Genomic DNA, 72089 nt, shown 5'->3' with positions numbered 1-72089 from the left:
GTGGGCTTCATGTATATGATTTGTGCAGTGTTACATGTCTAGAACGTCGACATTGAATGCTGCTCCCCTGTATGGTGCACTACCACTAGGGGGAGCTGCACACAGACTAAGGCCTCATTCACACAAACGATTTTGCATGGTTAAGTTAGCCACACAGTAAAATCACGACCATTAGAACCAATGGTTTCCTATGGAATCATTCAGACATACAATAATCTGCTCTCACTCCGGGGAATTTGGTAACTCACTCGTTCTCCCATGCGTTTCACGTGCGGAAGTGATCTTTCTCCTTCTCCTCCATATTAGACATAAGGAAACCAGAGGTGTCTCCCTGCGCCCCTGCAGTTTCTCCAGCAAATCGGGAAAGAGAGAAGATCCTTAGCTTCTCCATAGAGAGCCTTTTTCTTCTCCATTTTCAATGCAGGGAAGCTAGAGGTGCTTCCCTGCATCACTGTGGGTCCTCCAACAGCAGGGGGGTATTGGTGTATTATGTCGCCACGGGAAGTAAGGGGTGGCGACAACATACAGCTGTCAAAAAAGTTGTTCACGCCCCTAGCTTGTGATTGGCTGGGGGCATGTTTAATTCCCCAGGTGCCGTTCTCACATGGCAGGGGACAGCGTCGATGATGGGAGTCGCGGCGACCGAAGACTTCGGCCAGTGGGCTTCTCAGGCTGGGAGCGGCGGCGGCAGAGCCACAGACACCTGAGGAGAACGCCAATGCTGGGAGCACCGGTGGCCAGGCTGGGAGCGCCATTATCTTCAATCCCCCACGGCAGCAGGACACCACTAAGACTATTAGAGCGGCGGCTGCAGAGACGGCTGATGCACAGGTACACCGTTGCTGAGCAGTCAGTGAGCAGGGCAATGGACAGCTACAGCGCGGCACCAGAGGACAGCATACAGTGTCTTCTGAGGCTGGGAGCGGCGGCAGAGACACAGGCGTTTGAGGACAGCGCCAAGGCTTGGAGCGGCGATCTCTTCAATCCCCCAGGGCAGTGCAGGACAGCGTCAAGAGTGTGAGTGGCAGTAGCACAGGCGGATGAGGCAGAGAAACACTGCTGCTGAACAGTGAGTGAACAGGGCAAGGGACAGCTTCAGCGGCCCTATTGCTTTTGTGCCTGGTCACGAGGGTTAGGGTGAGGGTTCATTTTCCTATTAGGCTTACATATCTAATCCTAATAGCAAAAGTAAACCTCCAGCCCAGCCACACAAGCAATAAGCACGCTGCTAGGACCTTCCATTCTTCACCCTATCGGAAGCTAGGGATGTGACAGGGGCATTGCTACATGCTAGCCCTGTGAAACTCCTAGTTTCCGGTGGTGTCAAGATACACCAGTACCCAGCATGGGTAGATGGATGATCGTCAACAACCTCTCCCACTCTCAGACACTCACTTTTATAACCTTACTTGTACCACATGACACAGTAGGAATAGATACATTCAGCAGCAGAGCTGACAGGCAATGATTTTATAGGAGTTAACCCTTCAGACACTGCAGCTGTGCAACACACGTACATAAAATTGACATGACAGCTTTACAGTGCATCCACATGAGACAACACATGTATGACAATTATGGAGGGGTTCAGGGTGTTGCTCTGGGACACCACAATAGCATCCAACACTCTCCACCTCGCCACACCATGCATATCTCCATTCCCTTTACCTTCTGCATCACCCCATTATCTGTAGTGTGTAAGCTCGTTGGAGCAGGCCCCTCATCCCTACTGTCTCCATCAACTGATTACTATGTAACCACCATCTTGTTTTATTTCCCCTGTCTTGTAAGCGCTGTGGAATATGTTGGCACTATATAAATAAAGATTATTATTCCTAATATTACTGTAGTTATCACAATGTGTCAGTCATGTTAATGATTGCTAATGTTATACCCGTTGTGTCCGGTCAGTGAGTTTATGCTGGAGCTAGACGCAGGTGATACTATTTTAGTGCACTTTTGCAGGACAGCTGGACATAGTCAGGCAGAAGAATGCTGCATGCAATGTTTTTCTGTCCTGGCGAAGGGATGCATCAAAACCAACGCCGGATGCCATGATCTGTCCAATAGAAAAGTGGGGGATTAGTTTCGGGCTGGTTATATGGGAATTTGATGTATTATGAAATTAATCAGTGCAGGATTTTTTGGGCCTAAAAACAGAACGTTGGATACAAAGTATAAGGCCGCTCTCACACCGGCGTTAGGGTCAGTTCAGGGTTTCCGTCTCTCTGCTCTGTTTTTGAAGGAGAGAAACTGAAAGAAAGCTAAAAAAAAAAAACAGATCTGTTTTTTTTCCCCATTAATTTCAATGTGATTTTTTTTAAAAATGGAAAGCAGGCATAGAGGCTTCAGTTTGCTTTCCTCCCTTTGGTTTCCGTTTTTCTTTCTTTTTAAATAATGCTGCAGTTTGCGCTATTCTCTCATCCAAAAACTGTGAGGCTAACAGAACAGAAGCAAACTGAAGCTTTACTGTTTGCTTTTCATCTTTTTGAAACCCCATTGAAATCAATGTGGAAAAAAAAGTAATTTTTTCCGCTTTATTTCAGTTTCTTTTCTCCAAAACCGAAGCAAACTGATGGAAACCCTGAGCTGACCCTAACACAGGTATGGCAGCAGCCTAAGACAGATGTAATACAGGGTTATTACAAATGATCCTCCCAATGTGACCCCCCATAACTCAGTTTATTGATAGATACAGAAATTTGGTATCAATGGAAACAGAAACTCAAAAAAATGTTAATCAAAAATGTTTCCCCATCAGAGGTGTCACTGTAAGCCCCTTTGTCACCCGACACACATGGAGCCTGGAGTCACGTGCTTGCCATCCACGTTATATAGCGGATCACGACTGACGGATGCAATGGCTTCTGGGATGCCGTAGATCATGGTGGGCAGTAAGGGGGGGGGGGGGGGCATGTAGACTCTAACAACCCCAGAGGAAACATCACAAGGTGTAAGGTCCGGGGAATGTGGAGGCTGTAAAGAGAGTCAGCAACAAAGTCAATCCACTAAAAAAAACCTCACACAAGTGTTGTTTTTGTCACAGACCTTTTTTTTATACTATCCCTTGCAGTAAACAGTCACTTGACAACAATATAGCTATATATAAACACACACACATTTATAAACACACACATATATATATATATATATATATATATATATATATATATATATATATATATATATATACATATATATATATATATATTGTGAGACGGTGACTGGCAAGGTGCTGGAGGGCAGGTATATTTCGCCTAGGATGCTCTCCTATGCTGCTTTGGGGAGCGCTTGGGCAGATACGTGCCACCAAGCAGCCTGGGCTCGGTGGAGGAAGCCGGCAGTATGGTGTCAGTAACACTAAGTTACTGACACGTTGTAGCAAGTAAGTGGCTCCAAGCCGCATAATCCGGGCCGGCTTTTCCTGGAGTGACCAAAGTGAAGGGTGGGATGGTCACTCCCACGTACCAGGTGGGGCTGGTACCAGGCCTTATAAAGCCTGGGCCTACAGGGCCAGGAGGGGAGCTGAGACCTTGGCAGGTCTGAGAGTCCTGGCTGGCTGTGTGCAGGAGCCATTTGTTTACCAGTACGTAGACAGGGACGCTACATGTATAGTAAGTGCTCAGACGAGCAGGATTTACTTTATGTTTGCCTGATGTAAAGGCCTGTATTTTGCTTTGTTTGCTTTGAAATAAACCCAGGCAAAGCCTGGACCAAAGACTTTATCCTATGTGTCACTGTCTCTGACTGCTTATGCCCAGGTTGCTACCAATCCTAAACGCTAGTCCCTCACAATATATATATATATATATATATATATATATATACAATGTGCAACTTATGTCCTGTGGATGGCACGGGCACTTTTGGTGGAGCTCTCAGTAAGGTGTGAGGTTCATTGTGAGTTGCCATGGGACCATGTGATTCCTGAGTGTGTTTGATTTTGCACTGTTTGTATATCATGCATCACATTAACACTTATGATTTTAAAGCATACGGTACCTATCATTATTTGAAAGAACAAAAACTACAGATATAGCGAGCCTTAACTCGATACTTAGGTTATGATAACTACAATGAACCTCAACACTGTAAATCAAGTTAACACTTGCTACAGCTGTAGAAACTTTCAACAAAAAGAATCATTAAAGAAGTTTCCCTGCATTAAAAACTAATTTGCAAACTGGGAACATTGTAGAGTGGAAGAAAAATAAACTATCCTCAGCTCTTAAACGTCCTTATGGTCAAACACAGCCGCCCTGATAACCAGCGCTCCAATCCCATTGTATGCAGGACCTCTTAGCAAATCACAGGCTTCAATGGTGACACTGGGATTAACACCATGTGACCACTACACCTTCAGGGATCAGGGCAGTAGGGACCAGGGTATCTTTAATCCTACATTGTTCCCTGCCTAGAATTTTTTTGTTTAGTCCCTGAAGTCCCCCTTTCAAATTTTGAAAATGCTTTGATGCAAAATCTTTCACTTTACGCCTAAGCTATTTATATAGGATATGCTCCCAACCTCTGAACTGGTGTGTAAATGGATTTATATTTAATCAGCTAGAATTGTAAATCAGTTTGTTTGTTACATTTCTTGAGTTATTAGAACTGTAAAATTGAAGAAAAGCTGAAGAAGATGAAGGAAAAATTGAACTCCACAGTTGGAAATGGAACCATGAAAATAAGCAATGCATACAATGTAGTCTTAAAAAGAATAAAGACCCCAGACCAGAACCCTGAATGAATACAGACCCCCTAAAAATATGGACACAAAACCAAACTTTTTCAATAGACTACAGAGAAGATATCCTAAATATATGGATCCCAGACCTCCTAAACTAATACAGACCACCGACCGGATAGCTCAAATGAGTGCAATAATTGACAAAAAAAAGGAATGCAACTCCGATTGCTGCAAAACTTGGCCTGCAGTTACATCTCAGGTAGATAAATAAATAATTACAGTTTTGATCTGATTAGACACTGGGTTTCGCCACCAGAAGCAGTAAAAGTTCTTTGACTGCCTATAAGGCTCTCAGAGGACACTTTTATGTAGTGAACGTCTTGCTGAGAGATCGTTGACCACTAGACATGCCTCTACGACTCAAAGACATTTGAGAAGGGTTGCATCAATGGAATGACCACCAGCTAGGCTGTTCTGACCAAGTTGTTAGGCCGGGCTTACACGACTGTGGCCACCTATGAGAGATTGGTACAGCGTATTCCGCACACAAAACCTGCATGCAGAATACGCTATGCTGACACGCTCGTGTGAGCCTGGCCTAAGGAGGTGTTGGGAACATTGGTTACTTCAGGGCATGCACACATGGTGAACAGACTCTGGACTGCCCAGACAGGCCACCAGTAAAGAGGATCAGTTGTTCTGCCAAAAAACATGAGCAGATCCAACAGTTGCATTGTCAACCCTCCAGACACATGTGGTACCTTCATTACAAACCCCTGTCTCTGCCTGGACCTTTTCCAGGCATGTAGCGGAAGAAAATGTTTCACAGCACCCATTACGCGTCCTGCCATTAACACCACAACACCGTCTCCTTCTCTTGCAGTAGTGTCATCAACAAGAAACCTAGACTGCTATGGGCTACAATCGTATTGTCTTTAGCAATGTATCTAGGTTGTGTTTTGGAGCCGGCGATGGCTGCGTTTGAGTATGGCGGCCTTGGAGTGAGCGCTTCAATCCTGCCTGTGTTGTGGAGCGGCACACTATTCCCTGCTGGTGAGATGGTCTGAGGGTCCATCGCATCCGACAGTCGGCCACCCATAAGAGTGGTACGAAGGACAAAGACAGCTCAGCGATATGTTCAGGACATCCTGCAGCCACATGGGTTCCTCTCATGGCCACTTCCAAGAGGCAGCAGAATAATGCTCAGCCGCACGCACGAGGGGGTCACAGGAATGTCCCCACAACATTGGCACACTTCTATGGCTGCCCACTCACCAGAGTTATCACCTATCAAGCATTTATAGGACCAACCAGGACTCCAGCTTTGGTATCCTATGAGTGTGCGGGATCTAGAGCCCCACTTAGACCAAGTGTGCCACAGGATAACATTTGGAACCTGTATGCCTCCATGCCTGACCGAAACTCATCATGTATTCCGGCTAGAGATGGCCAAACAGTTTTTTTTTTACAATAAGTGTACTCAGACTCTTTAATTACTCACCTCTCCTCGTTTCTCCAACTTATGACCCCCTTTACTGCTGAGCAATGTTGCAAATAGCATCCAGCCATTGTCTGAGCCAGTGCCCAGGAATGAAAAGAACTTCAAGAAATGTGGGTACTTCTGCAAGATATGGAAGATTTGCCTGCTCTTCCAGGAGTTTGTGCACCCTTCTTTCTGGAGCCTCCCAGACATTCTAGGATTGATGACAAGTGCATATATAAATCAGTGTAGCCAAAATATGTGTCTAACCTGCTGCAGTGTAGCAGCTGGTATTGCTGTCCCACGTGGTCTGAGACATCTCTTTGCGTCTGCTCCTTTTCCCCTCTCACAGCATGTATTGTTGTAAACCACATAGAAACAAACTGCAGCTGCATCCCCCTCCTCCCTGTATTCTAGTGACTGTTTTGTTGTATATAGAGGTTTGGATGACAAAGGAGGTTCCAAAATAGTAGGGAAAGACTTGCAACCTGCTAATTTGAGTGTACGGCTCCTATGTTGATCTAATTATCTCCATGCTTACACCTTACAAACTCAGCATAGTCTGATCCTGCAATCATACTCTGTTATTTCTGCCTTCGAATTCCCCTTATATTAGGAAGAAGTCTATAGCCACTCTTTACATGGGGAAAGCCTCACATATAAAGTTGTGTCTAATTGCTTCATTATGATAAAGTACAAAAAGAATGAATGTCCCTCCTGGAGCTAGAGGAGCATTGACACCATTATCCTCAGAGGTGCTTCAGAATGGGATCTCCCAGTTAAGCGGTTGACCATGTCGAGAGAGTATTTAATAAGACAGCGGTGCACAGGCGCTTATACGGCCATGTTTACTAGCAAAAATCAGCACCAAGCAGCTTCCATGCTGCTGAAATGTCCTAAGTATCCTGTGAAAATGTCTCGTTTGTGAATAATGCCTAGTTTATGGCTCAGTTAATTAGGCAAGAGAAGAGCTAAGTGCAAACACGATCATCAGGGCACCTATTTATGTCGCCGTGAGACAATTTAGCAACATTTGCAATTCAGCAACACAGTAAAAACAGCCATCGTGCTGAAAGGTTACTCTTTACACCGTCTTATTACATTTCCCTCAGCACAGTAGCATGATGAAATAGTTGTTCCCATAACTTAAAAAATGAGGTTAATGGGATAAGTAATATTTGCATAGTAAAGGCTCTGTCCACTATAGAAAACCCATTATTCAAATACCCTATTAGTGAATTCTGAGTTAATAGAGGGGTCTCTGGATTCTCACCTCTTGGCCAAAGAGGAGAGCGATTTTAAAGAGTGTCTCTCACTCTGGAGGACCTGTCCTGCCCTGCAGTACGCAGACAACCAATTTACCCCTTTAGTGGCACGCCCGGAAAATCTCCTAAAAATCAGTGTTGCAAGACTACTTAAACCTGCCACTGAAGGGGTTAAAATAGACTCCTCAACATTGAAATTCCAACACTAAGAAGGAAAAATTGAAATGATAGAAATCTCTGGATCGATACACATGTTAGTGATATGTTAATCATAAAACAATAGAAACAAAATATTCAAAATATCTTGAGTTATTCAATATGGAGTATGAGCACCATGCACTTACATGGCTTGGCATGCTATCAATAAGGTAATTAATGGTTGTCTGAAGAATGTCCTACTGCACGTAATGCTCTTGGGCACATAAATCATCAAGATGCGCTCCCATGCTCAACATGCTGCCTGGCGCTGTCATGTTTGAAAAACGTCTCCTGGGAGAAATGGCTTTGCCACTGGTTCCATGACAAAGTCCATATTACGCTGAGCTGTTAGTGTATGTGAAATGAAGACTAGAGGGGTCTGGCTACCGTACATTATAATAAATAAAATAGATCTTGTTATTTGTATAGCGCCAACTTATTCCACAATGCTTTCGGGTAATTTATTGACCCCCACCAAGCCGGGTACTCATTTTACCGACCTCGGAAGCATGGAAGGTTGAGTCAACCCTGAGCCGGCTACTTGAATCACGCGGGGATTGAACTTGCAACCTTCATTATGCTACCGCACACCAAAATCCAGGGAGTTCGACCAGTGCCATGTTCCCTTATGAAGGCCTCTTTATGGTGTTACCCACATGGTCTCCAGATCAATCTATGGCTATCATCGAGTCCGAGACAGATCGCTGAAAAGGATGGACCTCCATTATAGTCTCCATTGTCATCTTCTTCTGCACCATGATAGCCTTTGAGAGCAATGGCATGAGGCCAATGGAACACCTGTTGCTGGATATCTGGCTTGTAGTCCAATATCGTGCACGTGCCTTCTGACTATGTAGATACTATTGGACACCCTAGGCTTTGGATGTGACATCCAGTTTCATTCACAGTAGAGAATGAATCATCATCATACTCGTGCACTGAGCTTATTTCTGCAGGAAGCAGACAGCTTTGTTCTCACTGCAGTGGCCAGGCATGTTATTGCATGCCTGCAATACCAAACCTGGCCATTGTAGTAGGAATGGAGTTGTATGTTTCCTGTCAAAATCAGCTCAGTGCGTGAGTCCACCGACTCAGCAAACAGCTGATCAGTGGGGATCCTGACAGACTCCTGCTGATCTACTATTCATGACTTGACCTTAAGATAGACTATTAATAGTTTACAACTGGACCATCTCTTTAAGATCCTATATTAGCTTGGCTGGACTATTCATTTAAGCCTAAAAATTCTGATCAGTCTGGAAGAATTGGATTCCTTTAGGGCTCACTCACACGGGCGTTTTGATGCACAAATTTTTGAACGCATAACTGATGCGTTCTAAAAACCACATGACTTAAACGGGTGTCATGACGGGAAAAATGCTGCTAGCTCAAAAGGGTTGGGTCACAGGGACGTTTCCCACTATCCCCTGCTGGGGCTGTGACAGCTGTGGCAGAGGATTTCTTCATCACCACAGGAGTCCCATTGTCACTGGTCACTGTGAAAGCATTGACACCAGTGACAATGGGACTCCCCGCGGAGATGAAGAAATGGGATGCTGGCAAATGCTGCAGTGATTTTCATGAATGGGTGAGTGCTGCCTCTGATTGGCTGAGCGCATGGAACAATCAGAGTCAGCTCTCAGCTGTCATTCAATAGCTGAGAGCTGCCTCTGATTGGTCAAAGTGCTCAGCCAATCAGAGGCAGCCCATTCAGCAGCAGGGATTTTAAATCCCCACCTACTGAATACTACTCAAAGCAGTGCAGGAGAAGAGCTGGCTGGAAGTGGCTGAGCTGCGGCAGCTGCAGAGAGGTGAGTATACACTTTTTCTTATTCTTTACACATTTTTGGATTGATTTTCAGAGAAGGGCTTATATTTTAAGCCCTTCCCTGAAAATCACTGCAGCGCTTGCCAGCAGCTCATTGCTTTCAATGTATTGCCGACTCCATTGAATTCAATGGGAGAACATCGCTCTCCTCTGCCACAGCTGTCACAGCTGTGGCAGAGGATCATGATCTTCAGTATATGTTCTCAATGGGGTTGGTGCTGCTGCCGCCAGCCCCATTGAGCGCAAGGTGAAACCCCTGGATGCGACAGCATCCAGGGGTTTCACATACACAGAACATCAGTTTGCCTATGAACTGGTGGCCTATAATTTTCGCTGCAGGCATTTTTTTCCCATGTAAAATTCGCACATGTGACCGCTGCTATTGATAAGCATTGGTTCTATCTAGTGCAAATTTTTGACGTGCAGAAAAACGCCCATTACAAACGCCTTTGTGACTGAGCCCTTAAACCGACCCTCCGGTTTTGAGCCAAAATTCTGTCTGGACTGAACATAGGGGAAGGAAGGTGTATTACCTGCATGTGTTCCTCTCTGCTGGCCCTCCGATCTGCCAGTTCCAGGTCTCATTTTTGGCCATACAAGATGGCCAACTATATAATTCCCACAGTGCATTGAACGTGTTAAACTATCAGTGCACCGGCCATGTCTGCTCTCTGATTGGCCAGAGCTTCTCATGTGATTAGTGCTGGCAAATTAGAAAGCATTGTACAGCCTGCATTAGGTAGTTAGCAAATTGTGTTGGCCATCTTGAATGGCCAAAAATAGTACCCGTTTCCAGAGGATTGGAGGGCCAACAGTGAAGAACAACTGCAGGTAATATAGCCCTCTCCCTCTCTGATCCCAGAACAGACTTTTGTCCCAAGATTGGAGGGTCACTATAACTTCAATACAGGTAACATTCCGAATATAAGCTGAGTTTCTTCCATTATCACTTGTACTGATTTCTTTTAATAGCGGAGATCTCTCCCCAAGCATATAACACTCTGGCGCTAATCATGGAGGAGGAAGAGGCGAGATGTCTATACAGCTGATTATATGCAGTTCACAGAATTGTTAATCAACCCATTCTACAAAATAATAGAGAACACTAATAATTATTACAACTATCAGTGCAATTTTCTGCTTGAGCAACAATTCATTTGCAGCAACGTTTGGATTGTTACTCGCTGTTGATTCTTCATTTTTTTCTATTTGCCAGGAATTTCTGACTCATGATGTAGAAGCAAAAAATTATGAGTTTGAGGAACATCAAGGGCTTTTAAAAAGTCTCTTTGGGACTATCATCTGTTCACTTTGGTTGACTATAGTCATTTAGGATTTTTCCTGTGTGCTGTTATTTAAATATAAGACCATCAAGAGCACTCCTGTCCATATACCCTTTAGTAAGCAAGAATAGAGAACTATTGAGTTTCAGTGGCTTCCGCCACATGGTTGGCCATTAATTTGGATGACTGACATATAATTCTACATTTTGTCTGTAACAGCCACGAAGTGCGGAGGCTGAAAATTTCCCAGCAATAACAGATCACTATAATAACATAATTTTCATTATTTGTTGTCATGAAAGGAAGACTTCAGCTTGTAGGTTGACACCAGGCGGATGTAGGCTGGGTCCGATTGCCCCATTAGGTCTGCCCTGCCAGATGATCTTCTTCCTCTGTGGTAGTTTCTTAGTATATTTCTTATAGAATTATCCTCCCTCTGATGTTCTGAGGAGCCACTGTAAGTCCATTGGTGCTCCTGCAGCACAATTTTTTAGTTTTACTACTATATTTATTTTATAAATATTTATATGCTGTATTTATGATATGAACTTTGTTCTGAGGTCGTATTTATGTGCAGATCTTGGTTCTGCTATTGAATATTATATACATAGCATGGCTGCTCCAAGTGAATGAGTGGCGCGCTATGGGGAAAGGGAAATGCGCTTTCAGGTAATTTATTTATTAAGCTGGATACTCATCTTATCGACCTCGGAAAGATGAAAGGCTGAGTCAACCTTGAGCCAGCTACCTGAACCAAGTGGGGATTGAATTTGCAACCTCCAGGTCGTGAGCGAGAGCTTAGGCATGCATACTGTTGCCTAAATAGTCTGCGCCATACAAAACCCCCTACTCTGCACCACACGAGGCCCATATGGAAATGGTGTAAGTGCGGAATGCTAATGCAGTAGTGGTAGACATTGATTACTATAGGTACCTAATCTCTGGTGGTCTAGAGCAGATAAGGGGGTTACACAACCCCATGAATTGTTTAACAAACTTCTGACAATGGTATATAAAAAAAAACATAAGGAAAGGAGTAATACTATTTACCTTAAGAAACCCTGCTGCTCACATATGAATGCCTTCTTGATTCCTTGCCGGTCTTTGGTCATTCAACTTCAGAAATATTGTGCTGGAATGATGACAGTGACTTCAATGGTGTTGACTACAGGCCTGTGAGCCTGACTTCTATACCGGGAAAGATCTTTGAACAAATTATTAAACAGCATGTATGCAAGTACTTGGATGAAAATGGGGTAATTATCCAGAACCAGCATGGGTTTGTAACAAATAACTCATGCCGGACTAATCTAATTTCCTTCTATGATAGTATCACTGACTAGGTTGATCAGGAAAATGTGGTGGATATAGTATATCTTGACCTTAGTAAAGCATTTGATAAAGTATCTCATACTGTACTTATTGAAAAAAATGACCAAATATGGGATTGACAAGGCAACTGTTAGGTGGATTCACAACTGGCTGAGTGATCGTAGTCAAAGAGTGGTCATAAATGGCTGCACATCCAAGGGGGAGAATGTATCAAGTGGGGTACCACAAGGCTCTGTCCTAGGCCCAGTGTTGTTCAACATTTTTATATTGATCTGGAGAAGGGAATTGATGGGAAACTGATCAAATTTGCTGATGACACAAAGCTAGGAGGAATAGCTAACACTAGGGAAGAGAGAGAGTATTCAAAAAGATCTAGAAAAGCTTGCACAGTGGGCAGCGACTAACAGAATGGTATTTAACAAGGAAAAATGCAAAGCCCTACATCCGGGCAAGAAAAATGAAGAAAGCACATACAGAATGGGAGGATTTGAGCTAAGCAACAGCACATGTGAAAAAGACTTGGGTATACTAATAGATCATAGACTGAACATGAGTCAACAATGTGATGCAGCAGCCAAAAAGGCAAACACAATTCTGGGATGTATTAAGAGAAGCATAGAGTCTAGATCAAGTGAGGTCATTATCCCCCTCTACTCTTCCTTAGTCAGACCTCTTCTGGAATACTGTGTCCAGTTCTGGGCACCCCACTTTAAAAAAGACATAGACAAACTGGAGCAAGTTCAGAGAAGAGTTACCAAGATGGTAAGCGGTCTGCAAATCATGTCCTATGAGGAACGGTTAAAGGATCTGGGAATGTTTAGCTTGGAAAAAAGAGGGCTGAGAGGAGACTTAATAGTGATCTACAAATATCTGAAGGGCTGTCACAGTGCAGAGGGATCAGCCCTATTCTCATTTGCACAAGGAAAGACTAGAAGCAATGGGATGCAACTGGGAGGAGACACAAATTAGATATTAGAAAAAAAAATTCTGACAGTGAGGATGATCAATGAGTGGAACAGGTTACCATGGAAGGTGGTGAGTTCTCCTTCAATGGAAATGTTCAAACAAAGGCCGGACAAATATTTGTCTGGGATGATTTAGTAAATCCTGCACTGAGCAGGGGGTTGGACCCGATGACCCTGGAGGTCCCTTCCAACTCTACCATTCTATGATTCTACGACATGTCAGCATTACAGCAAGTGATTGACTTCAGCATTTGCGTGCTAAAAGTTAACAAAATTAGACCAGTGATGGGTCGTGGAAGTGTTGTCACTGGAGTCTCAGGGACTGGTAAGGGCAGTAGGACTGTGTTTGTTATTTTATAACATTGTAAGCAATTTCTAAAAAGAATTCATGCGGTTAGAAAACCCTAATATCCATTGAGTTCTAGAGTGGCTATGAGTTAATAAATAATATCCCTGGAGTTCTAGTGTGGTTATGAGTTAACAAACAATTTTCCTGGAGGTCTAGTGTGGTTTTGAGTTAATAAGCAATATCCCTTGAGGTCTAGGGTGGCTTAGAGATTAACACTTAACATTATACGTTAAATAATTACTGCTGTCCTACATAAAAAACATCAATGGATCATGCGCACATGGCAGAAGGTCACTTAGAATGACAGTGGAGTAATAAAGATCACCTACAGAGTCTTGTTTCTGGCTGAACCAGACAGATATCTGGGTCTGCATTTGGCGTAAATAGCATGAAGCCGTATGCCATGACTGTACTGTTGGGATTCAACAGACCAGTGATGGTGGTGTCATGGTCTGGGGAGCGATTTCCCCAGCATGGCCATGGACTGTTGGTTATCATACCACAATTCTTGAATGGTGAAAGCTACAGGGACCTGTAAACTGATCATCTGCACCTGTATCTTCTGGAAGACTTCCCCGACCACAGTGCCATCTTTCAACAGGACAACACTCAATTTCATTGAGCTGCAATCACTACAGAGGGGTTAGAGGAACACGACAATGAATTCTCCACACTACTTTGGCCCACAAACTCAGACTTTAATCTCATTGTACATGTTTCGGATATGTTTGAAAAGGCTGTGAGATCTGCCCCCACTTATCTGCAAAATGTACACACACTGATGGAGCTGTTAAGTATGGAGGATAATCACCAACTTGTGAAATTTGCTCCCAAATTTCTGAAAGCCATGATCACCCAAAAAAGTGGACCAATGTGTTATGAATAGGTGTTCTTAATTCAGTGATTGTTCATTGAATGTTGAAGAGATTGTGCCATGTTTGAAAGTTACCCGTTATCCACAGGTTAGGGGATAACTTTGAGATTGATGGGGGTCCAACTACCAAACCCCCGTTTATTCCAAGAAAGAGGTTCTGGCTAGAGATGAGCGAGCACGCTCGAATAAGCCAGATACTCGAGCAAGCCCCGCTCTTCTCGAGCAAGTGCATTCTTGTCCCAGCGTGCTCGGGGGTGGGGGGTATCGGAGAGGAGAGAGAGATCTCTCTCACTCTCTCCCCTGCTATCCCCCGCCACCCCCCCCCCCCCCCCCCCCCTGAGCATGCTCGGACAAGAATGCAGTTACTCGAGAAGAGCGGGGCTCGCTGGAATAATTGGGTTTATCAGAGTGTGCTCGCTCATCTCTAGCTCTGGCGCATCTGGAAGTGAGGGCTGTGGTACTCAATCATGCACACGGCTCCTCCTTTCATTTCAATGGGACTCCTATCTCAGGCGTTGGTGCACTTGTTTAACTGCTGCTGCCCTAAATCCAGGATGCACCAGAGCCCCATTCTTTGGATTGATGGGGATGTAACTCCTAGAACCCCCAGAGATCTGAAAGGGATTATCTATTTTGCAGATACCTGATAACTTTCAAACATGTCACAACCCCATTTAATATAATTACAATATATACAGCTTTTTATTATATACTTTAGGATGGTGATTAACTTAAATAAGTGCAGAATAATTATAGGGGCAAAGTTTAACCTTTCCGATACAGAGCTCCAAATCCCCTGCCTCCCTTCACACATTCATAGATTTACACCATAAAAAACCATATGCCTGAAGCAGGTTCTAGAGATAACTCATTGCATAGGGATTTATACAGCTCCTATTAAACGTAATAATGAATCAGTATGCAGAGAGTTCCTACATTGGAAGCAGAAATATACATTTTATACTTGCAAAACTATAGCATTTCTCTGTGCAAAAGCTAAAAACACATCTACTGTATGTAGCCTGTTGGCTGGGACTCCATATTTGAGACCTTGGGACTAGGCTGGAAGCAGCTTCCTTCCAGGCAATAGCTGTATTTAAGGCTTTTTTGCTGAGTATCATTTAAAATCCTGCCTTCTGATCCCGCTGGGGCTTACAGGTAAACTTTAATGAAGGCTTCGGACTTCATAGACATCTACTGTAGCCTGTTGACTGGGACCCCATATGAGAGACCTTGGGACTAGGCTGGAAGCAGCTTCCTTCCAGGCAATAGCTGTATTTAAGGCTTTTTTGCTGAGTATCATTTAAAATCCTGCCTTCTGATCCCGCTGGGGCTTACAGGTAAACTTTAATGAAGGCTTCGGACTTCATAGACATCTACTGTAGCCTGTTGACTGGGACCCCATATGAGAGACCTTGGGACTAGGCTGGAAGCAGCTTCCTTCTAGGCAATAGCTGCATATTCAGGTTTTTCGCTGAGTATCATTTAAAATACTATCTCCTGAGGCCACTGGGGCTTGCAGGGAAAATTTAATGAAGGCTTGCACTTCATACCATAGTTAATCCATAATGTGCCTTTTACCGCACAAGGTAAGCCTTCTTCTGAAGAAGTTTTGGAAGACTATCTAATAGCCTAATCCACCCCCACTACTGGCCATGCTCGATCACCATAGTCTTGTTATCTACACCACGTTAAAGTGCTGATGCCACATATTGTTGAGTGCCATCATCATTTTCACCCCAAACTTGTTAGTTTGAGTGTTGTGATGACCGCTGGCCACAACCCACTGGTGCCTCCTCTCACCTCTGACTACTCTCATTAGATCCTCTACCTTTCTATCTGCTAAGCATCATACTGTACATGGTGGCCATTCATTCTTACAATGCAGTTCTCCATAATGACCCACAGCTCCACTTACACAACTCATAGAAGAAGTTCTGAAGAGGGTGTCCCACTCTCTGTCTTCCACGTGTCCTACTAGGGCATACGAATAGTGGTTATTTTGAAGAGAAAACCCGTTTAATGGTAAAATTACTGACAAAATTTAGACTGGGTATTACCATCATTAAAATAGAAGCATAGAGTTAATGAAATCCAATCAATATTTTTTCGACTCTTCGTGTAGGAACATAAAGAGTTAAATCTCTTTTCGGCAAAATTAGTGTCACACAGGAGTTGTGGACTTGTTGTGCTACTGACGGATTTGATTTTAGCCTATTCCTGAGGGCAGTACCTAGATAAAGAAATCCCTGGTTTTTAACCTGTAGCCCCTTTTTGAGGGACCTGGTCTCAACTGCAAATGCCCCTAGGCCATTACTCCAGTAGTAGTTTCTTTGCAGTGGCAGCTGATACAGACAGATCACAGACATTAAAATGTGGTACCAGAGGGACAGGTAAAGATGTAGTCAATAAAACAGGCCAAGATCAGGACAAGCAAAGTTAATGTAAAACTGAAACATATGTAAAGGATCAGGGCAGGTGGTAATTGGGTAAATCATAGTCATAGAACAAGCTGAGATTAGGATAGGAGAAGTTGTAAAATCTTGGTGAACAGGCACTGGTCAAAACCAGGAAACAAACAGAAACTAGCATCACCTTCACAAAGCCAACAGAACTATGGCCCAGGCACCCTCCATTGGGGTAGGGTGCCTTATAAAACCCAGAAAGCAACAGGATTGGATGGAGACAGGAAAGCTAGGTGTGTATGCTGGCCCTTTAAGAGGTGGACCAAGCATGAGTGCCCTATGGGAAATACAGTGGAGTCTACTGCAAAAGGAATCAAAGAATGCAGATAGCTGGAGAAGAGAGGTGACACACCAGTGGCCCCAGCCAGCTGCCGTAACAATTAGCCATGAAAATCCAGTGAGCTTTGCTTTTCACAAAGGTGGTAGAAGGGGTGCCATGACCAGCCGGAGAAAGGCCCTTTTGTCAAGGTCTATTAAGTACATAGGCATTTGTATTTCTCAAAGGACTTTTCCTGGAGACCAAGTGAAGGTTGTGCGAAGCAAAACAATTGCACCCTGTTTCGGGTCAAACTTTGCTAAAAGTTTGGTTTGGCAAGAAACCAAACCTTGGGCAGTTTGTCTCAGCCAAATCCACAGAAAGAAAAAGGAGAAGGAAGAAGTAGAAGAAGGAAAAAAAGGAAGAAGAAGAGGAAGGAAAAAGTGGAAGGTAAAGGGAAAAGGAAAAATAATATTTTTTCTTCTTTTTCTTTCTTCTTTCCTTCATTTTCATCGTTTTTTTTGTCATTAACTTTGCGTTAACATAGCTCGAAACTACTTGGATACACTTCTAGGTGTTATTCAGAGCTTTAGTGGGTCTTAGTGCTAAACATGAGTTTTTTTTGGGGTACTGGTCAGGTTACAATTCAGTTCTAACCCATTCGGACCACACTGAACTTTTTGCCTTAATTCGGCAAACCAGCCGAAACGAAATTTTCAAACATTCGCTCATCACTACCTATAATATATTAAAAAACTGGACTGTAATTGAAATGGACTGGAGGCTAATAACCAAAGATGATTAAGGCTGGCTTCACACGGAAATATTCACAATCGCACACGCCTTAGTGTAACATTTTTGCGCTGTGAACAAACATTTTTTTGAGCATATTGGCATATCCAACTGTGATTTTTTTGCCCGAAGGGCATGTGCATTAGCACAAGGCAAACAAACGCACCGATTGAAATGGCTAATTAGTTCCAGATGTGTTCTTTTTCCAGAGAAATTACGCAGTGTTTCACATATCTCCTTGCGTATTGCATTTGCGCCCCTCCCATTGACTTCTATGGGGAACTTTGGTGCACAAATACTCATGAAAATAGAGCATGTTCTTTTTCTGCACAGCCAAAATGCTCACAAAAAATACGCGCATGTGAAGCCAGCCAAAGAATGGTGTAAAAATTCTCCTTTCGTCATATGCAGTATATTCTGTATATAGATATTCCCTAACATGTCCCATTCTTCTCTCAGGTAATGCGATCTCCTGCTGTTTCACCTCTTGTTCTGTCTTTACGATTAATCTTGAATTTCTGTCGTTAAGATTGCTTTATCCGGTACTCCGCTTCAGCTCACCCATTAATCAGTTGGCAGCATCTTCCATATGGTTTGTCATTTTTGAAGGGTATATCACTTGTCCTGGTCCATTTGTTGCAAACCACTAATGAAGACATTATAGAACAGCTCTCCTAGACCTAATCCCAGAAGATCCTTGCTGGCAACCTTTCCTTGCATTCAGTAGGTTATTTACTCTCTATTGTTCCATGCTATTTTGTATTCATTAAGATGTCTTCTCTTTTCATCCTGATAATCAGCTGAGAGTAACTTCAGTTGACTAATTTATTATATATTGACTTTCACTAAAGTATAATCTGTTTCCTTTTACTATTACCCTCCAGGATATTGTTCCTGGCCATACAAGAAATTGCTGGTAGCACTTTATCTGGTGTCCTTTTAAGCATTATGACTTATAACAATATGTTTTCTTATCACTTGTTTCCTTCTTGATGATAATGGCCATCCTTAAAAACCTTGCAACAAGTGTTGATGTATAGTTTTGTGTACAATTGTAGGCATGGGCCCTATTTCATGGTGCCCTGACATATTGACCATTCCCATCACCTTTGTCCCCATTATCATATGCTGTTTTCATTCCATGGGACCAGTGATGTACAAAGGAAACCTCGTCTGGTGGTCAAGATCTACTCTTTTCTTGTCATGTCAAGTATCCAAGCTATGCTGTTAGACATTCAAGCTTCAAGGGCATTAGAAACTATAGGTAATCATAATATGTATAGGTTACATACCTTAGGTGTATTGCAAATGAGTGATGGAATAATGCCTCCACAGCAACACTTATTAGAAGGTGCAGAAATATTACCTCCTTCGACTCATGTTGATGACCTCTGACCTAGAATCATAGAATGGTAGAACTAGAAGGGACCTCTAGGGTCATCGGGTCCAATCCCCTGCTCAATGCAGGAGTCATTAAATCATCCCAGACAGTCTGTCCAGCTTCTGTTTGAACACTTACATTGAAGGAGAACTTACCACCCTGTGGTCACCTCGTCCACTCATTGATCACCTTCACTGTCAGTAATTCGTGTCTTCTCCCTTCCAGTTTTATCCCATTGCTTCTAGTCTTTCCTTGTACAAATGAGAATAGGGCTGATCCCTCTGCACTGTGACAGCCCTTCAGATATTTGTAGATAGCTATTAAGTCTCCTCTCAGCCTTCTTTTTTCCAAGCTAAACATTCCCAGATCCTTTAACCGTTAACGATTGTGCTTTGAGAATCGCATTTCATAATATTTCCCAACCTTCTTGGGCATTTCTGTCCTTAAGAACATTCAGCCATTGGATTCTTCCTACCCTCTTTCTGAGTTCATTAAAATCTGCCTTTCTGAAATCCAACCTTGAGGTCTGAGTCTCCTCAGGTCTTCCTCCCCTTTTTATCCAAAATTCAAGCATAGCATGATCACTGACTCCTAAGGTCCCAGCCACTCTTACTTCCTCAACCATTCCCTCCCTGTTGGTAAGAATTAGGTCCAAGATAGCAGATCCCCTTGTTTTCTCTTCTACCAAGATAAAGTTGTCAGCAAGAGCGGATAAGAATTTGTTGGTTCCATTACGTTTACTATCCCAACAAATGTCTGGATAGTTAAAATCTCCTATGATCACCATGTCATGCTCTTTTGAGAACTTTGCCATCTGATGTAGAGAGAGTTCATCAATATCTTCTGCTTGTCCAGGTGGCCTATAGTAAATGCCTACAATGGTGTCCTTTCTGTTGTTCTCTCCTTGTATTCTTACCCAGCTTCTACAGAACTCCCAGCTCTGAAGCTTGAATCTCTGTGGAGATTAATGTTTTCCTAACATACAACACAACACCTTCTCCTCTTTTTTACGTTTGTTTCTTATAAATAGGCTGTATCCTTCAAACGTTGTGTTCGAGTCATGTATATCGCCCCACCAAGTTCCTGTGATGCCTATGACATCATATTTCTCTTCCTGTGTTAGGAGCTCCAATTCTCCTTGTTTGTTTCCCATGCTCCGTGCATTTGTGTAGAAATATTTTAGTTTGTGATCGGTGTCTCTTGCTCCTCTACTTTCCTTCTGGTCTAGGGTAGTTAGAAGTTAATTACCAGAATAACTTGCAACCTAGAGAAGTGAAGGTCTTGCATAGCTACAGGGGGGTACTAAGATAGTAATCACACCTCTGCGCAAAAATCCTTCTGCCACATAAGACACAAATGTTATAAATGGCACGTGAGAGGAGAGGACTTGTTCCAGATATGCATTGGGGTCCTGAAGCTTCACATTACACTTCTGAGGAATGGGGTCAGTTCATACCATGTGGTGAATGATTTACTCCACTCCAGGGCTCCAATGTGGCTGAACAAATGACTTACTGCATTCAGTTTCTTCTTTTTCCCTACTCTACAGGGTTCTGTGTGGGAGTCTGGACCCACCTGACCCCTAAGCATGCAAGCCCAGTAAGATGTACAGAAGGGGCGGCCTCCTCCATTACCACTACTACTAGTCTTATTAGATTGTTTTTGGAATTTAAACCAGCTTTCAAGGTAACTTTTTTTAGCAGAGCTCTTTTTGTGAAACTACGAGTCTCATCCTGCATGAACCCGTCGTGCTTTCTGCAATGAAAAATCTCACGCTATCATAAAATATATAACAGTAAGAGCCCAGAAGGCATTTTTCTTGCTGCATTTTGTTCCTGGGCCCTGAAACAGATTGTTCAATAATGTGTCGTGATTGAAATTAGATATTGCACTTGTATGTTTAGTGTAAAGCTACGATTATTCACCCCCGCTCATTTTTCTACAACGCAGCGATGTTGGATGTGGAAACACTGACGGACTGTGAAAATATTGTTATTTGTCCCAAATATTCTAATCAAATAAGGACTATTTCTATTTTTCTCTTCGGGGGATATATCTTTTCCATTTGCTTGACATTTTCATCTACTAACACATCATTTTTTAAACAGTGGAATGCAACTTTCACTGCGCAGAGATCTTTTGTAAATCTTGGCTGAATTAAGTAGTTTGAAGTTTATTTTTCTGCCTTGACTCTTAACAATATTTTCTTTTCTGTTCTAATGTATCCCCAAACAACAGAGGTCATGAGATTACCATATTTACAGCTTTGTAACTAAATACCAAAATGGTAGACAACGGCACTTGAACGTACCTCAATATTATAGAGGCTTCCAATGTGTAACGCAGGCTCAGAACAATGGGTGTGGATTAGAGACGAGCGAGTATACTCGCTAAGGCACATTACTCGAGCGAGTAGTGCCTTAGCCGGGTATCTCTCCGCTCGTCTCTAAAGATTCGGGGGCCGTCACCGGTGACAGGTGAGTTGCGGCGGGGAGCAGGGGGGAGCGGGCGGCAGAGAGGGTGAGGGATATCTCCCCTCCATTCCTCCCCGCTCTCCCCCGCCGCTCCCCGGCCCCCGCCGGCCCCCGAATCTTTAGAGACGAGCGGGGAGATACTCGGCTAAGGCACTGCTCGATCGAGTAATGTGCCTTAGCGAGTATACTCTCTCATCTCTATCCATAACCCATACAAATGCCAGTACACAGTCCAAGAGAAGAGCTCATTAGGGGTACCAATGGCACAACGGTAGTAGAATAAAATGCTTCATCTTTATTTGTTGCACATAAGCCTGACAATGTTTCGGCTGACACAGCAGCCTTTGTCCAGTCTGTGAATAACAAAAGCCATCACCAATATATACACCTTGGTTAAAAAAAACACACCAATTAAAAACAATCAATTAATTAAAGTCCACCTAGTGGGCATGCACTCAACAGTCTATCCTACCGCAGATGCAGGTGTTGGCAGCATAATGTAATCCTGTAACTCAGACAGAAGGTAGATTTACAGCCCTTACATGATGCAGCGCCGGCGTTCATGCCTAATCACCGAGCATGCGTGTGATCACAGATGTGTGCAAGAGCGATGAGTGTTGTTGCCCATATCCAAAATGACCACCGGAATGTGCCGCACAGCAACACGCAGATGCAAACTTCAATCCGTCCTCCAGGCTGTGTCACACCATATCATCAGAAACATAGGGCCTGATGCATGCGCGGAGTGCGCCAAGCGGACTCCACAATGCCATAACACAGATGTCATGTCTGTTGACAGGACAACCACTGCAAAGGCTAATGCGCATGCGTGGGATTCGGCACACGGATCGTTGGCTACCCAGGGTCTAACCCCCAGTTACTGGTCTAATTAAATGACAGGGGCAAATTGCTACTTGAAGCTATTTTTGAAAATTAAAAATTAAAATCACAGCCACCAAGTTGCTGTACTACAAAGTACTTATAAATCTAAGGGCGGACACCCACTTGCTATGCCATAGCTTTGCGATGCGGGAGTGAGTGAAAACGCATGATAATAAAACCAATGATTTTCAATAGTTTCATTCTTATTTGTGATGTTTTCACTGTAATCTCACATCGCAAAAGAGAATGGGCAATATCGCCCATTGCTTTCAATGGGGCAAGCGGCAGCAGCGCTGGCCCCATTGAAAACAATAGGGAGAGCATTGCGCTCCCCTGACACAGCTGTGGCAGGGGATTCCTTCACCCCCGTGGGGATCGCAGGGATGAAGGAATCCTCTGCCACAGCTGTGGCAGAAGTCCATGATGCTTTCCAATTTCTTTCAATGGGGCCAGCACTGCTGCGGCCCTATTAAAAGCAGTGTTTGCAGTGATAATTTTCGGAAAAGGGCTTGAAATATAAGCCCTTCCCTGAAATTCATAGCAAGCTGTAAAAAAAGTTAAAAAAAAAAAAAGATTAACTCACCTAGAAGAGCCCTCTGGCTCTTCTCTCCGACCCTTCTTCTCTTTTCTGGAGGTCAGGGATTGAAAAATCCCTGCCTCCAGAAAGCGCTGCCTCTGATTGGGTGAGCACTGTGGCCAGTCAGAGGCAGTGCCCAGCTGTCATTGAATGACAGCTGAGTATAACAACCCATATATATTGCCCATTCTCTTTTGCGATATGAGATTACAGTGAAAACATCGTAAATGAGAATGAAACCATTGAAAATCATTGATTTCATTATCATACGTTTTCACTCACTCTCGCATCGCAAAGCTATCGCATAGCAAGTGGGTGTCCACGCTTGCAAAGACATTCATAAGATATTGTCCTAAGGATACTTGAAAACATTAAATAAGTAATAAAGAGTCAGCTGTACCGCTAAATAGATTTTTATCATTTCAAAAATGTATTACAAATACCGCCCACATGGGCAAGATGTTTAATAGACCACAAGCCCAGTCAATTAATCCATCCACTATCTACATTAGTGGGCAAAATAGTTGAGGCCACCTAGAAACCGCAGTTCGTGCCCCAGTGTCCCTTGCTCATATCAGATTTCGACCTACATCATGCATCTGAGGATCTAAGGATAAACAAAAAGCATACAATTAAAATCAACATTTAATACCCGTAACATGATCATATTACAGAATCCAACAACAGTCACGCCTCATTTAATCAAAATTTTTTAATTGCATAGGGTACCAGATTGTATTCAATGTTTAGCCCTTTTGGCTGCAGGGTCTCCAGTTGAAAAATCCATTTCGCTTGCAGGAAACGCAGATGTTTTTCTCTGTCACCTCCCCTGATGCTAGAGGGCACTGAGTCAATCACCCTGTAAGGGAGCTGACTGACTGAATGCCCGGAGGTGACAAAATGTTTCGGCACTGGTAAATCTACCTTGTTTGTTCTAATACTACTCTTGTGGTTAGCTATACGCTTCTGTACTTCTGTGGTTGTCTCTCCAACATATAACAGATGCCGATGAGCATGTGAAATGGCTCCTGATAGGATATGTGGATCCCGTGTTTGAGTGTGTAAATGTGTCTCCTCGAAGAAGGTTGCCACATGAAACACAACCCAAACATGGGAAACAACCATTTATCACCGGTGTCAGCATAGATTGTGCCACAAGCATTATCCTTAATGTTATGGACTGATTTGTCTTTTAGGTTAAATCCCCTGCAATACATAGGTGGTAGACTAAACTCCGCAATATCCGGGCAGCAACCCGAGAGAACATGCCACTGTTTATTGATAATGTGCTTTACCCTATTACTGATCGGCCTGTAGGTTGACACAAACGGGATACAGTTTTCACTCCTCTTTGTAGAACTACTAATTAACTAAGAACCACGCGCTCTCTCCCTGGCCTTAACTGCCTGTTCCTCAAGAGGACTCCTAGGGTAACCTCTCTTCAAAAAATTTGTCACACATAAGTGCCAGGCGTCCCTCCAGGAACTCATTATCAGCAATACGCCTGACCCGGAGTAACTGACTCCAAGGTAGGCCTTTAATCAGCTCTGGAGGGTGATTACTCTGAAAGCGCAGCAAATTGTTGTGATCTGTAGGCTTTGAGTACAGGTCGGTGCATATGTGTGTACCTTATTTGATAACCAATACATCCAAGAATTATAGAGAATGTCTGGAGGACACCAGCGTAAACTTCAATTCTGGACGAATGTCATTCAATTCTTGATGGAATACCGCGAGTTGATCCTCTGTTCCATTCCACACAAAAGAATATGACGTCTGTGTACCTCCACCATACCTGGACAAAGGTCCAGGATAAGGAGGTACATATCAATGTGTCCTCTATATTCTGCATAAACAAATTGGCATATGTATGGGGCCATGTTGGACCCCATGGCTGTCCCTCTTCACTGGTGATAGAACCTGTTGTTATAAAGAAAAAAATGTTGTTCAACACTAAAGACAACAAGTTCATGACAAATTCCACACAGATCTCCGTAAATAATATCTAGTAGCCAAATGTCCCATCTCATGCTGTATGATGGTGTAGAGGGATGTGACATCAAAGGAGCCCAACATAGCCCCCTCACCAATCACCAGACCCTGTGCCTTTACCACAAAAACAGTAGTGTCCTTAACATAGGATGATGCTTCAATCGCAAAAGGTTGTAATACCCTATCTAAAAAACAAGAGTTATTATTGTACAACGCCCCTCTACCGGAAATGATGGGTCGACCCAGTGGTTTCCAGAGGTTCTTATGTATCGTTGGGAGTGTGTACAGATACGGCACCAAGGGAAGCAGAAAATCATGAAGCTGCTTATCTATCCTACCCACCAACAGTGCATCATCAAGAACATCTCTCAATTCACTCTTGTATTTAGCCGACGAGTTGCCAGAAAGTAGCTCATAAACAGAATCATCTGATAGTTGGGAGATGATCTCCTGGTGATAATATTCAGTGTCAAGTATCACGATGGCCCCTCCATTATCAGCCAACCGTATAGTGATACTTTAATCTGCGCTGAAATCCCTCACCACGTCCCATTCTTTCTTATTTAATTTATGCTAATTGCCCTCTACCTGTACTACATGTCCTGTACTATCCTCCACCTGTACTGCATGTCCTATACTGCCCTCTACCAGTACTACATGTCCTGTACTGACCTTTACCAGTACTACATGTCCTGTACTATCCTTCACCTCTACTACATGTCCTGTACTAACGTCTATCTGTACTACATATCGTATACTGCTCTCTACATGTACTCCTCTCTATCTGTACTACATCTGTTGCTGTTTTTGCTAGTCGTTGAGTCGTTCACGACCCTCGGCAACCTTAAAGGTGAGTTCCCTCCATGTTTTTCGGTTTTGCACTGCTTCTTTCAGTTGTGTGATATCCATGTCAGTTTCAGCTCTGACAGTATCAGCCATCATGTTCTTTGGCAGCCTGGTTTTCTTTTGCCACTGATCTGTCCAAACATTATAGATTTTTTAGCGACTCTGCTCGCATTACATGGCCAAAATCCGTGAGCCTGAGCTTGGTCATCTTGCCCTCCAGGGTGAGAGGATGCAGCCCTGTCGGACACCTTTGCTGATCACTAACCAATCTGTGTCCCCATACTGTGTTCTCACAGTGGCTTCTTGATTGGTATAAAGTGATTTTATCAGCTTGACTAAAAGTGCCGATATGCCCAGCTCTTGTAGGGCCTGCCATAGATTGTCATGGTCCACACAGTAAAAGGCCTTAATGAAGCCCATGTATATAATCTTTTGGTATTCCCGAGCTTTTTCCATGGTCCATCGCAGGTTTGCAATATGGTTACGGGTGCCACATCATCGCTGGAATCCTGCCTGCGCAGCAGGGAGTGCTACATTAACTACGGATCTCAGTCTTTCCTGTATAATTTTAAGAAGGATCTTTCTTGCATGCGGAATGAAGGCTATTTTTCGATAGTTGGAGCAATACTGGGAGTCAACTTTCTTTGGTAGAGGGATGAAGACAGATCTTTTCCAGTAGGGTGGCCATTGTGTTGATGCCCATACTGCCTGGCACAGCGCTGTGATGGTTTTCATTGGTACTGGCAGCTATGTTATATATGCTTGGTGCTTTATTTTTAGCAAGTTGTTTCATTGCCATAACCACTTCTGACTCCATAATGGAAGCTCCAAGTCCACAGGCTCCACCTAAATGGTTCAGGTATGTGGTTGCAGGCATAAAGTTCCTCTGTGTATTCCCTCCTCTGATCCTTGATACTCTATTGGTCATTCAGTCCCTTCCCATTTTTGCGTTTGATTGTGTCATTGCGTGCCATGAAAGGTTTTCAGGCCATCTCGACCTGTGAGAATTGGCATTGGATATGGCCTTTCATGGCTTCTGCTTTGAGTTGTTTGCAACGCTCATTCCAGTCCATTTCCTTATCTTTCCTTACCACTCACTAAAAAAAATGGCATTGAGTTGCTGAACTTCGACTTTGTTGTCTGCTGCCTTTTCTTTTCTTCTTTTGTTGACTATTCTGAGGGTTTGCTCAGACAACCAAGAGTGTTGTTTTTCCTGCTTCTTATAGAGTAGATGCTTACTGGCTGTTTCCATAACTGTGGACTGTATTTCGTGCCATAGTTCCTCTGGATGCTTTTCTGATGTGTCAAGCAGTTCGAATCTGTTTGCTACCTCAATAGTGTATGATTGCGGGACTTTAGAGGTGTCAAATTTTCTCAATAGAGCAACTTTCCTAATGCTGCAGAATGTGATCTTGATTTTAGCAAGGAGTTCATGATCAGAGCCGCAGTTTTATTGCAATGATTGAACTTCACCAACGATGATTACATAGGATGTAATCAATCTGATTTCGATGGAGGCCATTGGAGATGTCCATCTGTACAGTTGGCGTTTGGGTTGCATAAACCATGTGTTTGTTAGCCTAAACCAATTTTCTTGGCAGAACTGTACCAGGTGATCACCGGCTTCATCTCTTTCACCAAGCCCGAATCTTCCTGTGATGTTGCTTCTGGCTGGCTGCCAACTTTGGAATTGAAGTCACCCATAATGAAAATGATGTCTGTCAGGTTGTGCTGCTTGCATCTGCTGTACTACAGGGTTCCAGGAGCACACCTTCAGAAGTGTGGGATAATTGAGCTGGCTTGGTGTGGAGTTCCTCCTGCCAGCCAATCCCCACAGGTCTGCTGCATATATATTCACAATCCCCTTTGTAAGGGGTAACTGGTATCCCTTCACTCTAGGGTTTGTAATTTTGCATGCCTGTATATGTGTTAGGTGTGAACAGTGTCTTGTCCAGTGTCTGTGCAGGTGGACAGACATCAGGTGTGGACAGTCCTGTTCAGTGCTCATTCTGTCTCTGTGGTGTGAACAGGTTCTATGTGTGGTGGCTGCAAGGAAGGTTTGTGTTGCTGGACTCTTGGTTAGTGTAGGACTAGCGGTATAGCCAGAAGCTGTGACGTAGCCCGCTAGCTTCCAAATTTTGATCAAAATGTCAATTAATACCTGGCATTTATAGCATTAACATCTGCTATTAGTGTTTGCATTTTGGCTGCTGTATGGTGTGATTCCGGCTCTATGTGTCAGCTTACTCTGTCCAGTTGTCCCTGTTGTGGTGGCATGTGTATGTGTTCTAGCCTGGGTGCATGGGTTCCTAGGAGCAGCAAGGGCCCAGATCTGAAGACCGCTGGGCCGCCCTTCATAGGGGTGATGTCCCTGCTCAGGTAGGTCTGTGTCACTAACCCTAGTAGAAGATAGGGAGGGGTGTATATCCGTGGTAGTTCAACTTGTGTTTCCTTAAACCCGTGCTTCCCTAAACCCGTTCGTGTGGGCCCGATGCTAAGTTGCCCACACAAACGTAACAATGTCCTTCTTTGACATTTCGTTTAGAGTTTTCTGGACGTCGGCATACAAATCTTCAATGGTTTCTTCGTTAGCACCTGTCGAGGGGCATAGACCTGTAAGATTGAGATGTTCACTAGCTTACCACGTATCCGAATAGCAATAATATGGTCGCTGATTGTTCTAAGACTTTCTACTGCCTTTGAGGTCTACTTGTTTGTAATAAAGGCTGCTACATTTCTCTTGAATCTCTTGTGTCAAGCAGAGTGCAATGTGAAGTCATCAGACTGAAAATATCCATTACCTGTCCAGTGCAATTCGCTAATCCCAAGAATATCATTGCTAACTCTTGTCATTTCGCCTTTCACAATGTCCAATTTCCCCAGACTCATCCACGCACGTTCCATGTTGCTGGTATGTAAGCTTTTGGTACAGCGCAGTCCTTTCCTTTCATCATGAGGCGCTTCAGCAGCTGGACTTCCCGAGGGCTTTCTCCCAGTGACATCATGAGAAAAACCCTGACTACTTAATAATAATGTTTATTTGTATAGCGCATACTTGTACTCAGACCTTGTTCTACCCCAGTCGCATTTGGAGTATCCCTTTGTCTGGGGGGCCTATCATTGGATACCATATCATTTGAGAGCTCTTTCATAGGGTTTCCAAGGCGAGGTTTTTACAGGGTAGGTCGCCAAATCTTTCCCTAACCCTTCCCTTTTTCCTGGGCTTAGGAAGCAGAAGCTGGGAGCGCTGACAGCGGGAAGCCTTCAGAGGAGGTAAGGAAAAGCGCCGCATAGTATGAAATCAGCTGTGGATACGTGGCCAACTTCCAGTCAAAATCCGCAGCGATGGTATGTATTTTGACTGTTTTAGGGCGCCCACCCACTGGCGTTTTTTTACCTGCGTTTTGCGTTTTTCCTGCACAGGCATAGAGATAACATGTGTTCCTGTCCACTGGCGTTTTTTTTGCGTTGCGTTTGCGTTTTTAACATAGGAACTGTCAGTTGCATATGTGTCCTTATTTTTCTCCTAATGCACCCATGAATGTCAATGGAAATTAATGGAAAAATCGCAGAAAACGCTGCGTTTTTTTCCCGCGGAAAACGCAAACGCCAGTGGGTGGGCGCCCTTAGATGCGGAAATGCTGTGGAATTAGCTCCCTGTCTTGTTTTGAACCGTCCCTGTAATTTTTATAACAACAGAGGTAAAATCATGCATCATGATAAGTCCCGCCCCTGACCACACCCATTTGTCCCGCTTTGACCCTTGGAAAATCTGGTCACCTTACTCTATCTGCACTATGTGCACTGTACTCTGCTGTATCTCCACTACATGCACCGCACTCCCCTCTATCTGTACTACATGCACTATACACCCCTCTCTCTGTACTACATGCACTGTACACTCCTCTCTCTGTACTACATGCACTGTACACTCCTCTTTCTGTACTACATGCACTGCACTCTCCTCTCCCTGTACTACATGCACTGTACACCCCTCGCTCTGTACTACGTGCACTGCACACCCCTCTCTCTGTAGTACGTGCACTGTACTCTCTCCTCTCTCTGTACTACATGCACAGTACTCTCCTGTATCTGTACTACATGCACAGTACTCTCTTGTATCTGTACTACATGTACCGTACTCTCCTGTATCTGTACTATATGCACAGTACTGCCTCTATATGTACTACATGCACTGTACTCCCCTCTGTCTGTTCAACATGCACTATACACTCCTGTACCTGTACTACATGCACAGTACTCTCCTCTCTCTGTACTACATGCACAGTACTCTCCTCTCTCTGTACTACATGCACAGTACTCTCCTCTCTCTGTACTACATGCACTGTACTCCCCTCTCTCTGTACTACATGCACAGTACTCTCCTCTCTCTGTACTACATGCACAGTACTCTCCTCTCTCTGTACTACATGCACTGTACACTCCTGTATCTGTACTACATGCACAGTACTCTCCTCTATCTGTACTACATGCACAGTACTCTCCTCTATCTGTACTACATGCAGCGTACTATCCTCTCTCTGTACTACATGCACTGTACTCTCCTCTCCCTGTACTACATGCAGCGTACTATCCTCTCTCTGTACTACATGCACTCTACTCTCCTCTCCCTGTACTACACGCACAGTGCTCTCCTCTACCTGTACTACATGCACTGTACTCTCCTGTATCTGTACTACATGCACAGTACTATCCTCTCTCTGTACTACATGCACAGTACTCTCCTCTGTCTGTACTACATGCAGCGTACTATCCTCTCTCTGTACTACATGCACTGTACTCTCCCTGTACTACACGCACAGTGCTCTCCTCTACCTGTACTACATGCAGCGTACTCTCCTGTACCTGTACTACATGCACTGTGCTCTCCTCTACCTGTACTACATGCAGCGTACTCTCCTGTATCTGTACTACATGCACAGTACTCTCCTCTCTCTGTACTACATGTACTGTACTCTCCTCTCTCTGTACTGCATGTACTGTACTCTCCTCTATCTGTACTACATGTACTGTACTCTCCTCTCTCTGTACTGCATGTACTGTACTCTCCTCTCTCTGTACTGCATGTACTGTACTCTCCTCTCTCTGTACTACATGCAATGTACTCTCCTCTACATGTATTACATGCACTACACTCTCCTGTATCTGTACTACATGCACTACACTCTCCTGCATCTGTACTACATGCACAGTACACTCCTCTCTCTGTACTACATGCACAGTACACTCCTCTCTCTGTACTACATGCACAGTACACTCCTCTCTCTGTACTACATGCACTGTACTCCCCTCTCTCTGTACTACATGCACTGTACTCCCCTCTCTCTGTACTACATGCACTGTACTCCCCTCTCTCTGTACTACATGCACTACACTCTCCTGTATCTGTACTACATGCACTGTGCTCTCCTCTACCTGTACTACATGCACTGTACTCTCCTCTACCTGTACTACATGCACAGTACTCTTCTCTACCTGTACTACATGCACTGTACTCTCCTCTCTCTGTACTACATGCACTGTACTCTCCTTTCTCTGTACTATATGCACTGTGCTCCCCTCTACCTGTACTACATGCACTACACTCTCCTCTATCTGTACTACATGCACTATACTCTCCTGTATCTGTACTACATGCACAGTACTCTCCTCTACCTGTACTACATGCCCTGTACTCTCCTCCTCCTGTACTACATGCACTGTACTCTCCGCTATTTGTACTACATGCACTGTACTCTCCTCCATCTGTACTACATGCACTGTACTCTCCTCTACCTGTACCACTTGCACTGTACTCTCCTCCTCCTGTACCACATGCACAGTACTCTCCTCTATTTGTACTACATGCACTGCACTCTCCTCTATCTGTACCACATGCACAGTACTCTCCTCTATTTGTACTACATGCACTGCACTTTCCTCTATCTGTACCACATGCAGTGTACTCTCCTCTACCTGTACCACATGCACTGTTCTCTCTTCTATTTGTACTACATGCACTGCACTCTCCTCTATCTGTACTACATGCACTGTACTCTCCTCTACCTGTACTACATGCACTGTACTCTCCTTTATCTGTACTACACACAATGTGCTCTCCTCTACCAGTACTACAAGCACTGTTTTCTCTTCTAGCTATAGGACATGTCCTCTATTGCTCTTTACCTGTAGTACTTATACATTATTGCTTCACCCCTCCTTCAGTTGACTTATAACAGTTCTCACCATAGACCGACAGTAGTACAGTATGTCTTATTGACATGCCATCAGAGGGGATGGGCAAATAACCCCACTTCCCCTCCCAGTGCCACGACCAGGGAGGATGAAGAATTACAATGTGCTGCCATGCGTAGAACCATCATGTGAGAGAGATGCTCCTTACAGTCTCCACTCTCATGAAGAGTTCGGGGTCTTGAAGGCATGAGCCCATTTATACAGCCAGAATTACCTAACTGTTTGAGAATACATTTTCTACACCAGATAAACCCCTTTAAGGCTTAATTGACAGGATCTGGGATTTACTCCAGTACTCTCATTTGTATTTCTGCTGTATTTCCCTGTGAATACCATTACACTATTGCACTGAATCTTGTCTTACAATTTTCTGCTACTTATCTGTATATCTTCCAGGAAAATCCATCCAGTGTTGCAGCCTACAGTGACTTCACGTGATAACAAAATGCTTCTGCAAGAAGACGTATTCGCCGGGCCAGTAAAACATTCATTAGGATTCCTGAAGAATTACAGCTTAGCAGGAGGCCTTAATGCATTTCCATTCAGGGGTCCATATTTTTTTCTTCACTTTGGGTGTTAAATATCACCTGTGACATATTTTGCAGTCATAATGTAGCTCTCTCTGCCTTACTCCTGCCTGTCCTCAATTCCACAAGGATATTTACTGCTCCGGAAGATTGCTGTGTTTCCTACGGTAACTATATTAGGAGGTCTGGGAGCCGCTAACAGGCAGCCAGAACTATGTTTTTTAAGAGGACCCACTCCGTGTTGCATGTAGATAAGAGGCGTCCGCTATGGCAGGGCCTGATGTCCCACCGCATCTTCTCACCAAGAGCTGTATTTATACTTCTATTTATGTATTTATGTTTTATTTATACTTTTTATTTGTTTATTTAATAGCTTACTTGTAAATTTATTTTATTTGCTTATTTAATAGATTTTCTTTTTTATCTCTTCATTTATGTCATTTCTTTTTTATTTATTTGACTATTTATGTCCTTTTTTTTGTTTTTGTTTTCCTATTGCATATATAACAACAGCATATACTTTTTCCTTCTGTAAGGGCTCCTGCACGCGCCATTATTGAACCGGCTAAGTAGCCTAATTAGTCCTCGGTGTTATCATTTAACACTGTGAAAGTTCGCAGATCTGTGCGCTATTTCGTGTGGACGGGGTGTGCATTTGGGTATTAGTGTATCTTGACACCACCCGGAACTCCTGGTGGAGTCAAAATTGACAGGGGGTGACGCCTCCTGATGCTGATTGGCTGCACAGAGGGGTCGGCTGCCCACTAAGAAAGAACGTATAAAGCATACAGTGGCTCCCCCCATGCATCCACACAGGGGCATGTCTAAGTGCCTTAGCTGCCGGCACTCCAGATGCAAGGATGATGCCCCGCATGTGTTGCTCCGCTAACCACTGATCGGGGTCGGCAGCAGGGAGTCCAGAGTGGCACGAGGTGCTCAGCAGGGAGACGACAGTGCTGGCCTCACAGACTGTGAGAGGCGCAAGACGCTGATAACTCCAGCACAGCACATATATAACCTTCATCTCAGGACGGGCAGCGGGGAGGCGACCGCGGCTGCGAAACAGAGTGTGAAAAGCGGAGTGCATTCACAGATGGAGCACAGCAGCCGGCTAACTGGGTGGGAGCACTGTGTCTGGTAAGAGAGAGGGAGCGCATGCAGGGAGGCAACAGCAGCGGCTCACAGCTGCAGCAGCCAGGACCTGCCAGCCGACACCGCTGTCCAGCCAATCAGCTACAGGGGACGTCACTCCGCTGTCAATCTTAACTCCACCAGGAGTTCCTGGTGGCGTCAAGATACACTAATACCATGCATTTGTGCCCCCCTATAGATCCCTATGGTGTCCTGGGCACACAAAAATAAAACATGTTGCGTATATTCTGCCAGACAGAAATGTGCATGTAAAAACGCTGAATGTGAGGGAACCCAATGAAATCAACAGGTTCTATTGTCAGCGGTTTGCAAGAGCGATTTTGCAAGCGCGAAAATGCACACAAAATCGCCCGTGTGAAGGAGCCTTAAAGATTTGTTTGATGATGGATCCAAGGATGGGAGAATAAATAGGCTCACACATGAAGGCTAAGCTTTAGGCCGGATGCACATGGACATATTTACGTGGGGATTTGCATGCACAAAATTCCAATGAGTTTCAATGGGTTCGTTCACAAGCGAATATTTTTCATGCACAAAGAAAAACGCAGCATGATCTATTTTCCTGCACATTTGCGCACTAAAGGTCTCCATAGAACTCGATGGGGGTGCAGATATGCGTGCAAAATACGCTAGGAGATGCACAATAGGCTGCGTAATTACTCTGAAAAAAGAGCACATGTAGAGCTAATCAGACTAACCAGCCATTTAGATTGGTGCATCTTCGGTGCTACGCACAAATGAATATGCCTTGTGAGTGCAAAAAGTGCAGCAAAATATGCCGATGCGCGCGCAAAAAAACATTGTTTGTTCGCAAATACACTACATTCATGTGCTCCCAAATATGCATGCACTCCTGTGAAACTGGCCTTAGGGCTTCTTCAGATGACCGTATTTGCACTCATATAAAAATGGCAGGTTTGCTAGTAGCACTTGCTAATGTAAATGCATCCTTAAAAAAACTTTCTAAAGGCTCAGTCAGACGGGTGTTTGTTCACTGCGCATGTTACTTGCGTTTGCGATCCAAATTGAAAGCAGTGAAATGCTGGCAGCCTCCGCAGTGATTTTCAGGGAAGGGCTTTAAATATAAGCACATCCCTGAAAAATCATCCCTAGAATGTGTAAAAAATAAAAAAATATATACTCACCTCTCCGCAGCTGCCGGGGCTTAGCCACGTCCAGCCGGGTCTTCTCCTGAATTACTGTGAAGTGCTTTCAGTAGGCGGGGATTTAATGACAGCTGAGAGCTGCTTCTGATTGGTAACAGTGCTCAGCCAATCAGAGGCAGCCCTTTCAGCAGGCAAGGATTTTAAATCCCTTCCTGCTGAAAGCACTTCATAGCAGTTCAGGAGAAGACCCGGCTGGATGCGCCTGAGCCCCTGCAGCTGCAGAGAGGTGAGTATATATTTTTTTACACATTCTATGGATGATTTTCAGGGATGGGCTTATATTTAAAGCCCTTCCCCAAAAATCACTGCGGGGGCTGCCAGCATCTTACTGCTTTCAATGGAGCCAGCTGTAGCACTGGCTCCATTAAATTCGATGGGATAGCATTGCGATCCTCTGCCACAGCTACGACAGCTGTGGCACAGGATTTGCTCATCTCCACGAGGAGTCCCCTTGTCACTGGACACTTGCTTAGTAATGATCAGTCAAAAACCAGAGTGCACTTAGATATCCTTCCTGTTGTGTTTGTGCACCTATTAACCTGAATGGGTGACTGTTGTCCAAGAAGTCAGACCAGAATAGGACAGTCCATGTCTGTATAGCTCTGTTGACTGAAATGCTCCGTATAGGACAGTAAACATTAGGTGTGTCAGAGATTGGTGTAGGACAGTGGACATGCTCAATAGATCAAAAGGTTCAGATAAAAGAGACTTCTATATATATAGTGCCCACCAGCCAGACAGATACAGTAATAGACACCAAATCAGTATTAGAAAAGCTATTAGTACCGCGACCAAGAGCTGGGGAAAAGATATATTTTCAGGCTATTACAGGCATAAAACCAGATACAACACCCAGTTTTGAGGGATCACATTTTAGTTGCCTTGTGGTAATTGTGCTTGTTTATTACTATTCTAAGGCCGCCTGCACACGGGCGAAAATCCCGCGGGATTTCCGCCGCTGAAAGCCTGCATAGGAGTGCATTACAATACGCATTCCTATGCAGACGGCCGCGGTTTGGCCGCGCAAAATCTCGCACGGCAAACAAACCGCATGTCCTATTTTTGACAGAAACGTCACTCACCCGGCCGCCGGCTCCAGACCAGGGCCGCCGGGCGCGGGTGAGTACGCGCTCGTCTCTGCAGGCGCTCGGGTCGGGTCCCGTGGCGAGAATTCTCGCCGCCGGATCCGACCCGCTCGTCTGCAGGCGGCCTTAAGTGGAAGCCACAATGAGGGACAGTTTCACTAAGCATGGACCATGAAAAAGGACACTATAAGTAAGCAGGGGCCATGAAGTGGGGCATTATTACTAAGCAGAAGCCACAAAGCAGGCTACTGTTATAAAGTGAGGCCACAAAGGGCGACACTATGTAAGTGGGAGCCACAGAGGGGGCACTATTGCTACAAGGGGCATGGAGAGCAGCATTGTAAATTTCAGCAGGATGGAAAGAGTAAGTAGAGATGAATTGTGTCCGTAAAACTTCTTTATGACGGCCTAGAACTTTTTCCCCCCACTTTTGGGGGTCTATTTAGGGTTTCATTTTGGGGCCCCATGAGTTCTATGTACATACCTGCTGTGACCTATGTTTCTTCATGGTTATAGACTATAAACAGTCCTGCAGTCATATGATACTCCACTCCAACTGCTTCTATCTATAGGTTACCAATGAATTCGGTCTTTGGTGTTCTTTAAATCTCCCTGGATGTGATAACTCTGCATCTTCCATACTTAAAAAAGTAGAAAACTGTGATCTAATTGGTCTCCTAAGCACCAATCAGATTTCACCTCTCATTTTTCCATAGCAGGACTACCTAGTGACATAGTATGTTATGCTGATGGTAGACAATGTCCATCCAGTTCAGCCTGTTTCCACCCCCAAGGCTGACAATTAAAGAAGCAATCTGATTGGTTGAAACTTTTACTGAAACTTTTTGTTACAGCGGCCCTCGGGCGTAAGAGCTGCTATATCTTACAGGCTAATGTTTATAAACAGCCAAATAAATGAAGTAACAAGATTTGCATGTTCTAGCACTGGCTAAGCGGCATATTTTCACCGTACATATAATTACTGCGCCCTAATAACATCTGTGAATTTGCTGATTTATTTGATTTTTTGCATTAATATTACGGAGGATGCCAGCATGGGTTCCACATGGGCTGATTATCTGGATTATTCAGTTCATCAGCCACATGAATAAGTCGGTGGCTTTCAACTGAATTTTTTGTGAAATGTGTTAATTAATTACCCTCATTAGTTGTCACTTCCCTTTAAAATATTGATTTCTGCAGCCCATCAATAATCACTGTATGTGGGTTGTTTATTATATGACATATTTCTTATTTGTTTCCAATTATTCAGATGCTATAAATGTCTGAAACGATTTGCTTTAGTACAAACAACATATGTTACATTTAAACAGAGTTTATTGCCAAAAACGTTTCTTGAGATTTAACCCATAGGAATCCCCCCATCCGCAAATGAGTCTATGGGGCGGAGCTTGTAGATTTATGGTGTGTAGGCTTTCACCAATCAAATTCTTATAGCCTCTGGCAGTTCCTTACTTCACTTTCCACTTCTGCCAGCCACGGGTGTTGGCATCCTTCAGCTTGAGTTGCTGTCTCTGCTTGTAGGGGTGCAGAGTTGCTTGGTTCACATTCTGAGGGGTCCATGGACACCCAGATTTCCTGTATCCAGACTATCTTAGCTTTTTCTGGCTTATTTAAAGCACTTTCACCAACTAGAAGGTGCCAGAGCAAAATGTTCTTACTGTACCAAGTGAAGGGGTTCTAGTATTATGTAACTGGATATTTCCACCCAGCGCCAAATTCATGTGTCATGGCCACCGGCTGCACCAGGTGGTACATCTTCTCAGCTCTCCCTCCTGCTGGCTGGCATCTTTCTGTCCTCTGTCTTCTGTGTGGAAGAGCTTCCGCCATTGCTCTGACTGTTGTCTTTGCTCATAGGTCATGCGCATGTTCAGCCTGGTACATGCGCCTAGCTTACCGTCCCCAGCCTATCTTAGTCCGTCCTAGGTTATTCAAGGCACATCCCTTCACTGAAAGCCTCCGGAGCAATAGGTTCCTATGGTTCCAGTTAAAGGGGTATTCCAGGCGCAGGCTAACATTTTAAAGTTTAAGATACATGATCACAATAAGTCATTCTGTAATAGGTTCATTGTCCCTGCTCTTACTACTTTCTTCATTTTCTATCTATTTCACATGATCCCCATCTAAAAATATCCTCTTGACACCTTGTCTACATTTCCTACTCTCTCCTCTCTCCATAGCCTCCACCATCCTGTGAGCAGTGCATGATGGGAGGACAGGAGCGGAAGTACTGAGCTGTATTGCTCATGTAGTTCAGAGCATCGGAAGGTCCTGTCTGTCTGCTTCATCAACACTCTGAGAGGTTGGTACTGGTAAGTTGTAGGACCCGTGAGCTGTGGGCGGAGCTACGGGCGGGTAAACAAGCTCTATGCATGCTGGGAATTGTGGGTAACAGTCTGTTGTGTTTACTGCGGAAGTGATGTGTTTAAACATAGCAACAGATTGGCGAGTGCATAGTATGAAGAAGAAGGTCCAGAGCAGCAGATAAAAGGTACAGGTTGCCACTACTTTGCTGTAGCTCCAAGACTTCAGAATTTTCCATTATGTGCATGGAAAACCCCTTAAAGGTGTTTCTGGAACATGCTTGCTTCCCAGTTTTGACCCTCTGCCTGTGTATCCAGCTTTCATGGACTCTGCCTGTCCTAGCCTCGGACTGTTTTCTGACTCGCCAGTCTTAATCTCCAGCCTGATTTACCATATTGCCTGAACTCCACCTGCCCCAACCTCAGCCCGGCATGTTAGAAATATGGCTAGGTCAAAAAAGTGGCCCAAAACATTAATAGGTGATTGCAGCGCACAAACCCAAGAATATTAGTAAGCCGGAGGCCATTTCCCATGAGGAATGAGCTAAGAATCTCCAGGAAGGTGTCAGAAGCTGCTGTCTGGCTATGTGTCATGTTTGTAGCAAGTCATAACAGCAAAAGGTGCTTTACTAAGAACGAAAGATGCTTGTCATGAAGGGGGTGAATAATTCTGAGACTGCAGAATTCAGTAAAGCTGTCTCTTGTGATGAATTTGGAGAAATCACTTCTTATATTACTTGTGTTCAGCTATTTAAACAGTTATTGCTTGATTTTTTTGCGAACGGCTGAAAGTTTGTAAATTTGGCAAAACATTGGCAATAGAGATGAGCAAACGTACTCTGTAAGGCCGATTTCGCAATCGAACACCGCGATTTTCGAGTACTTCACTACTCGGGTGAAAAGTACTCGGGGGCGCTGTGGGTGAGCGGGGGGTTGCAGAGGGGAGTGGGGGGGAGAGGGAGAGAGAGAGAGCTCCCCCCTGTTCCGCGCTGCTACCCCCGCTCCACCACGCCACACCCCGCCCCGCGACCCCCGAATCTTTTCACCCGAGTAGTGAAGTATTCGAAAATCGCGGTGCTCGATTGTGAAATCGCCCTTACCGAGTACGTTCGCTCATCTCTAATTGGCAATCATCTTGATTGCAAGTCTAGATATGGTATAAAATATATATATATATATATATATATATATATATATATATATATATATATATAGATAAATAGATATGAGAGATATAGAGAGATGGATGGATGGATGGATGGATGGATAGATAGATAGATAGATAGATAGATAGATAGATAGATAGATAGATAGATAGATAGATAGATAGATAGATAGGTAGATAGATAGATAGGTAGATAGGTAGATGGGTAGATATAGAGAGACAGATAGATGGATATAGAGAGATAGATAGATAGATAAATAGATAGATATGAGATGGATAGACAGAGAGAGATGAATAGATAGATGGATGGATAGATAGACAGGATATGAGATAGATAGATAGATATGAGATAGATAGATATGAGATAGACAGATAGATAGATAGATAGATAGATATGAGATAGATAGATATGAGATAGATGTGAGATAGATAGATGTGAGATAGATAGATGTGAGATAGATAGATAGATAGATAGATAGATAGATAGATAGATAGATAGATAGATATGAGATAGATAGATAGATATGAGATAGATAGATAGATAGATAGATAGATAGATAGATAGATAGATAGATAGATAGATAGATAGATAGATATGAGAGATATAGAGAGATGGATAGATAGATAGGATATGAGAGAGAGAGAGAGAGAGAGAGGGAGGGAGGGAGAGAGAGATATGGGTATGAGATAAAATAGACAGATAGATATGAGAGATATAGATAGATAGAAAGATAGAGAGATAGGAGATATTAAATAGATAGATATATATATAGATCGAAATGGGAGATATGGAGAGATAGATAGATAAATAGATATGAGATAGATAGATAGATAGATAGATAGATAGATAGATAGGTAGATAAATATGTGATAGATAGGAGATAGATATTAGATAGATAGATAGATAGATAGATAGATAGATAGATAGATAGATAGATAGATATGAGATAGATAGATAGATATGAGATAGATAGATAGATAGACAGATAGATATGTGATAGATAGGAGATAGATAGATAGATATGAGATAGATAGATAGATAGATAGATTGATAGATAGATAGATATGAGATAGATAGATAGCTAGATAGATATGGGATAGATAGATAGATATGAGATAGATAGATAGATAGATATGAGATAGATAGATATGAGATAGATAGCTAGATAGATATGGGATAGATAGATAGATATGAGATAGATAGATAGATAGATAGATAGATAGATAGATAGATAGATAGATAGATAGATAGATATGAGATAGATAGATAGATAGATAGATAGATAGATAGATAGATAGATATGAGATAGATAGATATGAGATAGATAGATAGATAGATATGAGATAGATAGATAGATAGATATGAGATAGATAGATATGAGATAGATAGATATGAGATAGATAGATAGATAGATAGATAGATAGATAGATAGATAGATAGATATGAGATAGATAGATAGATAGATAGATAGATGATAGATAGATAGATAGATAGATAGATAGATATGAGATAGATAGATAGATAGATAGATAAATATATAGATAGATAGATAGATAGATAGATAGATATGAGATAGATAGATAGATAGATAAATATATAGATAGATAGATAGATAGATAGATAGATAGATAGATAGATAGATAGATAGATAGATAGATAGGAGTATATGGTATTTTAGGTTCCCTTCTTGGTTCCATTTTGCTAGATACTGTATTGTGCTTTTTGATGAGCATCTCTTTCCGACATACGACAGCCTCATGCTGTTCCATAAATCATGTCCTCTGACTTCCTGGAAGTCTTCTTACAGTTCAGAGCAAAGTTCTGTGGAAAGAATGAAGTTTTTCTCCCTCATGTGAGTATCTGTTGTTCAGCTGAATTAACATTGATATGTTTTATTAAAGTCAAATTGCAATTTAGAGACATCCGATGAAATCACTGTAAGACATCCTCAATTTAGTTGTCAGAAGGGAAGGAGACGTTCTATAGCTCTGTGAAGGACACAATAAGCACTGTGCCTTTGGACCATTCTTTTTTTCCCATTTATGTACTGATTGCTCAATTTCTGAAACAGAAAGAAAGCAAAGAAAGCTTAGGAAATGCTTCTTCTGTAGGGTCATAATCATAGACTATTAGGGATGTCAGACTTACAGTATATGTCGTACTTCTCACTCCATGAGCAAGCCAAATGTTCACAGCATATCATTATACAGAGTCACCTACTATCTACTTACTGCTGTACCCTTATACAGAAAGTGTGTGATCTTGTGTGCCTGAGGAAATTACTAAGGAAGAAACTGCCAATGTGATATTGTGAAACGTCTCATGTGAAAATATTGTCTATAGGATTGTGTTGAGCAAACCGGAACAGTAGAACAATAGAACCCTGTTTTGAGTTGAAGTTTGCTCTAGACTTAGTTCAACGTGAACCCAAACTTTGGGTAATGGGTCTCGGCCAAACCCACTATAATGGCTTCTTCTTCTTCTTCTTCGTCTCATCTTCCTATTTCTTTTTCATTTACCTCTTATTTCTTTTCATTCTTCCTCCATTTATTTATTTATCTTCCTGTTTCTTTTCCTTCTTCATCCTCCTATTCCCTTATCTCTATTCCTCTTCCTCTTCTTCCATCTTCCGCTCCCCTTTTAACTTCCTGTTCTTCTTTGTTTTCTTCTTTTTCTATTTCCTACTACTTTTCCTTGTCCTCTCTCTTTATCCTTTCCTTCTTTTTCTTCCTTTTCTTTTTCCTCTTCCTATTGCTGTCTTTTGTCTTGCTCCTCCTTTTCCTCTTATTGTCTTCCTACATACCCTCCTCCTACTTATTTTCCTCATTCTTCCTCTTCTCTTTCTTCTTCTTGTTAATTTTACTTAAAACAACTCAGTATTACTTAGATACCTCCTAGGTGACCTAAGAGTGTTATGCAGGGCTTTTAGCTCTTAGGCCCCCTGCACACTGGCGAGAGCGATATCAGGCTGTGATTCCCTGCCTGATATCCCTCTCGCAATCAATGGGAAACCCCTAGATGCGAGGTGTTTTCATGTGAAAACAGCCTCGCATCCCTGCGGGGCTCCCTTCATCCCACTACCATCAATGGGGCGGCAGCATTGAAAGCAATGGGTGAAGATTGCCATCCTCTGCCACTACAGTGACAGCTGTGGCAGAGAATTCCTTCATCCCCTTTGGGAGACCCCTCATCACTGAACACTGTGACAGTGCTATCACAATGTTCAGTGATGAAGGGACTCCGCACATGGATGAAGAAATCCCCTGCCACAGCTGTCACAGCAATGGCAGATGATTGCAATCCTCTCGCATTGCTTTCAACAGGGCTGGTGCTGCTGCCACCAGCCCCATTAACAACGCGATGAAGCCCCTGGATGTGACAGCATCCAGATGTTTCACCTCCAAGGAATCCCCTGCTGCAGCTGTCACAACCGCAGGGGATAGTGATCCTCTCCCATTGCTTTCATTGGGGTCGGTGCTGCTTCCCCTGGCCCCATTGAAGACAAAGGGCGATATCACAAAAATAATGGGCATGTGGTGATTTTTTTTTTAAACATAGCATCTATCGCAAGAGTGAAAACATGGCAAAATGACATTGCAATTCATTGATTTCATAGTCATGTGTTTTCACTCCCTCTCGGATCGCACAAAAAACGTGTGATTTCCTCGGCAGTGGAAAGGGGCCCTTATACAGTGCTATACACCAGTTGTAGTGGGGTGAGTGAAGCTCCAGCTCAATTTAAACTTACTTAGACCAAGCCAAATTTTTAGCTGAAATTTAGAGAAGCGGTTGAACCGAACTTTTAAAATGTTCGCCCATCACTAATACTGACTTCGTGATCTGTAAATTCAATTGTAAAAGTAATGAAATCAGCTAAATTAAATCACTCCTCTGTAGTTAGTGAATTCAGCCGGAGGTCGGGGGTACTGCTGTCATTGAAGAATCTCAGCGGGTGATCACTACTGTGATCTATAAATGCCTTTGATGTGAACAGCCTGTAAAAGCCATTATGTCATCCATTAATTGGTGAATTGTGCACCTGGATATAGAAGAGACCTGGTGGGTCCAAAGGTCTCTCTGGAGTGAGTAAACACATTGACTTGTGAGCACACACTTTAACCGGCAGGTCTAGTAGCGCAGGAGCCTTTTATATTCTATAAAGTTCTAGCAAAGTTCGACCCAAAACTGGCTTAGTTTACTCAATACTAGAGTTGAGCGAACATACTCTGCTGAGCTTGATGCTCGTTCGAGTATTAGCGCACTCGATGGTGCTCGTTACTCGAACGAGCATCAAGCCGCGTTCGACCCCGCGCCGGTTTTTGGCTCCTCCCCGCTGTGATGTGCCTGTTTTGGCCCCTCCCCGCCGCAACGCAGCGCGCGTCAATGGCAAATTTTTTGTCTGGGAAGCAGGCGAGAGAGAGAGGAACCTAGAAAAAGAAAAAAAAAGCTCGGCACCCAGCGTCCCACATATAAAAATGCTCGATTCTCCCATTGTAGTCAATGGGGTTCGTTACTTGAATAGAGCTCTCGAATTTTACGAAAAGCTCGACTCGAATAACGCGGACTCGATCATTTGGGTGCTCGCTCATCTCTACTCAATACTAATCAACAGTAGGACCCATTATAGATCCATGTCAATCCCATTTGAGGAATACATATTTTAGCAACTGTTGCCTAACATGGCCTAACTTTACTTTTAGAAGGTATCGGTGAGATGATTATGAAGCACCTCCTATCTTTGAAAACTGATAAGCAGATTGGCTTGTGAACTAACCACAACTTCTTGCTTTCCTCTAATTCTATTTAAAAAAAATTAGGTTCTAAAACTTACATGTACACCATCTTCAGAGATGCCACAGAGAAGATGTCATGACGTGCTGCTTCAATGTTTCAGAGAACCATTCCTTCTTTGTTGCTTGTCTGAAGCATGGAAGCATAGGTTTTACCACTAATCCTGTATTTTAAACCATGCTCCATGTTTGGCCCCTCCTCCTCATACCATTTTGTCTGCTCCTCTGTCCATAAAGTGGCTTAATATTGGGGGCCATGTGACAATTGACATTACTCAACTTACTCAATTGCATATGTGCACAGGCTTCCAGGGTTTTCCACACGGCTCCAACCTTGGCTACACATAACCTTGCACTGTTCTCTTGCACTTGCTTGCTCTCCTCATCAACAGGGTAACACATCAACAACTCCACACTAACTACAATAACAACTTGTGTGCCACACCCCACCTTTTATACTTCAGTTGGCACCACCCTTCGTGTCCTTTGATTCACTCATACACACTCCCCACACAGCACAGTGACCGGGTGCCAACTATTCCCTAATTGTCACTGGGTCTGGGTTCAAGACCACAGATATGCACACATGGGCCATGACAATGACTGTTACAATGAGTGAACTACGCAGTTAACCATAAACAGCATACATTTAAATTACATCATTTTTCCTTTGTATATCTTAACTATCCATCCTAAGAGCCATTGCACAATACACATTATTAATCAAAAGCATTTGTATAACGACTCCCTGTAGCTAGGAGTTACTCCGCTAGTTCTGCAGTATCTTTCCTATGACATCTGCATATTACATTCAACTAATAAAGACTAGAGATGAGCGAGCATGATCGGATAAGCCAGTTACTCGAGGAGCCTTGCTCTTCTTGAGTAACTGCTTACTGGTCCGAGCGTGCTCGGGGGGGGGGGGGGGGGGGGGGAGCGGAGGCCGCGTGGGGTAGTGGGGGGGAGGCGAGGCTTGCTCGAGTAACTGGCTTATCCGAGTGTGCTTACTCATCTCTAATAGAGACCCTTCTATGTGCACTTATAAACTCTCAAGGCATCTCTCCTATGACTCAGTAATACTCTAAGACTCTTTGGATACATCTAAATGTATATGCTAGTAGCATATATTCACACTGTATAGTTACTCTATGCATACAGATAAGGCAAAGTGCCTGAAAACTTATTGTGCCTTAGGACCCTTTTACGCATAATGATTGTCGCTCAAAATTCGTTCAAACGACCAAAGATGACCAATAATCATTACATGTAAACCGCGGGCTTCGTGCAATTTTAATCTGAACGATGATTTTAAGGTGAATTTAAAATCCATCATTCAGCTGCAGAAAGATAAAGTATCTCTTAACAGACCACGTGCTGTGTTCGCCGCAGGAGCTGGCAGATTACATTGTAACTAGAGATGAGCGAGCGTACTCGGAAAAGCACTACTCGCTCGAGTAATTTGCTTTATCCGAGTATCGCTGTGCTCGTCCCTGAAGATTCGGGTGCCGCTGCGGCTGACAGGTGAGTCGCAGCGGGGAGCAGGGGAGAGTGGGCGGGAGAGAGGGAGAGAAAGATCTCCCCTCCGTTCCTCCCCGCTCTCCCCTGCAGCTCCCCGCTCCGTGCCGGCACCCGAATCTTCAGGGACGAGCACAGCGATACTCGGATAAAGCAAATTACTCGAGCGAGTAGTGCTTTTCTGAGTACGCTCGCTCATCCCTAATTGTAACCTGTCGGCAGCCCTAATGAGAACAATGCAGCTGTTTGCACAGCTGGGCATGGGTTTAATCACATACTGGGCTCTGCAAACAGTTCATGGAGGCCTTTTTACATGCAAATGAAAATATTTAAAGTGGTAACGGTAATTAGTGGCCATTAACATTTTATGCAAAAATATTGTGAAAACTTTCAATCTTTCAATCGTTTGAAAGATTATCTTTGCATGTAAATGGGCCTTTAGTTTACACAAAAAGTTATTACAGTCAAGTAAAATTTTGCTACATGTTTAGTTTCACAGATTTCTGCGTAAAAGATGTTCGAATGCATGAAAAAAATGCATGGCATGTTCTATTTTGCTGAGTATTAAGGCCCATTTACATGCAAAGAAAATCTGTCAAACGATTGAAAGATTCACAGTTTTAGCGATCATTTTGCATAAAGTGTTAATGGACACTAATGTCCACTAACACTTGATTAGCTTCAACCGTGTATAAAAGGGCCTCTGCACACAGCTCCATTGTTCTTGCACAGGCTGTCGGCAGAATACAATGTAATCTCCGAACACAGCGTATGGTCCCTGTTATCTCTCTCCAGCTGAAGGATGGATTTTAAGCTCACCTTAAAATCATTGTTCAGCCGAAGAGTGAGTGATGGCAGCATTTACACATGATTATCGCTCATATGCCATAGTTTGAAGGAATTTGAGCAATAATTGATGTGTGCATATAATACTTTACACGCTGCAGTAGGCCATTGAAATTTAGCTGGCACAAAAGCGCAGTGAATATGCAGGAAACCTGTGAATTCAATGCATATATGCGCAGCAAATTAATGGGCCATTCTGCATACGTTTTTGTGTGTACAAATTTGCAGTGTATTTGAGTGTACAAAAACCCACAGAAGCAGGCGAAATAATCGGGTGGAAGAGATGTTTGACCGCGTAAACCACAGTCTATTTGTATGTATATTTATATGCTTACACCCGTGTCAATGAGCCCTAAATATCCTAGCAACTATAGCATCACACTTTGTAATTAGCTGCATTGGTTAACTTTCTATACATTGTATCTAACTAGACCCTATTAACAGAGATTTTCCTGGCACTTTCTATTTATCAATGTTATCAATAGACCATCGCTGGAGACTTCCCACTTGGGATCCCCGATGAACAGCTGATCATCCAGTCCATTGTCAGTGCAGCCGGGTTGGGTGTCGTCATGAAATCAATGGGAGCTGAAGCCTCCTGCTGCAATTCTGGCTCTGACACCGAGGTCTACATGGAAGTGTAGCAGAAGGCAGCACCCTCAGTGATTTCAGAGGGAGTAAGGCCCTCTATGACTCTTTCACCCTTGACAACGATATCCACCCTCACTACACCGAAAGCAGGATAGGTGATCAGCTAATCAGGCAATTATCTATTGATGATCTACCTCAAGGTTAGGTCATCATTAGAATTTTCCTAGAAAAACCCTTTAACCCGTTTAGGTCCAGCCACAGTAAATTTACGGCAGCTGGTCCTGAGCTTAGAGCACCGCCGCTAGTAAAATTACGGCGGTGCTTTAAGTGTCCTGCGTCTGTAATCAGTCAGAGGCAGGAACGGGTTATCAGCTGTTAGTGACAGCTGATAACCCGGAGCAGAAGGCAGGGGGGGGGGTTTAACCCTTCCTGCCTTCTGCTTCCCCGATATACAGTGCTCAATGAGCACTGTATGGGGAAAGTGAAAGTAACATGTACTTTCACTACGGGAGCCCCGGGTGGTCATGTGACTTTCTGGAATTCCTTGCTACTGCAGAGCTGGAGGGTCAGACTAGACCCTAGCAGCTCTGCAGGTGACTAATGTCACCACAGGGGTTGCTTTCCCCTGTAACTAGGGCTCCTGTGGACACCCCAACTACAGTGGGAAAGTGTCAAATAAAGAAAAAAAAATATGTGAATGTCCCCCAGAGGTCTTATATGACGTCATGGGGGACACAGATAGTAAAAAACATAATTACATACATAAGTAAAACAAAATAACACAAAGCAGACGCCAACAAAAACCGTCACCGTATGCGCCCTATAAACCAAAACCATACATACTATATATCAAAACGTCCGAAACAAATAGAGGAACCCATTCCCATACTTTATTTTTGTGTAAATATAAAAATAATTTAAAAAAAAAGATAAATGTTAAAAAATGATTTTTTTTTAGCTTTTTACCCACAATAAAACTAAAAAATGGGAAAAAAAAGTCAGTGAAAAAGATATAAAAAAAATAGTCCTATATGTCACGGGAAAAAAAACGCAGTAAAAATAATTTTGGTAGCTAAAGGAAAAAAAATAGAGCCGTAAAACCACCACATGGGTGAAATCCCTAAAAAGTGTCTGGTCCTTAAAGGGGTTGTCTCGCGCCGAAATGGGTTTTTTTTTTCCCATAGGCCCCCCGTTCGGCGCAGGACAACCCCAAAGGATGTGTTAAAAAAAAAAATATATTACTTACCCGAATCCCCGCTCTGCGACGTCTTCCTTCTTCCTTCTTCTTCCTTCACCAAGATGGCCGCCGGGATCTTCACCCACGATGCACCGCGGGTCTTCTCCCATGGTGCACCGTGGGCTCTGTGCGGTCCATTGCCGATTCCAGCCTCCTGATTGGCTGGAATCGGCACACGTGACGGGGAGGAGCTACGCGATGACAGGTAGAAGGGGGCGGAGCCAGAACACCGCTCGTGCCTGGACCTAGGAGAAGGGGAGAAGACCGCACAGCGCAAGCGCGTCTAAAAAAGCAAGAAGACATCAGAATTAGACGGATCCATGGAGACGGGGACGCCAGCAACGGAACAGGTAAGTGAATAACTTCTGTATGGCTCATATTTAATGCACGATGTATATTACAAAGTGCATTAATATGGCCATACAGAAGTGTATAACCCCACTTGCTGCCGTGAGACAACCCCTTTAAGGTACAAAACAGCTTGGTCCTTAAGGGGTTAAACATAATAATTTCCACAAGTTCAGAGGGTTAACTTTTTTTGACTCCTTGCAGGCTGCTGCAGGGGAAATGTATGTCTGGCTGCAGCTTCCCATAGTTATCGCCTCCAATAGTTAACTTAGACAGAGTGAAGAAGAAACTAATTACATAAGAACAATGTGAAATGAGATACTTTGTTATTAGCTTATGTTTATTGGTTTTTACTCAATGTTATGTAAAATTACATTAAAAACAATAAATAACTCAAGAGGAGAGTTGTAAACCGGCTTATACCGCGTCTCAGGATGTTTGTGTTGGGTCTGTTGCTGCGGAGGCTGCGGCAGAAGGAGCCGACGTGCCGCACTTACGCCGCTTTTAATGATTTTGTTCCCCACATTTTCATTTATTCATCTATACAATAGACTTCCAATAAACAAATATATAATAATAGCGCTTCCTGAGAACTAATTACCTTCTGAATCGTTCCCGCCTGTTTATTGCGCGTTGTTATTGTTTAGTTAAACAATGCAGACAATGATTTCTAACTCCTTCATTCCGCTACTTTGTCTCGAGGTCCAGGACAATGCTGGAGTTCTCTTCACTCCTTGTGTATTTATGGTTATTATTTCATGTCTTATTTGCTTTTGGCATTCATGTAATTTGCCCCATTGTTTCTGGAAATATGTAATTACTCGTAGACTGAAAACAAGAGGCACACTCAATAACCTGGACTTTATTAAAGGGAATGTGTCATTGGAAAATGATCTATTGTTTAAGAGTTGATGTTAAAGGCGCTTTCCAGGCAGCACCTGCTGTCAGTACCAGGATACAGCGGCGTTAGAGTGACGCCGGTGCTCCGACCCTGTGTAGTGGCCACTGCTTGTAATTGCAGGAGCAGCTGTCATTGATTTCAATGAAACCCCAGCCTGCAATTACAAGTGCCTGCCAATTCACAAGGGTCATAGCATTGGCTTCGCTCCGACCCCGGTGCTGACAGCAGGAAAACCCCTTTTACTATATTTGTAGCAATTTTTGATGATGTGATTTCTGATTTCCTATGACATTATCCACATTAAAAGGACTCCTTAAAATCCTGTAGTTCTTACAGTGATCACTAGGCATAATAATTGTCTGACAATTCCTGTTCCATAGAGAAAATGTCTCAGCCATTATCTCATTTTCCTCACAGGCAGGATTACAATGAGAGGTAACAGCTATATATATATATATATAAAAACCCAGGATCTATCATTCACAATAGGTGATGCCACAGCACACCACTTCCCCCTCCCTGCACAGGTCATAAAGCATGCTCACAACAGTCTCCCATAGACGTTGATGGATCCCTCCTCTCAATGCTGTTCAACTCGAAGCTTCCGGCAGATTCCATTGTACTCCTCGCTGCTGATGTAAACATGCTGCTGGGAGAATATCCTGCAGTCTTTTGAAATATGAGCAAAATACATTCAAATGGAATGTATTTGCTCAGTCTTTCAGCGGCTGAATGATGGATTTTAAGTTTAACTAAAATCCATTGTTCAAACGAGAAGTGAATGATGTCCGCGTTAACATGAAACGATTCGCTCATTTTCATCTGTTTGGATGAATTTTGAGCAATAATCATTGCATGTAAAAGGGCCTTTAGTTACTGCATAATTGTAACCTCCCACTCCCTTCCTTAAGACTTTCCCCGAGCTGCATCAGTTTTCTGGATTGAGCTACCCTGGGCAATCAGGTTTATCCCCAAGACCCACAATTCTAAGCATGTCCCAAAACACATCTCTTTATGGAGGCTGCTCACATCCCCCTAATCTAACCCTTCTGCAGTTACCCTTTTATATTCTCCCTCAAAAACTGATCCCTTCATCCTACTGAACCCCTCTACACATCAATGCACTTCATAGCTGTATATACACAGATAGTGGCTGGTGAGCGGCTCATACAGCATTATGTATACTACTCTACTTATATATAAGATGGCTGTACCATTATACAGAGCAAGCATCTCTTGTGTCACCCTAATTTCCTTCCTTCTTCTTCAGAGATTGTAAGCTCTTGTGATCAGGGTCCTCCTATCGTTTAATACCATGCGTAATGTCTGATTTTGTCTGCACATGCTCCCTCTGATTTGCGATGTGCTATAGAATACTGTACATTGGCGCTATATACATAAGGATTGTTACTATTAATCTATGGGAGACGGCAATGATGTGGTGAAACGTCAGGCTGGAAACAATGGATTTTCCCTTTAAATAACTGTAAAGCCCACACTGCAGTCTCTTATGAAATCCAGCAGTCTCTGAACTGTGAAGGCCCTTTTACATGCAGGTTTAGCGGTTTGCACAATAATGGCTTAATATGAACGCATTTAGTGAGAACAACCGATCAGCAATGAATCACTGATCGGGTCTTTTATGCAGACCATTAAATCATTGTTGGTCCGCCGCGGCATCCTTCCGTGTAAACGGGCAGTCGCTTATCTATGAACAATGTCTGTTTGCCTTGAATGGAGGCGGGCGGGCCGAGATGATATCTGCCCCACTCTGCTTCCATTCGCTGAGTGGTGGTCATCGCTGGGACAGCTATGCGGCGGTATACTGCCTGAGAGTCGTGATGTGTAGAAAGGCCTTTTCTCTCCAGGTATTCTACAATTCCAGTTTCCAGTCTAAATCAAAATAATTCTTGAAGCATTTTTCTCCGCTTTGCTATAGCACACGTCACACACAGGGCCCACGGGCCAAATATACAGTGAATACATAAATAAATCTTGATATTTGTATAGTGCCAACTTATTCTGCAGTGCTTTTAGGTAATTATTACTTATTACCCCCACCAAGCTGGGGTCTTATTTTACCGAACTCGGAAAGCTGAGTCAACCTTGAACCAGCTACCTGAACCAAGTGGGGATTGAACTTGCAACCTTCAGGTCATAGGCAAGAGCTTACACTCTGCACTACATGAGGCTCATAGTACTACACAGGTTTCCTGCATATTTACGCACGCCCATTCACTTCAGTGGCCGATTGCAGTGCGTAATACGCACCTCAACAGCTCACGTCACATCGCTTGAAAAAGTCTGCTCATGTGATCGAACCCATTGAAATCAATTCGCGGTGCAAAAATTGGGCGCATAATACGCTGCACAAATACATGTCAGGTGAACAAGACCTTGCTATGCAATTGCATTTGGCCCTTTTAAGGGAACTATAAGGCCTTAGTCAGACGGGCGTTTTTTCGCGCGATTTGCGGATCGCATGATGGATGCGCATCCGCAAATCACGTGACCGCTGCCAGAAAAATCGCCCGAAAATCTGCTCCTAGCCGCGTTTCATTAGAAACGGGCCGGAGCTGTCCAGCGCATTGCATTCAATGGAGCCGGCAATACAGCGGCTCCATTGAAAGCAATGCGCTGCGGGCGAGTGTGGGATGAATTGTCGGGAAGGGCTTAAATATATAAGCCCTTCCCTGCAATTCATCCAGAAAAGTGTTAAAATAAAAAATATATACATACTCACCTGCTCCCGGCAGCCGGAGTTCCCCGCGGCCGGCCTGCAGTGGGTGTGATGGGGGTGTGACTCAGACCTGCCCCCTGATTGGCTCAGTGCTGAATGATTTGTCTTCTATATGTTCTCAATGGGGTCGGCGCTGCTGCCGCCGGCCCCATTGAGCGCATATAGAGAAGAGAACAGGAATCGCAGATCGCAGATAGGTGCGATCTGCGATTTCTGTTCTATAATTTATCGGACGAGCGCATAAAAAGCGCTCATGTGTCCGATACCATTGCAAAGCAATGGTTTTAAAAAAATCGCCGGACGCATGCGCATGCACAAATCGCGCAAAAAAACGCCCGTCTGACTAAGGCCTAAGGCTAATGTGGCCCTCGGTGAAAATGAGTTTGACACCCTTGGTCTATAGCAAACATTCTGTGACTAGGACGCATCACCCATAGCTGTAGATGGAGACTGCATTAGTGCTATGAATTATACATGATGCTATTTCCAGCTGAGGCGCTCGCTGTTCGTCCGCCGTGAGTTTACTTTGAGTAGGCGGCATGTAATGAAGTTATTATGAATGGAGATGAATACAAGTATAATCACATTTTTATGCTCACTTCAGATTATTTCACTTGATGCTCAGAAAAGCACAATAGCATTATTATTGCTCACGTGTCGCTTCAAGGATGAGCTCACCTATGTAAAACTGTGCAGTATGGACCGGCAACGACATACAAATTATTATCCATCAGCAATAGAACACTCTGAGCCACTTTAATTGGTGGCAGGAAATGCAACGTTAGACCGTTCAACGGTACAACACGCAAATCCAAAACTGTGGAGGCCTCAATAAACAGACCGATCTGTCTGAGGATGAACTTCCCTCTAACTGCAAATGATGGCAAGGAATTAAAGAGGTTATAGAAGATGAGAAACAAGGGTCTTCTGATTCCAGAAACAGCGCCAGACTCGTCAATAGGACCCCCATCTAGTAGCACATTAGGACTCCTTCAGAACTGTAGCGATGTTTCTTGGCATGCAGTAGATTCCTCTAGATGCTGGAACAATTCTGAAAGAATATTGGCCCATGTGGACAGGAAGCTCCTTACACTTGCCACAAATTAGATGGAGGTGCTGACTAGAGATGAGCGAGCGTACTCGTCCGAGCTTGATGCTCATTCGAGTATTAGGGTACTCGAGATGCTCGTTACTCGAGACGAGCACCATGCGGTGTTCGAGTCACTTCCATTTCTTCCCAGAAAAGTTTGCGTGCTTTTCTGGCCAATAGAAACACAAGGAAGGCATTACAACTTCCTCCTGTGAAGTTCCAGCCCTATCCCACCCCCCTGCAGTGAGTGGCTGGGGAGATCAGGTGCCACCCGAGTATATAAACTGGGGCCGGCCGCGGCTCACCACAGATGCACGCCGAGAGACATTAGGGAAAGTGCCGTCCTGCTGTAGCTGCTATAGGGAGAGTGTTAGGCTGTTATCTTCGTCTTCAAGAACCCCAACGGTCCTTCTTAGGGCCACATCTGACCGTGTGCAGTACTGTTGAGGCTGCTTTTAGCAGTTTTGCACATTTTTTTTTTTTTGTATATCGGGCGTGCAGACCATAGCGTCCTCAGTCTGCAGTCATTTTACTGTGTATAGGGGCAGTACTGTGAGGCAGGGACAGTGGTACAGGGAAAGAGATATACTAGCTATATAGGCAGTGGGCTTTTTCAAAAAAATTGGAAAAAAAAATCTTTAGGCTGCCGGTGACCGTGTTCAGTTTACTGTGTGTCCGCTGGGGGTAGTAGTCGCTCACTATTACCCAGCTAGGTGTTACTGCAGCCTTGCGCATAATTTTTTCTGGCTGCATTGTGCTTTCAATAACCACAGTCATCCTCCAACAGGGAAATCCATATACAGGCTATATAGGTAGTGGGCTTTTTCCCAAAAATTGGAAAAAAATACTATATTTGGGCTGCCTGTGAACGTCTTCAGTTTACTGCGTGTCTGCTGGGGGTAGTAGTCGCTCACTTATTACCCAGCCAAGCCTGTGACCGTGTACAGTTTACTGCGTGTCTGCTGGGGGTAGTAGTCGCTTATTATTACCCAGCTAAGCATTACAGCAGGCTTGCGCATAATTGTTTCCTGGCTCTGCTGTGTCCGTTACATGACCGCCGTCATCCCGCCAGAGGGAAAGAGTATACATATATACACTGCATACGGTGTCTGTCTGGTTTTTCATCTCACCATTTTAAAAAATTGAAGCAAAATACTTAAGGCCTACCACTGGCCTTTGGCCACTTGACTGCTTCTATGTGTGAATTCCAGTAGCTCAGTCATACGCACCTAGATCTAACTACAGGCTTGCGCATAATTGTTTCCTGGCTCTGCTGTGTCCGTTACATGATCCCCCTATACTGCTGCTAGTGATATGTTACTGGGGCCTGTCTTGAGTGCTACTACTACTGAAATGGAACTAATACTGTGCTCCCCCTATACAGCTGCTTCGGAATTTTTACCGGGGCCTGTCTTGACTGCCACTATTGCTGAAATGGGTGGTTGGGCAGCATGTTACCCAGGAGAAGTGGCAGTGGAGTATCATGCAGGCAGTGATTGTGCTTTGTTGGAGGTAGTGTGGTGCTTAGCTAAGGTATGCATTGCTAATCAGGGTTTTTCAGGAGTAAAAATTGTTGGGGGGGGGGGCACTCTAGCCGCTATTATGGCTTAATAGTGGGACCTGGGAAGTTGAGATGCAGCCCAACATGTAGCCCCTCGCCTGCCCTATCCGTTTCTGTGTCGTTCCCATCACTTTCTTGAATTTCCCAGATTTTCACAAATGAAAACCTTAGCGGAGCATAGGTCCCATACAAAAATGCACGGGTCGCCCGTTGACTTCAATGGGGTTCGTTACTTGAAACGAACCCTCGAGCATCGCGGGAAGTTCGACTCGAGTAACGAGCACCCGAGCATTTTGGTGCTCGCTCATCTCTAGTGCTGACATATTCTGACCAGCTGTCATGAAGGAGTCATCTGTTCCTGCTGCTTGTGTGAGCAGTGACCCAACTCTCTAGGATTGGGATTGGTTGACAGGTGTTCTAGTCTCTAGGAGGTCAGGGGCCCACCTGGAGTCTGGGTCTTGAGTCATCCAGGGAGAACCTTGCATCTACGTCATCAGCCCAGCTGTAGCTGATCAGGATCACGCTTTCAGACATGGTTTTGTCTCCTGCTGTTGCCAACTGGTGCTTTTTACAATTTTCAGGACCTCCACAAGAAGAAATGGAGCTCATATTCATCATACAGCTTAACTAATTTATTAACATTATGCCAAGCTTGTTTTCTCACTGGGCGATGGAGGGTACAATCAGTGGATTTCAGTAGCATGTCCCTGCTTCTCTAACTTGTAGGCCTTAGGCTTGGCACTTTGAAGGCTCTCCCAGTCTACTTGCAATTTTTCTACACTGACTCGCTCTTCCAGGGGGCGGGCACCATCATCCAATTTATACCACATCCTGGTTGCCAGGATAACAGGAATCATTTTGCGTGTTGTACAAGCCATCAATGACCCACCCCAGCACCCATGGGCCACAAAACAATAACATAAGAGAACAATACACAAAAATATCCAAGTGCAATATGACACACTCTAACTCTGTCACCAAATTCTCTCAGTAGCATGGTGCAATACAATCTCCTATGACTCTTATATGACTGTCCTTATGAACAGTGGTTCAGGAATTGGTCTCACCATCATTTTGCCATCCAGTTAGGGTTATTCCTGAAACCCCTTGAGAACCAGATTCAGATATCAGCCATTGACTTCTCTTCTTTAACACAAAAGCATATTACATTTTGTATCTAAACTACCTAAAATTCGCATATATAACCTCTCTGGACTGGTAAGACAAGCCTTAAAGAGGTTCTGTCACAGTTAAAAAAATATATATCACAGACAGTCTAAGGAAAGGACACATTTGCCCTTCCAACTCGCCCATGGCAGCAGAAAAAAGATGGAGGTTTACATCACTAATTTGATTTTAGGGCATTAAAGAGCAGCTTCGCTTTCAGTAACTTTTGACATGTTACAGAGACAGTCAAAATATTGATATCCCGCTGCTGAGAACGAGAGGGCAGTAGTTCTCACAGGAGTGTTGTTCCCCCTCGGCTGACTTTGCTGCTTTTTTGAGTCATTCTCCCAGCTGAAGATGATCCACATAGGAGGTCTAGAGAAAACACTATACACTTCTATTAATACTGAACTTACAGTTGTCATTTTTAGTCAGTGTGTGCAAATCAGACAGTGAGGAGAAGGGGAGACTGGCCTGCGGCAGGGAAGCTCTGTGAGTCTCCAGTATCTCCCTGAACCAGGGAAGGGGTGACATGAATTTTTGTTCATGTTATCACCCCCACATCAATCAGAGAATGCATTTGCTCTCTGTTTGTCACGTATGGGTTTTTCCCTCCACAAAGTCAAATGATTAGAACTTGCTCATCTAATCACTCCTCTAGACCATTTAACTCTGCAGATATTGCAGACATTGCTGACCATGGCATTTAAACATTTTTATAGCAAAAAAAAATCCTCTTACAGAAGGCTTTAAATATTGAAAGAAATGAAAAGAACAAAAAAAGAACCTGATGCATAATCGGTAGTGCCACATCCATAAGAACCTATACTATAAAATATACATTATTTAAAAAAAAAAAAAATCAAAGATAGCTGTTTTCTGATCCACTCACTTCTCCTAAGCAGGAATAAAAAATAATTTTTAAAAAGCATATACACCTCTAAGTGGTATCAATGAAAACTGCAAGTTGTCCCAAAAAATCAGGCCTGATACAGCTCTGTTGATTGAAAAAATAATGCTCTGGTCCTGAAATGTGGCGCCACACAAAAAGTATTTTTGATTTAAAAAAGTGATTATATTGCACATGTGGTAAAATACAATAAAACCTCGATAAATGTGCTGTTGTCATAACCTTAATGACTCATAGAATAAAGGTATCATAATAATAATATCACACTGCGAACATCATAAAAATTAATTTAAAAAAGAAATGGCGAAATTACTTTTTTTCCATTTTCCCCAGCAAAAAAATAATAATGAATAAAAAGTTATATAGTACATTATATAGACCCGAAACTGGTTCCTATAAAAACTAGAACTTGTCCCACAAAATACAAGGTAACATACAACTACACTGATATAAAAAAAATATAAAAAAGGTATAATCGCTAAAATACAAATGGGGAAAAGATTTACTGGATCTTGTGGATAAAATTAATTTAAAAATGCACATAGACGAATGAGTTCTATTACATGACACATAACTGCCAAAGCTACAATGAAAAAAGTTACATTTTTGGGAGGGTTTTTCCAGTATATACACGACCATTGGTGGGTTAGCCAGCAGACTGGAGCAAGCTGGTTTTGTAAATTGGATTAGCTAGGTGTGTGTATAATCTTATACATATCAGAGTATGAGAGGGGCGGAAAAACTGTCTTTAATACCCAGAGGGGAATTTTGAAAAAACTTGCAATGCCTTTTGGATTGACAAATGCTTCTGCAGTGTTTCAGCCATTCATGAAGTATGTCCTTCAAAGTTTTGTTGAGCGGTTTTGGTGTATTTGGACAATAGTTTTAGCTCTTCTCCAGACTTCACATCACATGTCTCTCACGGTCATTGGTTGTCAGTAGAGATGAGCGAGCACCAAAATGCTAGGGTGCTCATTGCTCAAGTCGAACTTTTTGTAATACTCAACAGTTCGTTTCGAGTAATGAACCCCATTAAAGTCAATGGGGGACTCGAGCATTTTTCTATGGGACCGATGCTCCGCATAGGGGATAACTTGTGAAACACCAGAAAACATCAGAAAGTCATGGAAACACCACAGAAACAGATAGGGAAGGGCAGGGGCAGCATGCATGGCTGCATCTGAGGCTCCCAGTTCTCACTATTAAGCCAAAATGAGGGCAAGAATCTGGCGGTCACCCCCCTAACAATTTACTTGGGACAAACCCTCATTAGCAAGGCACACACGCTGGGACATCTTAGCTAAGCAGCACACTACCTGCAACCAAGGACAATCACTGCCTGCGGGTGACACCGCTGCCTCTTCTCCTGGGTTACATGCTGGCATTGCTGTCCAACCCCCCCACGACCCTGCGTCCACAGCGCACACAAAAGTTTCCCTGCGCAGCATTCAGCTGCCCTCATGCCACACGCTCGCTTCATAGCCACACCACCCTAAGTGCGTACTGGATGAGGAGGAACCGGAGGCACACACTACAGAGGGTTGGCAGGGCCAGGCAGCGACCCTCTTTGAAAATGTGGGCGATAGTCCACAATGCTGTTGAGAATTGATGATAAATTGACGTACGATCATCATTCCAATTCCGTGCCACCTCCGTCACAAAATTGTCAGGAGCCGCAAACGTGGGCATAAAGGGGACTCAGGTGCCAGCACTTCTACACATCTCCACAATGCAACAATACTCTGTGTGGGAAGCACGTGAGCGGGCCCAGGTTCGGCTCAGTCCCAGCCTCCACCTTGTGTGACCCAATGTGCCGCGAGTTACATAGCAATGGGTTACACAATTCATTCTGTGTAGGTGAAAGATAGCTCAACACTGCAATGGGAAGTCTTTTAGTTCCTTGGGCTCACCTATGGCAGAGTTTCACCCCACCAAGGACTTCGGCTCACATTTCTACCCTAGTCAGTCAGTGTATTTGTGCCAGACCAGTAAAACACCGCAATGGGAAGTTTTTGTGCACCCACAGCGTAGGCGAGCCCCGGGAACCTAAGGAAAGTATTACACATGAAGAAATCACAGCGCCCAAGACTGGCAGAGTTTCACCCCACCAAGGACCTTGGCCCACTTTTCTACCCTAGTCAGTCAGTGTATTTGTGCCAGACCGGTAAAACGCCGCAATGGGAAGTCTTTGTACACTCACAGCATAGGCGAGCCCAAGAAAATTAAACATGGTATTACACATAAAGAAATCACAGCGCCCAAACATAACAGAGTTTCACTCCACCAAGATCCTTGGCCTCGGCTCACACTCTCATTGAACGTGGGCATAAAGCGGACTCGGAATGCTTGTGCAGCTGTGAACGTTCCATTAACGCAGTAACGCTCCTTTTTTTGGCCCAAACCAGTGTCTCAGATATTTGTGGTAACACGGGAGAAAATACATGTTGCCCAGTGCTGATCTCATGACCCCAAGTGTGAAGTTCGTGAGCGGGCCCTGGGTCAGGCTCGGTCCCAGCCTCCACCTTGTGTGACCCAAGGTGCTGTGAGTTAAAGAGCTGTGGGAAATCCATGGCTGCCCACATACTTAATTCTGTGTAGGTGTCAGATAGCTCAACACAACACTGCAATGGGAAGTCTTTGAGTTCCTTGGGCTCGCCTATGCTGTCGGTGCACAAAGATGGTATTACACAGGAAGAAATCAGAGTGCCCAAACATGGCAAAGTTTCACCCCGCCAAGGACCTCGGCCTTGGCCCACATTTCTGCCGAAGTCAGTCAGTGTATTTGTGCCAGATAGGTAAAACACTGTGATCGGAAGTCTTTGTGCACCCACAGCATATGCAGACCCCAGTAACATTTCTGTAGCAAAAGTATAGGCAGACCCCTGTAACATTTCTGCAGCAAGAGTATAGGCGGACCCCAGTAACATTTCTGCAGCAAGAGTATAGGCGGACCCCAGTAGCATTTCTGTAGCAAGAGTATAGGTGGACCCCAGTAACATTTCTGTAGCAAGAGTATAGGCAGACCCCATTAACAATTCTGTAGCAAAAGTATAGGCAGACCCCAGTAACATTTCCGTAGCAAAAGGATAGGTGAACCCCTGAAACATTGGTGTACCAAGGGTATAAGTGAACCCCTGAAAAAATTTGGTTATCAAGAGTGTAGGCGAAGGCTGGAAAAATTAGTTAGATATCAGTATAGGTGAGGGCCAGAAAAATGGTGTACGAAGAGTACAAGTGCACCACTGAAAACCGCAAGGGTAGGTGAAAACAAATAAACATTTTTTAAAGATACAACTCGCTGCTGCTTAATTTGTAACAGAGCCTGGAGGCAGCCCTGTGAAAAAAAATTGGTGTCTGTTAAAGTATCAATACTTTTGAAACGTTGAAAAATTGTAAAACACTTTTTACCAGAGCCTTTTGGGCCGCAGAAAAGTTGGCAGTTCAGCGTGATGACATGCTGTTTTAGGAGGAGGAGTAGGAAGAGGATGAGTAATGATATCCGAAAGTGACTGACAAAGCTAATTCCAGCTTTTTTGTGGTGATAGAGGATACATTTTTCTCCTGTTGCAGCAAAAAGAATCATTAGGTTCCGCTGCTTTCCACCGGTGGAGAAGAGAAGTCTGGGAAAATCCAGCTTTTGTTCATCTTTATGAGTGTAAGCATGTCGGCACTGGCAGTTGGCAGGCGGCTTCGCTTATCCGTGATGATTCCCCCAGCTGCACTAAACACCCTCTCTGACAAGACGCTAGCGGCAGGGCAGGCCAGAACCTCCAGGGCGTACAGTGCAAGTTTATGCTACGTGTCCAGCTTTGACACCCAATAGTTGTATAGAGCAGAGGCATCACGGAGGATGGTGGTACGATCGGCTACGTACTCCCTCACCATCTTTTTACAGTGCTCCCTCCGACTCAGCCTTGACTGGGGAGTGGTGACACAATCTTGCTGGGGAGCCATAAAGCTAGCAAAGGCCTTGGAGAGTGTTCCCCTGCCTGTGCTGGACATGCTGCCTGATCCCTGCTCCTTCCCTGCTACTTGGCCCTCTGAACTGTGTCTTCTGCTACTGGCGCTGACAGATGCGAACTTTAGCATTACATTTTCGACCAGGCCCCGTGGTATTGCATCACTCTCGTACCCCTTTCCTCTTCAGGAATGAGAGTTCAAAGGTTCTCCTTATACCATGGGTCGAGAAGGGTGTACACCCAGTAATCAGTGTTAGCCAAAATGCATCTAAGTCGAGGGTCAAGGGTGTTGCAGCCGTTCTGAGGCCTGCACCTTGCTTGCAAGCCAGACCAGGTTTTGGGAGTGCCCCTGCTTCTCCTGGAGCTGAGGGGTGTGGTAGTTGCAGGAGTGATGTCAGTCAGCACCTGGTGCTGACTAGCTCAGCCCCTATTTAAACTGTGCTAGCATTGACCCCTATGCTGGCCAATGCTTCAGTTGCCGCTGGACAGCGATGGAGGAACACATCCTGGCTGGAGCTCCTCTATTCCAGCTAAGTCCTTTTCTGCTTTATTTGGTTATCTCTTTTCCTTTTTTTTGTGCTAGGGCTCTTGGATAGGAACTTGTCAGTGGCCCAGGCACGAGTGCGGGCCTGCACCTTTTGGTGCGATCGGCCCGCCGAGTAGGCAGGGCCTCTCCCGGGTTTGGGGTTTCTAGGGAGAGAACTCCCCGTAGTTTTATGTTCCTTTGCACAGTTGTGCCTTTTTCTTTGTTTTGGAGGTTGCACTCCAAGTGGGACGCAACAACGGGAAAGGCAGCCTAACATGAAGTCAGCCATGTGTGCCAGAGTACCAGTAAGCAACACATCGCTGTCCTCACTAGGAAGATGACTTTCAGGATCCTCCTCCTCCTCTTCCGCCATACACACTGAACAGATGAGAGGCAAGCAGCATGGGTACCCTCTGCAGTGTTGCCAGCTGTCTCTTCCCCCTTCTCGTCCTCCAAAATGCGCTGAGATATAGACATGAGGGTGGTCTGGCTATCAAGTGACATACTGTCATCCCCCGTCTCCAGTTTCAACCGCAAAGTGTTGGCTTTTATGCTTAGCAGCGAACTTCTCAGTAGGCAAAGCAGCGGGATGGTAACGCTAATGATTGCCGCATTGGTGCTCACCATCTGAGTAGACTCGTCAAAGTTTCCGAGGACCTGGCAGATATTTGCCATCTATGCCCACTCCTCAGTAAAGAATTGAGGAAGCTGACTACCACTCCGCCGCCCATGTCGCAGCTGGTATTCCACTATTGCTCTGCGCTGCTCGTACAGCCTGGTCAACATGTGCAGCGTAGAATTCCAGCGTGTGGGCAAGCCGCACAGCAGTCGGTGCTCTGGCAGCTGAAACCAATGTTGCAGAGTCCTCATAGTGGCAGAGTCTGCAGTGGACTTGCGAAAATGTGCGCAGACGCAGCGCACCTTGCAGAGCAGGTCAGACAAGTTGGGGTAGTTTTTCAGAAATCGCTGAACCACCAGATTGAAGACGTGGGCCAGGCATGGCACATGTGTGAGGCTGCCGAGCTGCCGAGCTGCCACCAGGTTACGGCCATTGTCACACACGACCATGCTCGGTTGGAGGCTCAGTGGCAAAAGCCAGAAGTCGGTCTACTCTGTCAGACCATGCAGCAGCTCGGGGGCCATGTGCCTCTTGTCACCTAAGCTGATTAGTTTCAGCACGGCTTGCTGACGCTTGCCCACCGCTGTGCTGCTGCGCCGCGTGCTACCGACTGCTGGGGACGTACTCACACTTCTTAATTAATTAAGAAGTAGAGGTGGCAGAGGGGGAGGTACCAGCACTGAGGTAGGACCCGCTATTCTAATTGTGGGTAGGACGTGAGCAGTCCCAGGCTCTGACTCGGTCCCAACCTTCACCAAGTTCACCCAATCTGCTGTCAGGGAGATATAGTGGCTCTGCCCGCCAGTACTTGTCCACGTGTCCGTGGTTAAGTGGACCTTCCCAGTAACCGCGTTGGTGAGGGCACGATTTATGTTGTGGGAGACGTGCTGGTGTAGACGTGCTGGTGTAGCAAGACCGCCGCCGCCACCATGTTTTTGAAAGCCTCCATTTCCACAAGCCTGTACAGCAGCATCTCCAGGCTGATTAATTTGGCAATGTGCACATTTAAAGCTTGTGCGTGTAGTTGGGTGGCGGCATTTTTGTGCTTTCGCTCCAACGCTTGTGTTAGCGACAGCTGAACACTGCGCTGAGAGACATTGCCGGATGGAGTGGAGGACAGTGGAGGTGAGGGTGTGGGTGCAAGCTGGGAGGCGCTCGTGCCTGTGTCCTAGGAGGGGGATTGGATCTGTGTGGCAGGTTGGGGCACAGGGGAAGAGGCAGTGGTGTGACTCGGAGGTGGTGAATGGCCTTCGTCCCACCTTGTGGGGTGCTTCGGCATCATATGCCTGCACATGCTGGTGGTTTTGAGGCTGGTACTGGTGGCTCCCCGGCTGATCTTGGTGCAACACAGGTTGCACACCACTGTTTGTCGGTCATCCGCGCTCTCACTAAAAAACATACACACCTTTGAACACTTAGCCCTCTGCACAGAGGCTTGCCGCGAGGGGATACTTTGGGAAACAGTTGGGGGATTCTTTGCTCTGGCCCTGCCTCTACCCCTGGCCACTCCACTGCCTCTTCCAACTTGTCCTGCTGCTGCACTTGCATCCCCCTCTAAAGCCCTGTCCTCAGTAGGCTTAGCAAACCAGGTGCAGTCAGTCACCTCATCGTCCAGCTGCTCTTTCCCTAAATACTCTGTGCGCTCCTCCCTCAGACTTACTGCCCTTACTATTACCTCACTGACAGACAACTGTCTCATCATCCTCATCCACAAAAAGCTCTTGAGACAGTGGCCGGAAGTCCCCAGCCTCATCACCCGGACTCCGGGAACTTTCCCAAGGTTAGGCATTGGTCACGACAAACTCCTCAGGTGAGAGAGGAACCGTGTTTTCCCACTCATTGCAGGGACCCGAGGCGTTTTTTGCCATCCACGACAGGACCTGCTCGCACTGCTCTGTTTGTCATAAAGGTCTACCACGCGGACCTCTAAATTATGATATGAAGCTGGGGAGCCCAGAAACTTGCCTCTCTCCTAATCCCGCAGCAGCTGGCTGTGATTCACCACGCCCAGGAACTCGGCCTGTGCCCTCACTTGGACATCTGTCTCCTCGACCCTTACCCCTACTCCTCATCATGGCGGATTACGAATAGAGCAGGGCCAAAATAAATTACCCCACTGTACAGCACTGACAACTGTGGCTAAGTCACCGCACACAGAGACTTGTAGATAGCGGAGGCTCTATGCTGTGACTTAAAAAAATTAACCCGCTGTCTTGCGCTGATACCTAGGGGTAATTTACTGCTCGCAGAGACTTGTAGCTAATAGAGGCCATCTGGAGTGGGAGAAGACTCTAAAGCCAGTGGATAGTGCTGGTAACTGCGGCTATCTCAACCCCACCAAGGAAAGGGTATTGTGAGACACTCTGCACAGCGGAAGAGCTGAAATACTTTGCAGGGGCCCCGGTAATATTACAGTACTGTTTAGCGATGAGACCGCTGTCTAATGCACTGCAGACACAGAACGGTATAAATGAAGTAGTTTGCAGTAGGCTAGGAACTATTACAGAGCAATTTCACGGTGAGAGCTGGTTGTACGGTAGTTAAGGCTGAGAACGCAATTACTGAAAGGCTGGGAACTGGCATTGATGCATAATACAAAAATTGATGCACTACTACTCCCAGCAAGCCACAACTATAATGCACACTGTCAGATGTAGCCCTAATTAGAGTATTCTGTGTTCTTGTTCCTAGTTGTCCAGGAAGTTCTCACCAATTGAGAAGAATTATGATATTGGTGATAGAGAACTGCTGGCTATAAAATGGGCTTTTAATGAATAGAAACATTTTTGAGAAAAGGCTCAATATAAAAGTGACAGCTTTCACTGTGTATAAAAAGCTTGTGTACCTAGAATCTGCTAAAAGACTAAATCCTACACAGGCACATCGGTCTCTGTTCTTTTCTTGTTTTGATTTGGTGGTCACATCTCATCCTGGAAGAACGTGAAGGCTGAATATCAAGGGGTTTTGTTCCAGTGGTGTCAGAGAGGCACGTCTTTACATTTTGTCTGAAGGAATGGTGATGTCAGCTCTCTCATTAAACATGGAAGAGTCAGAGAGGCTCACGATTTGGCTCCTTCAAATCTTCCTGAAGAGAAACTGTCCCTGTATATTTTCACTTAAAATTGTTGACTGAGATGCATGATTTAGTTCTCGAAGGTCATCCAGGCATTAGCAACACACAAAAGTTAATATCTAGAACCATTTGGTGGCCTACTATTAGGCAATATGTAGAAAATGATTTAAGGGTATGTGATGTTTGTGCCCATTCTAACTCACCTCAGAATCACTTGTGGGCAAGTTGTTGCCTTTATCTATTCTGAAACACCCTTGGACGCATTTATCTATAGACTTTATTACTGACCTTCCAAACTCGGAGGGTTATTTGGTTATCTGGGTAGTAGTTGATCGTTTTAGCAAAATGTATCATCTTATTGCTTTGCCTAGTCATCCTAATGCCAAAATATTAGCCAAACTGTTTATTACTCATATTGTCAGACTTCATGGTTGGCCTACCAAGATTGTTTCTGATCAGCAAGTTCAATTTGTCTTGAACTTTTGGTGTTCTGTATGTAGTTGTTTGTGTGTCTAACAATCATTTTCGTCCGCTTATCATGCAGAAACGAGTGATGAGACGGAACACTTAATCAGAGTCTAGATCGGTATTTGCATTGTTTTGTCTCTGACAATAAGGAGGACAGGGCTATGCTTTTGTCTTTGGCAGAATTTGCATTGAACATGAAACCTTTGGAGTCCACAGATAATTCTCCTTTCTTTTAGAACTATAGATTCCATCCTTGTAATGGTTTATGTTCCACCTTTTGTTCCGAATTGCCTGATGAGAATGAATTATCATCTCGTAATGATGTAGTTTGGAAGGTGCAGAAAAATCTTAAAAGGTCAGTGATGGGTTATAAAAGAACCGCAAATAGAATTGGTTCTGATGTCCTAATTCTTGGGTTGTGGAGTTCGTCTGGTTATCTACAATCAATATTAAACTCAAGTTACCATCATTTAAGCTGGACCCATGTTTCATCGGCCCATAGAAGATCAAAGAAAATTATTCATTCTTTGTCCTTCAGGTTGGAGATTCCACATTCTTTTAACATCTCTGATGTTTTTCATAAATCTTTATTAAAGAAATATGTACATCCTGTTCATGTGGAATCTCCTTCTCCAGTTATGGTGGATTGGAAACTGCAGTTCGAGATTTGTCAAATTGTAGATTTGTGTCAGATTAGCAGTATCTGGTACATTGGAAAGGTTGGGGCTCTGAAGAAAGGACTTGGAAGATAAGGAGGACAGCAAACCCCAAGTGCCATAAAAAATTACATCCGATAGGATGTGTCTTTATTGCTTCAAAGCCATCAAAATAGCAACGTTTCGACTACATCAAGTAGTCTTTGTCAAGTCTTTGATAGGATGTGGGTCTCTACTGCTGGTGTAAATGCTGATCATCTTGTTAAGAGAGTTCATGAAACAAATCTTTCCAAACCGGGTCCTGTGGGTACTGAGTCCTCTCAGAGGAGGAGGGGCATTGTCATAGCTTGGGATTGAGGTGACATCATGGCATCAGCACAGGATCACGTGATCCTTATGTCGGTGCATGCTCACTGTCATTTCAGTGTTGGACGCAGATTGGGAAACTTCTGACGGTTTATGGACTTATTGGTTGGCTGAGAGGTGGACATCCCAGCTGGCCAATCAGTCTTAGTTTGCATATATTTATTCTGGCTCCTCCTCACAAAGAATTCCGGTTATACTCTTTGTCAGAAGGTGTTTCAGGCCTTATCAGCAGCTCTTGGTCCTGACCTGCATCTCAGTTAAGATAAATCTGCTGGTGATTTACTTAATAATCTGAGCTATTTGAACATCTAATACCCTGTACTCTTGAGGTTTATTACATATTGAGTGCCATCTATGCTTTGCCACTTCTCCCTGTCACCATTAAGGGAAAGTCAGAATCACCCAAAGGTTCCTGACATGGGGTCTCCCTTCTCAGGGTAAGCATTCTGCTGATAGGTAGGGTCTTCCCAAATCTGAGGGTTAGGGTTAGATTCCCTGTCTTCCCTGTTTTCTGTTTCCTTTTTACATTTTTGTGTTATCCACATTTATACTGAGTAATATGTATTCATCTTTTTAGGACACAACCAAAATGTTTGATCAAATGTGGCATGGGGTATTTTCTTTACCATTGGTTGCACTATAAAACCCAGTTTTTGGCAGATTATATTTTGCTGGGAAAACCCCTTTAAGAGATTATTTCTTTATATGTCTCCTGCACATTATTTGAGCACTATATAGTAGTATTATCTTGGTTGTATATAGCAGTATTATCTAGGCACAATAGGCCGGCATTGGCGGGACTGCAATTACAAAAATGGTGTGCATTGGCCCCTTTTCTATAAAATCATTTCCATTTTCTGTAGGTGCAAACTTTACAAACAACAATACAATCAGCCGTTACTTGCCTACAGTAAATGTGACAATGAAGAGTGCGGCTCATTGCTTTCTACAACATCAATCTATCTAATTAATTGATCTGTTCCAGCTCTTCTTCTGTTTAATTAATCTACTTCTTTCTATTGTTTGATTAAATATTAATTATTTCTTCAACTCAGTGATTGCTTTTGCTTACCAAACTTACAGCGTTACTTAGTATCTTAACCCCCAACAGTCACACTGGAAATGGAAAAACCCTCCGGGAAATGTCACTTTTATATTGTAGGTTTTGAATTTATGTCTCATATTTGGCACAAAACTCAGTCGCGCTTAGTATATTTTTAACCCCTTAATGGCATAACGTTGAGCCTTAAGAACCAATAGTCATAAGTTTTCAGTGTAATTGTATGAAATCTATTATTTATAGGAACCAAATTCGGGTACATATAATATATTGAATATTAATCGGGGTGGTGGTCATTACGATTTTAAGAGTAACATATCTATAGAGGTCTTATTATGTTTTACTACCTTGGCACAATATACAAGGGGGTGCTGATAAGTCTTTGGCTTTACCCAGAAGAAAACGTGGTAGGAATATGAAACTTTACATTTATTCCACATCCTCTCCACTGATGTCAACACACTTCTTACATCGGTATTCCAAGTTCTGTAAGTATTGCAAAAAGAAGGATTTCGATTGTGCCTCAAACCAGTCATCTGTAGCACCCATTGCATCAGAAATGGTGTGAAATTTGGTTCCCTTGAGGTGTTTCTTCAGGTTTCAAAACAGATAGTCGGAGGGAGCTAGATCTGATGAATAAGGTGGGTGGTCAACCAGCTGGAAGCCTAGCTCCACCAGTTTTGCCATGGTCGCTTGTGCAGTGTGAGTGGAGACATTGTCTTGCAGGAACAAGATTCCTTTGGACAGCTTGCCTCACCTTTTGGTCTTCAGAGCTGCCTTCAATTTGTCCAAGAGCTCAATGTAACACCTTGCATTGATGGTGGAACAATTTTGAAGGTAGTCCACTAGCAGCACGCCCTCCTTATCCCAGGACACAGACGCCATCACCTAAGTGGCTGATTTTTGCACCCTGAATTTCTTTGGGGCGAGGAGAAGCACTCTGCCTCCATTTTTTTGACTGCTCCTTGGTTTCAAGGTCATATAAATAAATCCAGGTCTCATCCATAGTGACCAGTCGATCCAGTAAGTTCTTACCAGTCCGGAAATGCTGACAAATGGACCAGGAAGTTTTCACTCACATGCTTTTCTGATCTGTTGTCAAACATTTGGGGACCCATTTTGCAAATACCTTCTTCATGTTCAAATGTTCATGGATAATGACACAAACACGTTCACAAGAAATCCCCATGATGTCTGCTATTCCTTTAGCTGAAATTCGACGATTCTCCAGTATGAGGTTGTGCACAGCATCGATGATCTACGGAACAACAACCTCTCTCGGTCGTCCAGGACGTTCCTCATCATTGGTGCTGAAGTGGCCCATTTTAAATTCGGCAACCCAGTTCTTAACTGTAGAATATGAAAGGGCATTGATCCCCCAATGTCTACGACATATCAACATGAATATCCTTCGTGAATAGAGATGAGCGAGCACACTCGTCCAAGCTTGATGCTCGTTCGAGCATTAGGGTACTGAAGATGCTCGTTACTCGAGATGAACACCACGCGGTACTCGAGTCAATTGCATTTCCTTTCCTGCATGTTTAGTGCCATTTTCTAGCCAATAGACATGCGGGGAAGGCATTACCACTTCCTGCTGTGACGTGACAGCCCTCCCCCCCCCCCCACAGTAGTGAGTGGCTGGGCCGATCAGGTGACCGCCGAGTACTTAAACTGGTCCCGCCCGCGGCTTGCCTCAGACGCATGCTGGCAGAGGTTAGGGATAGTCCTGCTGCTGATATAGGGACAGTGTTAGAGTAGGATCCTGTTGTCAAGAACCCCAACGGTCCTTCTTAGGGCTACTCCTCACAGTGTGCATTACTGTTGTGGCTGGCTGGGAGCAGTAGTGCACCATTTTTTTTTAAGCTTCTAGGGCTGTGCAGGCCATTGCCACTATACTGCTCTGTGTGTGCAGTGCATAAGGCAGAGTGTAGGGACACAGCTACTTATATAGGGAAAGTTTTACAGTCCTCCTGATCCTCTGTACAGGAACCCCAACTGTCCTTCTTAGGGCTACAGCTCAACGTGTGCATTATAGTTGTGGCTGGCTGGGAGCAGTAGTGCACCAATTTTTGTATTACGCATCTAGACCTGTTCCCAGCCTTTCAGTAATAGCGTTCTCAGCCTGCAGTGCCGTACAACCAGCTCTCATCGTGAAACTGCACTCTAACATTTCCTAGCCTATTGTAAACTACTTCAGTTATACCGTTCTGTGTCTGCAGTGCATAACTCAGAGTTTAGGGACACAGCCACTTCTATAGGGAAAGTTATACAGTCCTGATCCTCTGTGCAAGAACCCCAACAGTCCTTCTTAGGACTACATCTAACCGTGTGCTTTACAGTTGTGACTGGCTGGGAGTAGTAGTGCATCAATTTTTGTATTATGCATCTAGGCCTGTTCCCAGCCTTTCAGTAATAGCGTTCTCAGCCTGCAGTGCCGTACAACCAGCTCTCACCATGAAACTGCACTCTAACATTTCCTAGCCTACTGCAAACTATTCAGTTATAGCGTTCTATGTCTGCAGTGCATTAGACAAAGGTCTCACCGCTAAACAGTACTGTAATATTTCCTGGGTCACTGCAAAGTATTTCAGCTCTGTCGCTGTGCAGAGCGTCTCACAATACCCTTTCCTTGGTGGGGATGAGATAGCCGCAGTTACCAGCACGATCCACTGGCTTTAGAGTCTTCACGCAGTCCACTACTCCCGGCCTAGTGACTGCAAATCTGAATCCTCTGGCTGCTGCTCCTCCTTCCTCCAAGTCTCCTCACTCCATGAAAATGACATATTCTGAGCAGGCAGACTCCCAGGAACTGTTCTCGGGTCCCTGACATGAGTGGGGAAAAAATGGTTCCTCTCTCACCTGAGGAGTTTGTCGTGACCAATTCCCAACCTTTGGAAAGTTCCCGGAGTCCAGGTGATGAGGCTGGGGACTTCCGGAAATATTCCCATGAGCTTTTTGTGGATGAGGATGATGAGACACAGTTGTCTGTCAGTGAGGTAGTAGTAACGGCAGAAGGTCCAAAGGAGGCGCGCACAGAGGATTCGTGGGAAGAGCAGCTGGACGATGAGGTGACTGACCCCACCTGGTTTGCTAAGCCTACTGAGGACAGGGCTTCAGAGGGAGTAGGCAAGTGCAGCAGCAGGACAGGTAGCAAGAGGTAGTGGAGTGGCCAGGGGTAGAGGCATAGCCAGAGCGAAAAATCCTCCAACTGTTTCCCAAAGCATTCCCTCGCGCCAAGCCTCTGTGCAGAGTGCTAGGTGTTCAAAGGTGTGGATGTTTTTTAGTGAGAGCGTGGACGACCGACGATCAGTGGTGTGCAACCTGTGTCGCACCAAGATCCGCCAGGGAGCCACCACTACCTGCCTCACCACCAGCATGCGCAGGCATATGATGGCCAAACATCCCACAAGGTGGGACTAAGGACATTCATTGCCTCCAGGTCACACCACTGCCTCTTCCCCTGTGCCACAACCTGGCACACAGATCCAATCCCCCACCCAGGACACAGGCACAAGCACCTCCCGGCCTGCATCCCCACTCTCACCCCACTGTCCTCCACTCCATCCAGCAATGTCTCTCAGCGCAGCCTTCAGCTGTCGTGAACACAAGCATTGGAGCGAAAGCGCAAAAACGCCGCTACCCACCCGCATGCACAAGCTTTAAACATGCACATTGCCAAATGAATCAGCCTGGAGATGCTGCCATACAGGCTTGTGGAAATGGAGGCTTGGTCCCCAGTCACCACTATTTTTCCCGGTGTGCCATCCCAGCCCTACACCAGCACGTCTCCCGCAACATAAATCGTGCCCTCACCAACGCGGTTACTGGGAAGGTCCACTTAACCACGGACACGTGAACAAGTACTGGCGAGTCACAGCCTGGGACCGCTCACGTCCTTCCCACACCCAAAATAATGGGTCCTATCTCGGTGCTGGTATCTGGGTGTTTTATGCCACTTCCTCTAAACCCTCCCCCTCCTCCTCCTCTGCCATCTCTGCCTCTCAATTAGGAAGTGGGGGCACATCGCCAGCAGCCGGTAGCGCGTGGCAGTACAGTGGTGGG

This window comes from Eleutherodactylus coqui, chromosome 7, assembly GCF_035609145.1.
Source record: "Eleutherodactylus coqui strain aEleCoq1 chromosome 7, aEleCoq1.hap1, whole genome shotgun sequence".
In the NCBI taxonomy this organism is placed as follows: Eukaryota; Metazoa; Chordata; class Amphibia; order Anura; family Eleutherodactylidae; genus Eleutherodactylus; species Eleutherodactylus coqui.
Note: the sequence above shows the minus strand (reverse complement) of the source record.